At 39.9% G+C, this 66,407-nt stretch overlaps 4 protein-coding genes across 4 annotated transcripts in view; 3 read left to right on the top strand and 1 right to left on the bottom strand.

The window, feature by feature from the left end:
- Positions 1 to 9,082: 9,082 nt before the first annotated feature.
- Positions 9,083 to 27,476, bottom strand: hepacamb (hepatic and glial cell adhesion molecule b). The gene is made up of 7 exons (XM_071526351.1): positions 27,374 to 27,476; positions 24,305 to 24,646; positions 21,605 to 21,886; positions 12,881 to 12,974; positions 10,542 to 10,615; positions 10,207 to 10,277; positions 9,083 to 9,328 (listed from the first exon to the last, which is right to left on the bottom strand). The coding sequence occupies exons 1-7, from the start codon at positions 27,459 to 27,461 to the stop codon at positions 9,083 to 9,085; spliced, it is 1,197 nt and encodes a 398-aa protein (XP_071382452.1). The 5' UTR covers positions 27,462 to 27,476.
- Positions 27,477 to 30,522: 3,046 nt separating this feature from the next.
- psmg1 (proteasome (prosome, macropain) assembly chaperone 1) lies at positions 30,523 to 37,669 on the top strand. Its single transcript, XM_071526349.1, has 7 exons — positions 30,523 to 30,745; positions 31,778 to 31,884; positions 32,770 to 32,915; positions 33,262 to 33,324; positions 33,760 to 33,958; positions 35,750 to 35,880; positions 37,499 to 37,669. Exons 1-7 carry the CDS (start codon positions 30,627 to 30,629, stop codon positions 37,574 to 37,576), a joined length of 843 nt encoding a protein of 280 aa, XP_071382450.1. The 5' UTR covers positions 30,523 to 30,626; the 3' UTR covers positions 37,577 to 37,669.
- Positions 37,670 to 39,206: 1,537 nt separating this feature from the next.
- Positions 39,207 to 50,799, top strand: ccdc15 (coiled-coil domain containing 15). The gene is made up of 10 exons (XM_071526350.1): positions 39,207 to 39,551; positions 42,736 to 42,888; positions 43,351 to 43,530; positions 45,839 to 45,955; positions 46,062 to 46,217; positions 46,446 to 46,553; positions 46,650 to 46,753; positions 48,046 to 48,240; positions 50,113 to 50,261; positions 50,377 to 50,799. The coding sequence occupies exons 1-10, from the start codon at positions 39,384 to 39,386 to the stop codon at positions 50,424 to 50,426; spliced, it is 1,380 nt and encodes a 459-aa protein (XP_071382451.1). The 5' UTR covers positions 39,207 to 39,383; the 3' UTR covers positions 50,427 to 50,799.
- A 6,599-nt stretch (positions 50,800 to 57,398) lies between these two features.
- The window catches only part of slc37a2 (solute carrier family 37 member 2), a gene marked incomplete at its 3' end in the record, with an annotated part of 9,292 nt that continues 283 nt past the window's right edge, over positions 57,399 to 66,407 (top strand). Inside the window, exons 1-7 of the mRNA XM_071526348.1 lie at positions 57,399 to 58,021; positions 59,261 to 59,342; positions 60,444 to 60,534; positions 60,990 to 61,068; positions 61,173 to 61,308; positions 62,817 to 62,893; positions 63,848 to 64,014. Of these exons, the coding sequence (XP_071382449.1) occupies positions 57,963 to 58,021; positions 59,261 to 59,342; positions 60,444 to 60,534; positions 60,990 to 61,068; positions 61,173 to 61,308; positions 62,817 to 62,893; positions 63,848 to 64,014 (691 nt within the window). The remainder of the gene's footprint in view (positions 58,022 to 59,260; positions 59,343 to 60,443; positions 60,535 to 60,989; positions 61,069 to 61,172; positions 61,309 to 62,816; positions 62,894 to 63,847; positions 64,015 to 66,407) is intronic.

The raw sequence follows: 66,407 nt of genomic DNA, 5'->3' as shown, positions 1-66,407 counted from the left end.
GGTAAGTGTATAACTGTTTTTATTCATAGCTATATCAAGTAAGTATGGCAGGTAAGGACAAACCCATTTTGTTTCTACAGCTATATCAGGTAAATATGTCAGGTAAGTTTATACCCATTTTGTTTACACAGCTCTATCAGGTAAGTATGTCAGGTAAGTGTATTCCTGTTTTGTTTCAACAGGTATATCAGGTAAGTATGTCAGGTAAGGGTAAGTGTGTACCGTTTTTGCTTCCACTGCTATATCAGGTAAGTTTGGCAGGTAAGTGTAAGTGTATAAACGTTTTCTTTCACAAATATATCAGGTAAGTATGTCAGGTAAGTTTATGCCCGTCTTGTTTACACAGCTCTATCAGGTAAGTGTGGCAGGTAAGTGTATACCCGTTTTGTTTCTACAGGTATATCAGGTAGGTATGGCAGGTAAGGGCATACCCATTTTGTTTCTACAGCTATATCAGGTAAATATGTCAGGCAAGTGTATAACCGTTCTTTTTTTCACAGATATATCAGGTATGTCAGGTAAGTTTATACCCGTTTTGTTTACACAGCTCTATCAGGTAAGTATGGCAGGTAAGTGTATACCCGTTTTGTTTCTACAGCTTTATCAGGTCAGTATGTCAAGCAAGTGTAAGTGTGTACCTCTTTTTGTTTCCACTGCTATATCAGGTAAGTATGTCAGGTAAGTGTAAGTGTATAACTGTTTTTTACAGCTATATCAGGTAAGTATGTCAGGTGAGTTTATACCCGTTTTGTTTCTACAGCTATATCAGGTATGTCAGGTAAGTGTCTACCTGTTTTGTTTTCACAGCTATATCATGTACGTATGTCGGGTAAGTGTATAGACATTTTGTTTTCACAGCTATATCAGATAAGTATGTCAGGTAAATGTATAACTGTTCTTTTTTACACAGCTCTATCAGGTAGGTATGGCAGGTAAGTGTATACCTGTTTTGTTTCTACAGGTATATCAGGTAGGTATGGCAGGTAAGGGTAAGTGTGTACCTTTTTTGTTTCCACTGCTATATCAGGTAAGTATGTCAGGTAAGTGTAAGTGTATAACTGTTTTTTTTTCACAGCTATATCAGATAAGTATGTCAGGTAAGTGTAAGTGTGTACCTTTTTTTTCCACTGCTATATCAGGTAAGTATGTCAGGTAAGTGTAAGTGTATAACTGTTTTTTTTTTATAGCTATATCAGATAAGTATGTCAGGTAAGTGTAAGTGTGTTCCTTTTTTGTTTCCACTATTATATCAGGTAAGTATGTCAGGTGAGTTTATACCCGTTTCGTTTCTACATCTATATCAGGTATGTCAGGTAAGTGTATACCTGTTTTGTTTTCACAGCTATATCATGTATGTATGTCTGGTAAGTGTATAGACATTTTGTTCTCACAGCTATATCAGAGAAGTATGTCAGGTAAGTGTAAGTGTGTAGAGTTTTTGTTTCCACTGCTATATCAGGTAAGTATGTCAGGTAAGTGTATAACTGTTTTTATTCATAGCTATATCAAGTAAGTATGGCAGGTAAGGACAAACCCATTTTGTTTCTACAGCTATATCAGGTAAATATGTCAGGTAAGTTTATACCCATTTTGTTTACACAGCTCTATCAGGTAAGTATGTCAGGTAAGTGTATTCCCGTTTTGTTTCAACAGGTATATCAGGTAAGTATGTCAGGTAAGTGTAAGTGTGTACCGTTTTTGCTTCCACTGCTATATCAGGTAAGTTTGGCAGGTAAGTGTAAGTGTATAAACATTTTCTTTTACAAATATATCAGGTAAGTATGTCCGGTAAGTTTATGCCCGTCTTGTTTACACAGCTCTATCAGGTAAGTATGGCCGGTAAGTTTATACCCATTTTGTTTCTACATGTATATCAGGTAAGTATGGCAGGTAAAGGTATACCTGTTTTGTTTTCACAGCTATATCAGCTAAGTATGTAAGGTAAGTGTGTGTACTGTTTTTGTTTCCACAGCTACATCAGGTAAGTATGGCAGGTGAGTTTATACATGTTTTGTTTCTACAGCTATACCAGGTATGTCAGGTAAGTGTATACCTGTTTTGTTTTCACAGCTATATCACGTATGTCAAGTAAGTGTATAGACATTTTGTTTTCATAGCTATATCAGATAGGTATGTCAGGTAAGTGTAACTGTTTTTATTCATAGCTATATCAGGTATGTCAGGTAAGTTTATACCCGTTTTGTTTACACAGCTCTATCAGGTAAGTATGGCAGGTAAGTGTATACCCGTTTTGTTTCTACAGGTATATCAGGTAGGTATGGCAGGTAAGGGTAAGTGATACAGTTTTTGTTTGCACTGCTATATTCAGGTAGGTATGTCAGGTAAGTGTATAACCATTTTTTTTCACAGCTATATCAGGTAAGTATGTCAGGTAAGTTTATACCTGTTTATTTTCTAAAGCTATATCAGGTATGTCAGGTAAGTGTATACCTGTTTTGTTTTCACAGCTATGTCATGTAAGTATGTCAGGTAAGTGTATAGACATTTTGTTTTCACAGCTATATCAGATAAGTATGTCAGGTAAGTGTATGTGTGTACGGTTTTTGTTTCCACTTCTATATCAGGTATGTATGTCAGGTAACTGTAAGTGTATAACTGTTTTTATTCATAACTATATAAGGTAAGTATGGCAGGTAAGGGCATACCCATTTTGTTTCTACAGCTATATCAGGCAAATATGTCAGGTAAGTGTATAACCGTTCTTTTTTTCACAGATATATCAGGTATGTCAGGTAAGTTTATACCCGTTTTGTTTCCACTGCTATATCAGGTAAGTATGTCAGGTAAGTGTATAACCAGTTTTTTTTTCACAGCTATATCAGGTATGTATGTCAGGTAACTTTATACCCGTTTTTTTTCTAAAGCTATATCAGGTAAGTGTATACCTGTTTTGTTTTCACAGTTATGTCATGTAAGTATGTCAGGTAAGTGTATAGACATCTTGTTTTCACAGCTATATCAGGTAAGTATGTCAGGTAAGTGTAAGTGTATAACTGTTTTTGTTTCCAATGCTATATCAGGTAAGTATGTCAGGTAAGTGTAAGTGTATAACCCTTTTTGTTTCCACTGCTATATCAGGTAAATATGTCAGGTACATCTAAGTGTATAACTGTTTTGTTTACACAGCTCTATCAGGTAAGTATGGCAGGTAAGTCTTAGTGTGTACTGTTTTTGTTTCCACAGCTATATCAGGAAAGTATGTCAGGTAGGTTTATACCGTTTTGTTTCCACAGCTATATCAGGTAAGTATGGCAGGTAAGGGTATACCCGTTTTGTTTTCACAGCTATATCAGGTAAGTATGTCAGGGAAGTGTATACCCGTATCACGTAACAAAGTGCAAAGGAATCCTTCCAAAAAACGAAAGGAATTGAGTAATTAAAAAATAAAGGCCTGTGAAGCTGAGGCATCAAAATGTGCAGAAATTACTGACCTCTTCAGTAGTGCAAATACCAGCAGCATTTCCATTGCCGGTGATGAACGGCATCAAGAGGCTAGCATTACCTCAAGAGAGGTAGATGCAGAGACGCAGGGTGAAGACAGCTAAGCCTAGCTGTAGCCTGAGCTAGGTTTAGGAATAGGGAGGAACTTAAAGCTTGCCTCAAGTTGTCATTTTTTTCAGCGTCTACAATGCCATATAGATATAAATGGCAGTTAAGCTCTCTACATGCCCACCCCTTTAGTCCACCTTTCAATTGTTTATAGTTTATTGTTATTAGACAACGTTATAGTTTATTATAATATAATTTATTGTTACCTGGTGTTGGTTCATTTAAATATTTATTGTTGAAAGTTACCAAATTAAATAAAAATGGCAATGGCAATCCCTGACTGATTTCATCTGTATTAATATAGATTAGGCTATATCGCCTTTTCAAATGTATCTTTATCATGATGTGGGCCGGCCTGGGTCAAAAAGTCCAGGGCCATTTTCTCATCCCATTCCATCCCTGGGTTGGAATGCATCTTTTGAGCAGGCATTAGCGTACAACCTAGCCAGCACTTTCACGTTACACAAATCAATAGAGACAGTGCATAAAATAGGCAACGCCCATCGTAGGGGAAACTGCTGCACCGCTCTCCATTCACCTTGTGTGACTGAATGTACATCATTGTCATTATTCCCCAAATTAAACATGCCTAAAAGCTGTTGTGTGGTGGTCACAGCCAACAAACTTAAAAACCGTGAATTACAGTTTTTTGTGCTCCCGAGCAAAACAAGGAGCCATTAAGAAGAAAAATGTGTATCCAGGCCGTAAGGAAAGAGGCGCTGATAGTGGTACATGGTAGAAGAGGGGGGAAGATAGGCTGTAGGCTATGTTAAATGTGTTTAAAAGCTACCATGCTGTCCTAACACTAGGCTGCTACTAAGCTAACATTACTGAGCCAATTCCTCTCTATAAAATAGATGAGTTGTGTTCATGTGTGGGTCTCAGGATATTTTGCTCTGTATTGACTGCCATTCCAGGGTGCAAAACTAATGAGAAATTTCACAGACTAGTTAACTTAGCAACAATCAACTTTAATAACCAATGTCACGTCAGCGTCGCTCAAACTTATAGTCAGAAAAGCATAGCTGTATTTAAATTTTTTAAATATGAAGTGAAATTATTCAAGGTCAACATATTATCTTACCTGGTGATTAAATTAAGTAGTGGTAAATGTCAAAGTATTTCACTTCAGGCCACTGTGTGGGATCATTTATCCAGCTATATTGGAGTAATGAAAAAGGACATTGATGGAGGCCAATTAAGCTAATTTTTTTAATGTACATTTCCCTCTCTGTTGGAGGCAGTGTGCCGAATTAATTCTTTGATAGACTTGTCTACTCGAAAACAAGAAAAACCTTGTCAGGCTGTCCATATCTGAAACATTTGCTCTTGACCGTCTCTTTTGCCTGTTTGTTAGCGATATTGTTTTCCCCCACGGTGGGCGTGGCTTTCGAAGTATGACGTGCCATGCAGTGTGTCTATAACATAGCTAGAGTTAGCAAACAATTTCCCTACAATATCAAGTTGTCTATTAACAAAGTTGTACAGCCTGTGTTAGCCTAGTAGCTAATACACCTTTGTAATACTATAGCGATTCCACCACGACCAAAATCGCATTTACCAAATGTCTAAACACTGATAAAATGATTAAAAGTTACCAGAACAAATACTGTAACGTTACCTGTTAGCTGCTGGGAGCTGTTGGCAGCTGTCAGGATTCTGTTGGGAAGTGAACTGCTCCTCTTCTCTCCCATGGTGTCAGGTCCTTAGTGCTGATGATATATTATCAGAATATTTTGACTTTTTTCCCGAAATTACGACTTTATTCTCGTAATATTGTGACTTTTTTAAATGTCATTTGGCCCATGGGGCAAGACCACCCTCCGTGTCAGGAAAAATAATCGTTTGCGAAGGATTACCCAATCAGCAAATTCATTCACTTTGATTTACAGACGGCTGAGACATTATGAAAACTGTCATTATGAAATAAAAAGAGGAACAAGGAAAAAGGGAAGACAGAGGTGAACATAGGAAAATAAAAGAACCACACACAAAAATGTCATTCAGAATAATATCATCATGTAATTGAAAATAAAAGCCATTTGAAAAACAAAAAAAAAGTTTTTTGCAATAAAAATACAATTAAATATAATCATGTTGTTATGAAAACAATAAATATGAAATAATCTTGTTTAATCATTTTGAAATTAAAGAAAAAAATCAATCAATTATTCATTCATTTACTGATTATATTATATATTTCTGTATTTATTTATTTATGTAATCATTTATTTCACCGAGACATATTTATTTGTGAACAATTCACCCTCCAGTGGTTAAAATGAGCAGCCAGTGTTCAGTTGGAGATGCAGCCATGTTCAAGGACAATTGTCCTAAGATATGTCATTTGTTAAAAAAAAAAAAAAAAAAACTTCAACACATTAGCACATGCACATGTCCACAAGCACTCCACCCCATTTGTCTTCTCAACAAACCAACATATTTTTAAATCGTGCAGTATGAGGAGAGTTTTATTACTTTTGTTACTCTTGAACAATGAAATGGTCAGTGCTTTCTTTTCATGATTAAGTGATCGCCATCAAAACTCCACTGAAACTATTTTGTGACTACTGACATGCCTTCGGGATAACACATGATTGCGATGATGTAGACTTTAGTGGGTAGTTGCTATATGTAGGCCTTGTACAAGTAACAATGTCAAATGAATGCTGGAATACTCGCATGAGGTAAACTTTGTAGCTAAACTGTGAATTAACTCTAAACCACACCATTGCAAAATGAAACAAAAAATAGAAACAGAGGAAGCAGCTAAAACACTATTATATTGCAATATTGGATTTATTTGGATAATGAATAGCCACTGGTATTGTTTGGATAGCACACGCAGGCGATGTGTGATCCAATCTGAAAAGACCCTTCGCAAAACTGTCCTCTCAAGCGTGACTTTTTCGGCCCAAATAAGGTATCCTGAATCCTGCCCCCTTTCAGTCTAATGTGAAAATGAATAAAGATGTAAAATGATTGCCTTTAACTATGTCCAACGGTAATATTGACTATTTTTGCTTATGCATTACTTTACGTTACTGTGTTGAGGTGGATCGTCGCTAGCCATACTTACCTTAGCATTCCAGCATTTTGTTGCTTTATGAAGTGAAGATAATGCTATATCCACACCATGATTGTTAGCAAAATATACATTTTTCAAATTCAGTAACATTAAAATATGCAATAACTTCATCATACATCATTTCTACCTACATTATTTCACCCATTATAAGAACAGAACGATTGGCAAACAAGATCCGAAAATCCCAGTCATTTTTGCCATTGGTGGGAAACATTTTTTATCCAGACATAATCCGAAAGCCCAGAAATGATAACACTTGAGAGGACAATTACAGTTATCTTTGTCTTTGCAACTTGGAAATGTTGAGACACATCCATCACTCCAGGTAAACTGACAGTGTCCATCATGTAAAGAGAGCATATGGTGAGGAAAGATGGACAGTGAAGAAGAAAGCTGTGCCTTTGGTATGTATCTCAGTGTTTCCAGTGGACATTTGTGAGGTAATGTCAACCGGTTTTGTCGCAGACTACATTCCTCCACAATTCATGTAAAAAAGAGGAAAACTATATGACAGAGCAACGTCATGCGCAATGAGCTGATTTTTTTCAACATCTTATACAAAGAGAAATAGAAACAATAGTGTTTCAGCCTCTAACGACAACAGAAACAACAACAACAATAATAATAACAACAATAGCAATAACAATAATAATAATAATAATAATAATAATAATAATAATAATAATAAACCAAGAAAACCCAACAACTAATAATAAACCAAGAAGTGTGGTCTTCAATGATGTGGCCTTGAACCCTTATTTATAATGCAATAGTTTAACCAAATCTGGTGTTCTAGTAATAGACTTGTCTTCCTGTCCAACAGATATTCTGCACAATACAAATATAGACAGAGGCATAACATTAAGATTATTTAAATATGATACAACCATTAGTTTGTTAAAACCTCCCCACAGTTTCTATAAAAAAATATAAAGTCACATTACAAGTTTGTTTAATTCCCTCTATCCAGGCCAGAGAGGTAACTGAATTGTGAAAAAACACTAAAGCATGGATGACAGCGCACTTACAACACTGAAGATGGCAAATCAAGTGCTTTGTTGGGATTAGGGTTAGACCGATGGAATCGTTATTGGACTTTTAATAAATATTGGCCAGTCAGTGTCAACCACTGCTGATATGATGGAGGTTCCTCCCTGATCACAGCTAAATAAAAACAGCCTGTAAAACCTGCTATGATAGGTGATATGATATGATTTTTTTTTATTAATTTAATCGTTCAATTAATTCAATTCTGAATTTAAAGGTCAAATGTATCCCAGCATTACCCTACCACTGAATAGTGGTGTGAGTCATCCTGCCTTAAAGGAAAAATCCACCATAAAACACTTAAAAAAAACAAACAAAGAAAAAACAGCTATTGGCGATGTACTTCCATTCCTGGGACTTTTTTGTTGTTTGCTGTGTATTTTTCTTATTCCCACAGATAACTGGCGAAACTCAGACAATGTGACGTCAAGTCAAGATATTACCCAGCACAGCTACGATTGAGTTTAATAAGATATTTTTTTTCAGCTAAAACATCAACAGTCATCATTAGGTTTTGGTGTCAGGCCCTCAGAATCAAAGGGCTTCTTTCTAGACCCACCATTTTACACCAACATTCAACAATCATACCAATTCCTCCACCAACAGTAGCCTCAATAGTCCATAATGCCATGCAACCACAAGACGTGTTGCTTTTGCATAAGCTGTTGTTTTCTCGACTACCACTATTGCTATTGCTCTCTCCACCAATAAGTAAAAACTGGAGTAATTTTAGTTTCATATTTGATATTCATTTTTCAAATGAGTAAAACCACATTAATATATTTGTGATTAAATTGAAACACAATAGTGCTAAGCGGCAATCCTGTAATGCTGGCAAAGGCTGTAATTCAAACCTGTCAAATTTCGCTAGGGCTGAGCATGGTACTGGTGTTCACTTGTTTACTGTTTTGAGACTCAATCACGTGTAATGAGGGTACTCCTGGCTAAACCGAAATAAATCCTCCTGGAATGCAATGAACATCACAGACTGAAGATATATAAGTGTAAGAGTATCTGAGGTTGGAATTTTCCTTTAAGGAGCTGCTAACCCAAAAAAGAATTTCATTAGTATGAGTTTCATAGAGTTTTAATATCCCATGCTAAATGCTGTTTCAGAGGCTTTTCTATCCTCACAAGAATAAAATTCTGGTGGAAACACTAAATACTTTGGATTAGCAGCTTCAATACAAAATATCAGAATCAGTTTTGGACTTCAGAAATCCATTTCGGTCAAACCCTATTTGGGATCGTCTGATATTAACATTACTAAATTGTTTATCTTAAAACATATTAACATGCAAAACTGTCATTATTGTAAACGTCTAGAAATAGATATCCAGTTGTTTCCCTGTACTGGGCCTGATGTACAGGAAGTTGTCACCCTGGGTGATGGACGGTACATCCAGAGCCTGATGCGGAGGGGGGGGATCTGGCCTGCAGCTTGCTGCAATGTGGAGGGTTTGAGCTGTTGGGGGTTCGGGGATACCTGCGGGAGGAGTGGGCAGGTATGTCAATGGACTTGGTGGAACTGATGTACGTGGGTGAACTGGTGTAGCTGGGTGGGCTGTCAGGTTCAGAAGGAGAGCCCATGCTGTTGCTGGACGAGTCACCCATAGAGGAATCCTGCAAAATAGGATAAGCTCAGACAATATCCATTCTCTTCCCATAATTCATACAGTTCCACACATTCGTACTGGGAGCTACTGTGCAAGTCTAACCAGTTTCCTACTGTTGGCCACTGGGAGCTGTCCAGTCCAACCACAGTCTTCTACTGTTGGCCACTGAGAGCTACCCAGTCTAACAACAGTCTTCTACTGTTGGCTATGGGGGCTGCCTAGTACAACTCAGTCTTCTATTGGCCACTGAGCAGCTCCACTGGTTCAGTGCTTTGCTCAAGGGCACCTCGGCAGTTGTTGAAGGAGGGGGAGAGTGTTACGGCTCTGCTTCACTACAGCCATCAGGCATCAGGCATCGCCATCGGCCGTCAGCCATCGAAGGAATGATTCCTTTACCAGCGCTGAAAGATGCTCCACTGCTTGCGTTGCATCCGCGTTGCGTTCGATGGCTGCTTCCAAGTTTAAAAAATCACCGAGGTTCAATTCTCGATGGCTGACGCACGCGTTCTCCCTCATTGAAATAAAGTTGAATTGATTGTTTTCTGGTGTATCCGTTCAAAAGTCAACACGCTCTGTGGAGCAGGGAGAACGTCACATTGGTGCAACGCTGATGGCAACGCTGATGGCAAGGCGACGCAACGCTGGTAGTGAAGCTCTAACGTTACTCTCCCTTCCGTCCTACCAAGCCCTCTTAAAAGCACTGGGATTTTGCTCCTATGAAAACATCACAGTCATAAATACTTGAAAGCCAGTAGTAAACTATATATAATTTTCTAGTGCCTCAATGAGTCTCTCTGAAATTTGAATCCATTATACTGAGGCCTATTTTTTATCCTTATTTTGAATCACAGAGTGTAATAAAATCATAATGGTGATGAGAGGTACCTTCTCCTGTAGGATGTAAAGTGATACTGCATTCTTTCCTTCATGCTCTGTAATTTTTGGAAGCACAGCAACTGCAGCAAAGCACAAGGACATTAGAGTGTCATTCATTACGCATTCAGTACTCATTGCCCAATTTCCCCATGGGGATCATTAAAGTTTCATCTCATCTATGTCCTACATGTGTGTCCTATGTCCTATGTCTTGTCCTATATCTTGTCTCATCTCATCTTATCTTACATAAATTGAAGAATGTATCACATGTTGCAGACTTTTTTCATGTATATATACAACAGTTTGTCATTACAGTGGAGTAATGATTGAGTAACAATTCATACCTGCATGATTAATTGGTGAATGCTGAGATTGGTAGTAAAACCTGGAGAGAGGCTTTCTAGCAGGATGTCTTGGCCTAAAAATGACAAAATGACACCTTTGATTGATTCTATTGCTATATCAAATGTTAATCACATTTGGGTATGATATGGAAAATACGTATCATCTACTGTAAATAAATTGCTCTTGGAGTCATCAATAGAGATTGATGAACTCATACTTCTCTAACTCAAGAGTACATACCATAATATGTGCTTGCACATAATGGATTATATTGATGTGGCTAGGCAAAACATTTGGTCCAGTTTAGTCTGGATGGAGGAGAGGGTGGAGCATTGAGCCTCTATAGAGGTTACAAACTATTTTTGCGTTTGACATGTGCAAGTCTGATTGTACAACAATAGTTTCAAATACAAGTAATATTGTTTTTTTTCCCTTGTTGAATTTCATGCACACTGAACACATGTTTTAGGAAGACTAACCTTATCTGTTGACAGAATAAATGGTTCTTGACATGTTCTTGATATTTAGTGGCTGATACCGTGGTATTTAGAGGGTAACCGGCTGGGAAAGTTATACCATAACAGTTTGTTTTGTTTGTTTTTGTTTGTTTGTTACCACCAGTTACCATATAATTTGAAATAATGATAAATAATCATTGTTTCTTTGCTGTCCAGACCTGTCTTTCTACGATTTGTAACATCTGTAGAGGTTGATTTACAACACCAGTGAATTGGTAACATCCAATCACAAGTAGCTCTTTGGAGAGAAGTGGACCGGTCAGTGGGTTTGGGCCAATTATGAGTGGAATACCCTATCATTAACTGTATCATTAAATGATATACAAACAATTGTAGTGATCATAATAGTAATACGATCCATTATCAGTGTTTTGCACAAGCACACTGAGTAGCCAATCAAAGATAAAAAAGTAACCAGCTAGAGGGGTAAGGGGGTATGCTCCCCCAGGGTAAAATTTTGAGGAACAAGCGTTATTTTTCTGTGTCTATTCATGCACCTTGATTCCATTAAAATACACATCTTGACTAGTGAACATTTTACTGTGTTTACCTCAAAATATTTTTTAATTATAATTTAATTATGTCATGAGTTGTGGTGTTGAGTATTGAGTGACTTGGAGTTACAAATAATTTATCACTGAAGTGGAACACAGTCTGGAACACCTAAACAAAAAGCTGCAAACAACACATTAACTGTGCATTGATTTCAATATACCACTGTCAGGGGTTATTGATTACGTAATTGTCCTTGCTGACAAGTAGGAGCAACATCCACAGGTGGCATTGCACTCATGTTCACCTAATATCTGATTGCTGGGCAACTTAACATATGTCTGTAAACTGAAGAGTGTCAAATTACTGTTGAGCACGTGATTTCATGAACCTCATGAAATCACGTCTGGTATACAACTATATACCATGAGTATTTAGCTATGCAAACAGCAGTCACTGGAAAACACTGCATTATCTGCTGTTATTAATTGTCTGATTCCCATGTCTATGTCCCTTGCAGATTTTCAGTGTCTTAATCTTTGGCAGACTGTCCTAATACCAGTGACCTTCCATCATTCAGTATAAAATCCAAGCATTCAGCTCAGAGACGCAGGCAATGATAAAAGTTATTTTGCCAAACCCACAATTGATGTTGACTTTACCATGTAACTATCTGCATGCAGTACTTTTTCACTGGACGTCAGGCCAACATTACTTAGCCAGAAACACTGTGGCTCTTTGGCTTCGTCCATTGAAATTTAGCTCAAGTATCAAGCATCTCTACGCCCGAGAAATGTTCATAGAACTAAAACTACAATCTGCTCAGACTGCCTTCACAATTACTTCTGGATGAAGTTGGATTTAGAGCTAAACATATTTTACACATTAATGATTTAGCCAAAGAAAACACTTAGTGGCTTAGTAAATGAAATGTATCCTGAAGCAAGAATCACCCTCTGTACTTTGTCTCCGTATCTGGATGTTCCTATTAATACTTAACAACACTGATTCATGCAAAAGGTGTGCACTTATCCCCAGTGAGACTGTGAATATGAATATTCATATTCATCATATGGATGATGTGCTGTGAATCTACAATTCATATAATCTGTCGCGGTACTTAACTATAAGGAAGAGTGTCTTTTGGACCTTTGAGGCACCCCAAGATTCATTGACGCACCCCTGAAGAACTGCTAATCTTTACAGTTCTAAGCATATGTACTTTGGATGCTTTTCACACTGTTGTCCAAATAATAAATTATTGCCCAGCAAAATAAACTGTACTGTGCAGGTTACTAACACAAAAAGAGGCCAATGGCAGTTCTTACTTTTTGGAGGGCTTCCAGCAGGCACACACCGTTACCAAGGTGATAAGGAGGAAGATGCCTCCGGTGGAAAGGATGATATAGAGGGAACTCCTCCCTGGTAGGATCACGAGACATCACAGTCAATGAGTTCAGGTATAGCTTTGAACATAATACAGAAGAGAAAAACAAGGGAACATACAAGGTAGAGTTTTTACAGCATGTAACCTCCCATAACTTCATATGGACATCATGACTGAATTTTGAGAATTTATATTATCTAGATGGGCTATAGCATGCAAAGCCAGGTTTTTGAGCTTTCAATGGGCTCCACTCATTTTGGTTCGGTGTAAATTAAATCTGTACTACCACATATTCCACATATTCAGGTCAGGATCACGGTTGCAACAGGGCAGGCAGAGCAACCCAGACGTCCTTTTCCCCAGCAACTTCCTCCAATTAGGGCTGTTCAACTATTTTTATTTGTATCTGTATGGTCAACAACCTAATTGGTATTCGGATTTGTTTTCAGATAAATCCGGAAGTGGGCATGACTTAAACCATAAGTGGATGTGGTTTGGACTGATATGTTAAAAATACCCCAAATTCTTACTTTTGTAACCCTTGTAATAATTGCTATATTTAAAGCATTAAACTCATGGTTTTACAATGACATCAATAATAATGAAGTACAAAAACGGCAATCTAGATTTTATCTGACCAACAGATGCTTTTTTATGCACAGCCAACAATAAATAGTCATAAACAGTTATAAACAGGACAAAAATCTCACTCTTCATTATGAACTACCTTATGCGATGAACTGAACAGTCAATTATAAACTTCTTCATTATCAACTACCTCATGCGATGAACTGAACACCCGGTACTGTTCTGTGACCAGAATTGAATCTGCCCTGTTCCTCCTGAATCTGAGCTTCAACAATTGGTGGGAGTCTCCTTTCCAGCGGCTTGGCATAGGCTTTCCCTGAGGGGAAAGCCTATGCCCCTCATTTCCTTGTAATCCTCAAGGAAATAGTGTCAGAGTCACAGCGGATTGTGAATTTTGTGGAGCTCACAGTGCCATGCAGTAGATGAAGCTTATGAGAGGAAAATGCTCAAGTTCTGATTTAGCAGCCGAAGAAGCGAGGCTGGAAGGCGAGATTGTGCCCTTTAGAAGTCGGCTGCAGAGGAGGGGAAAGCCTGTGCCCCTCATTTCCTTGTAATCCTCAAGGAAATAGTGTCAGAGTCAAAGCGGATTGTGAATTTTGTGGAGCTCACAGTGCCATGCAGTAGATGAAGCTTATGAGAGGAAAATGCTCAAGTTCTGATTTAGCAACCGAAGAAGAAAGGCTGGAAGGTGAGATTGTGCCCTTTAGAAGTCGGCTGCAGGGGATTTGTAGGCAGATCAACGATAGCACTCCTTGGTGAATTAGGCATCCGAGTTTAAAGCAGGTAGTGAAGACTGTCAGAAGCAGCCATGAGAGCTAGTGAGTGGTTGTGAAACATGCTAACTGGGGCACAAGTAGCTTGGTAGATAGCCTAGCTAGGTCAGCCTTGTGTTAGCATTAGCTTGGTAGCATGCTTGAACATTAGTGAGTTAGTCTAACTGGTAGGCAGATAGCCTAACTGTGTTAGCCTTGTGTTAGCATAGCTTGGTAGCATGCTTGAACATTAGTGAGTTAGAATTTGTTTGCACACTTGTGTGGTAGTATGATTTTTAGCCCACATAAACAAGGCCTGTAAGAAATAATGAGGTAGCCTTGTGCTAGAATTAGCCTTGTAGCATTCTTGTACATTAGCATAAGCATTAGAATTTGTTTGCACATTAGTTTGGTAGTAGCCATACTCAAAGCACGCACATATGGGGCCTCTGTGTAATAGTGTGACTTAGATAAACAATGAGGGTGCCTGGACAGCGGAGTGGGTCATGGCATTCAGATGAAGCTGTCAGTTAAGCCAGCAGGGCCAGCCAGACTTAGTTTTGCCCAAGCAGATACAATGTGGCTATGCACTGCTGACTTACCTGGGTATCTTTTGTAGTGTGGAAAGGGTGAAGGGTGCAAATGTATTGTGTAACTTAATGTTCTGAATAGAAAGCAATATTGATGGCAGTATGTATTGTAAACTAGTGTTGTTGCTAACAAAGGTAGAAATAGCTCGCTCAACTCCAAACTCTTCTTGTTGTCTTAATTTAAAAATGAATTACAAAAGTTTATTATACGCACAGAAGCAAGCTGAGAAACATACGCGTTTCAGCGCTAAGCCTTCATCAGTGTTTGCCAGTGGCGGCTGGCCCATTGGAGCGCAGTGGGTGGCACCCCGGTTGATTCACAGGCAAAAAATATATATATTTCTTTTTAAGATTTGGGGATTTTGGTTAAATTATGTTTAAAATGTCAATAAAATGTCCTGCTTTTCTAAATAAAATATTATGTTCTGAATATCATGTTCTGGCAGAGTCAGTGGGGAGTAGGGAGAGTGTTTGTGAGTCCCACTGCCATGGAGAAGAAACTGTTCTTATGGCATGAGGTTTTGGTCTTGATAGACCTCAACCTCTTACCAGAGGGAAGGGGTTCAAACAGATGCTGTCCAGGGTGGGAGGGGTCTGCCATAATCTTTCCTGCATGCCTCCTGGTCCTCAAGGCGTCCAGGTCCTGAAGAGATGGCAGACTGCAGCCGATGGTCTTCTCTGCAGACCGGATGATCCCTGCCCTTGTCCTTGGCGGTGGCACCAGCAAACCAGACGGTGATGGATGCGGTAAGGATGGATTCCATGATGGTTGTGTAGAACTGCACCATCATAGTCTGTGGCAGGTTGAATTTCTTCAACTGCCACAGGAAGAACATCCTCTGCTTGGCTTTCTTGTTGATCTCACAGATGTTGGGCTCCAACCTGAGGTTATGATCAATGGTGGTGCCAAGGAATCTGAATGCCTCCACTGTTTATTGCTGAGTCAGACAGGGTGAGAGTGGTGGTTGGGGATGGGCTCCTCCTGAAGTCCACCACGATCTCAACAGTCTTAAATGTTTGTTGAGCTCTAGGTGGTTGGGTTGCACCAGGAGGCCAGGCGGTCAACCTCCCATCGGTAAACTGACTGGTCCTCATCAGAGATTAGTCCAATGAGAGTTGTGTCATCAGCAAACTTCAGGAGCTTGACCGATTGATGACTGGAGGTGCAGGTGTTGGTGTATAGGGAGAAGAGTAGGGGGAGAATGCGGAACTGAAGTCCACAATCCTGGCGTAGGTACCAGGGGAGTCCAGGTGCCAGAGGATGAAGTGCAGGGCCAGGATTGGCTGCGTCGTCTAGAGACCTGTTGGCTCTATAGGCGAACTGCGAACTGTCCAGGAGGGGGTCCGTGATTCCACATGTTTTTCCACAGTATGACTTCATGAGTGCAGGGTTTAAAATCTGGTGAATTTGTCCAAGAAAATGTCCAAGAAAATCCATTATTGAAGCTTACCTAGCCTCCAGTGAATGCCACTGGCACCGGGTTGCCAGTTGCTCTCCCTGTTCTCCCCCCATCTCAGCAGCTTCCTCCCTCAACGAACGGCACTGGGTTGCCAGTTGCTCACCCTCTTTTCCCCCCAGCAGCTTCCTCCCTCAATGAACGCCTCCGGCACCGGGATGCCAGGTCCTCACTCAACCCTTCCTCTCTCCTCTCAACAGCTTCCCCCCTCAGCGAACGCCACTGGCACCAGGATGCCAGCTCCACACTTTACCTTTCCTCTAACCTGCTCCATCACAGCGCTCTTCCAGGTGACGTCATCACGCGCACCCCAACGACACGTCGCGACATCAGCCTTCCAGCTCAAAGGCAGCAAAAAGTGTGGCAACAAAAGCAACAAATTGGATCATCAGCCAGACCACATAACACCAGGGTTTCAGCAACCACCTCCCGTCAATACCTTGCACAATCAGCCACGTCAATTGGAGCGCCTGACACCGGAGTTCCAGGACCCTCCACCTCCCATTTAGGTTCTCATCACCAGCACCAGCAGCCTACACCATCCAGGGCAAATGACACAGCGCCCCCCGCCATCCAGTTCCAGCATTTGCAACAGCTCGCGCTAGCTGGGGATGCCGGCGCCCCTTCTGCCTACTTCCAGCTACCGCAGCAGCTCGCTCTAGCTGGGACTTCCGGCACTGGGATGCCGGCGCACCCCGCTGCCTGCTTCCAGCAACCGCAGCAGCTCGCTCTAGCCAGGGCTTCCGGCACCGGGATGCCGGCGCCCCCCGCTGCCTGCTTCCAGCAACCGCAGCAGCTCGCTCTAGCCGGGGCTTCCGGAACCGGCATGCCGGCGCCCCCCACTGCCTGCTTCCAGCAACCGCAGCAGCTCGTAAGGCCATCCTTATTTACTCAGACAACCTCGTAGTCGTTGACATAATCAACAAAGGACGCTCCCACTCTCCATCCATCATGCCGTTCATGCGCCGCCTCGTCTGGCACTCCGTTACACACCAATATATTCTCCGCGCAGCCCATGCTCCCGGTCAATCCAACGCCATTGCTGACTCTCTTTCTCGTTTCTCGTTTCAGAAGTTAAGAAGCTTGGCACCTCATGCAGATCCGGTTCCTCCATATTCGGCACTGACTCTCAACTCCTGCCCTAATGACCCTGATCGTCGAATTCCAGAACTCCATCATCAGCAGCCTATCACCCACAACCCTATCATCCTACTGGACAGCTTAGAAAAGTCACTTTCACGTCCAGCATAACATAACCTTCCCGTCGTTCGATCTCGTCACCCTGACTAGTTTCATTACCTACGCCCATTCCATGATGGCCATCAAAACACACACCATCAAAGTTTATCTTAGCGGCATCAGCTTCTAACCGGCAGTCCGAACCTAGCCTCCAGCCATCCTCTGATAACTTCACTCCTCAAAGGACTCCTACGTCAAGAGCCAGCTAAAAATCCTTGCCGCCTTCCTCTTACTGCTGACTTGCTGTCAGCCTGCATCCACACCATCCGCTCCGGATACGGCACTCCCCATGTAGCTCGAACCCTAGAAGTCAGATTACTACTCGCTTTCTTCGGTTTCTTCAGATGCTCTGAATTCACCGCCTCAACCGTCCACTTCGACCCACGCCGCCACGCTTGCATTTCAGACTTGTCTTATTTCTCAGAAGACACCATGGTATTCCATCTAAAGCGAACCAAAACCAATCAATCCGGTCAGCCTACACCCGTCTTCTACTTCAAAGTCCAATCGACACTGAATCCCTTCCAGACCCTCGTAGACTACTCGGCGTTCCGGAAATCTCAGAGCATAACATCTTCAGATCCTCTCTTCGTCTCTGAATCCGGACAAGTGGCTACTCGAATTTGGTTCCACCATCACCTCCGCCACGTACTCTCCTTGTCCGCCATTTCTCCCGTTCACTACTCCGGACACTCCTTCAGGATCGGAGCCGCCACTTCAGCCTCCCGCAATGGCATCCCAGAACACTTCATTCAACTCATGGGCCGTTGGTCCTCCCAAACATATCACCGCTACATCCGCTCAGATCTCAAAGATCTCAGATCCGCCCAATCTTATCTCCTTACGTAACTGGAGGTTTTTGGGGGTCCATCGTGGCCCAGGCGCTGCGGCGGATTCCCTACGAAGCCTCCCCACAACGCATTCAGCTACCAGAAACCACGCTCATCAATCTTCCTTCAATAAATCATTTAAATGCATCTTGTTGATGGTGTGGTCCTTGCTAGTGAATTGAAGCTTACCTAGCGAGTTTCAGGAGCAGGACCACACCTCAACCGCGCCTCTTCCGGCATCCCTTAAATACCATCCTAACCCTCTCTTCCCCTTTCGCTCTCATATTCTGCGCCCCTCCCCCCCGCCCTATTCTTTCTTCCTGTTCTCCCTCTCCTTCCTCCCCCTTGTAGGGTCCTGAGGGGGTCCATCGTGGCCCGGGCGCTGCGGCGGATTCCCTACAAAGCCTCCCCACAACGCATTCAGCTACCAGAAACTACGCTCATCAATCTTCCTTCAATAAATCATTTAAATGCATCTTGTTGATGGTGTGGTCCTTGCTAGTGAACCACCGTTACTGTGGAATCTGCTTGAACCATCATTATTTTTATTTTTTCCTGTATTTTGCCCAATGACATGTATGAGCCTTACATTGGTTTACTATTTGTATTTACACATGCTAGAACACACGCTACTTAGTGACAAACAACAACCAATAGGACCCATTACCTCTGCCACCACACAAGACCCCCCAGAAGAAGACGACAGCCTCACAGTCATCCTGGTAGCCTACAAATGGAGCAGGGAAGGCAGTCCAAGGGTCATGGCTAGAAGGGTCATGGCTAGAAGGGCCATGGCTAGAAGGCTAGAAGGGTCATGGCTAGAGGGTATCCACATTTTGTTGAGGAGCCATGTCTCTTGCGAGAATTGATCTGTGTCGCTCTCTCTAGTGGATTAGGGTAGGTGTCTGACATTGATGTTGCTGTAGGCGATTGCACAGAATATCAGAATAAAAATCATAGAGGCGCTCTGATTAGGTGAAAAAATGAAAATGCCTTTATTGACTACATGGCTGAACAAAGATTAAAAATTAAAAAGGTAAAGTAAGCCTCTACCTTTGGATCTTGGATCTTCAGTGGATATTATTTTTGTTTATTGCCCATTCCGAAGAGCACCTGTCATACATATTTGTCCATTGGAAACACAGAAGAACCCGCACAATGCTCTTTCTCTTTTGTTGTGTTAATAATAAGAATCACTAGTACTAGCAAGGGTGGACATAACTAATTACATTTACTCCTGTTACTGTAATTGAGTAGCTTTTTTATGTACTTGTACTTTTAGAGTAGCCTATTTTTTAAAGTCAGTAATTTTACTTTTACATAAGTTTTTGCTGAAGTATTGTACTTATTAAATATACATTTTAAAGCACGTCCATACGGAGTATACATTTGTGGCTCTCCATAAGCATCAGAAACTGGACAATCTGCCAAATTGTGGAGGCATTCACAGTGATTGATCAGTCAGCAAAGAGAAGAGTAATCTGACTTTACTTTGTTTATGAAACAAGCACAGATCTTGTACAGACCCATGGCGTGTGTACTTAAATACCACAAGATGTCACCTATACCGTAAGTTTGTAGGGCAGCGAAGACGAGTTACTGTCTACAAATCCCCGTTGCTAACTGTGGAATGTTAAGTTTCACTTTTGTTTTCACACCGGGAGACTCTGGATTGAGTTCAATGCTGCTGGTCTGCTGTCTGTACATCTCTAAATTACAGACATGACGTGATGCGCACATCAGGTGCATTAGAGATCGATTTAGATCAATTTCTACACCGTGACCAACTTTTTGATTTTGTGCCTCTGTCTGGGAAACAATGCATCTCACAGTCAAAAATGCCCTGTAGAGGCCATCTGACGAAGTGCATCGTCTAAGCGTTACCTGACTGACTGACTGACTGCCTGTCTGACCTGAATTTGGCTCGTGATGCTCTTGGCTGCGCCGTGGGAAAATATGTTAAATTCCAATAAACTGTGCCATCTTTGTGGTTAGCGCACCAGTACCTAGCAGCAGTCACCTCCTTGCAGTCAACAGAGTGCCAGCACCAACGAGAGTTCGACGTCACGTCAACAAAATGCGGATACCCTCTAGCCATGACTCAGTCCAAGGTCAGCTATTCCATAACCAGCACTGCTCCATCTCTCAGACTTGTTCTGTCTTCCCACAAACTTAAACTGACAACGCTTAAGGCCACCAGGATGACTGCGCCACCTGCCTGTCACTTTCCAAGCATCCTAATCACGCTTGGCCCCCTTACCTGTCTCTATGCACTGAACCCCTCTGGCTCCCTACTCAGTCATCCGCGCTCCACGAGCCTGGTTAAATTGTTTTGTTTTCCTTATTCACCAATAAAGCACCCCAGGAAGGGTTTTTGTGTTAATCACACCTGAGGTCTTGTGGTAGTGATGGTTAGCTGACCAGATACTATGGTTAGCTAGCTAACAAGCTTACATTATCTCAACACAAAATCAATCAGATACATCAGTGGTGAAATGATGAGTCACCAGTCAAAACAGCACAATAATTAAACACTCAATCAGCTGTTCACAGTCACTGTTGCCCAAGAGCTGAGGACCTATAACAGGGCTGCCAGAGTGTGTTACATCACCTTCCCCCTATTCTGTGCACCATTGCTACTTGGACACCTCCCTAGATCAAGCCAAGGATCACTCATATCCAAAATCCTAGGACAGTTATATCTCATAATAAATAATAGCAGTATACTAATTTGCTCTGAGTAGACCCATCCACACATAGCTTGCAGTGAAAGGCTTTAGGATTAGCTTGAGGATTCATTTACATGTATTATCATAAGATCAAAACCACCTGCCTTATGGGAGCTACTGCAAATGCTTGCACAAGGAACTGTGCTTTTAGTAATCATAGTTAATGACCATTTTGTCTTTCAAATCTCATTGGATTGATGATAAAATGTATCAAACTGGAATGTAATATGCAAATACATTTCACATTGAACTATGCCTCAAAATGTTTCAAACTGCTTGCTTGATGTGTTTCTAGGTTCTTCTACTGGGATAAATAATCTAGTACATTCTCTCAATATACAGTATGGGTAACAGATCCACTGCTTATCTTGCTGCCCACCTCATATTTCTAGCACAGTATGTATTTCCTTGAGGAGGCTTCATTCCCCTATTCTTGGCATTGCAACCACTGACACATGTAGTCAAGGCAATATCACCTACTGTAGACAGTCAGTTTGATTGGCAGGCTCTTCATGCTGCCTATAGGATTCTCCACTGTGCAGCTGTAGATGTCATCATCTGCCATCAACACTCGTGTGATGGTCAAGAACTTCTGGTCAGGTGACAACAGGAACCGCGTCTCATTGGTCAGTGGTTTCCCACCTTTTGACCACCCGTATGTAGTCCTGGTTCCATTGTCATGGGAGCAGTTGAGGATGAAATTCTCGCTGAGCTCTAGTACTGATGAAGACTCCATGTGGATATAGGGCCTGGATATGGGCTCTGTGGGAGATTCAGTGAGCTATGACAATCTACAGATATATCACACAAACACAGTAGATGTCAATGTATCATAAAATAACATCACAAAAATGAACAAGGCAACATAAACATGCCATCCCCCACACATAATGCAGTCATTGTTTAGGCTAATCATTTAAAATTCTATGCATCTTGCCCCCATTAGGCCTATCAGTATAATTTGTAAGGACACCTGGATTTCTGTAGCATGTTTCGTGTCATTTGGACTTATGGTGTAAGAATTATGCCACCTTCCATTCAAAGTCAGAACTGGGAAGTTCTGACTTCAACTAATATAACATTTCATCAACTGGGAATTCCAAGTCAGGAACTGGGGCAAGATTTCTGAACCCCAATTTTATCAAGACAGAGCTGCCTCACAGCAACATGGCGGCATTCACCGTTAATGGGAAACAACATTGCTTTTAACATCAATTTAAACTAATATTACAACTTAGATTTTAAGTTAAATTTCCAGCATTATGTGGACTTGAATTACATGTATGGCAATTGTTTATAAATTGTACATTTTTAAAGTGAGTTATTCGATCTATATGCTTGCTGGCTAGCTAACTTGACTGAAACAGCTAACGCTAGTTATTTAGCATTAGTACATCATGATCTGTCTTCACATAACGTGTTGCACTGCAAATAGTAGTAATAGTAACAATGTTACAATTGTTACTTAACTTTGGAGGAAATGTAATATTCGGACAGACAAATGTTTCCAATTACCGATACTTTGTTAACTGATATTCTCTGAACTATAGGCGGACACTGACATGAATCTGCTCATGGATGGGGGGAGAACCCAACCCCACACTGTTCCCCTCTGCGAGGCAGCATTGGAACCAGGAGTGTATTTCCTTCACCAGGCGCTGACGGGCAAGCTTCAAGTTTCAATAGAGTATCGATGCTGTGGTCAGCTATTTTGGGGGTTTTTCACTGCACTGTCATTCTGTTGTCACACAGCACAGTAGAGCAGAAGCAGTTGAGAAATAATGTTAAACAACAATAACAAAGGGGAAAGCTTGACAGATGTAAGCAGTAAGTCTCTCAGCAGCTTGCCAATATTCTGGCATCATTAAATTTGGTCTGACAAAATGTCCATAAATCTTCATCTCTCATCAACAATCCCCTGTAGGAGGACAGAATAGAAATTATTCCTATTTAAGTAGTCTAAAGATGCAAGGAAGCACGCACATCCAAACTAAACCTAGGTGCTGGACAGAAGGACAGTCAATTATTACAAGATAGATTCGAGCGTAAGGTCTTCTTCAGACATGATCTCTGAAGAAGAGCTTACGCTCAAAATGTTACATGTGGTGGTAATTAAACACCTTTGGAGCAATCTCTAGTGTGCGGACTCTATCTTGTAATATTTTAGTAGTCTACCTTGGTCTTTGGATCAAAATGTGGCATCCATCAATTACACCAATTTATGCCACACATTGCTGAAATGTGTAAAGACTGCTCTCTTTTTGCAGCAACTAGGCCAGGAGATGAAGGCGTAAAGACGTAATGCTGCAGAGGACTTCTAGCCAAGCACTTCTATGACGGATCTGTGAGCTGTTGACTGAGGTACATCAAGCTTATCAGTGATTTCCTGAAAGGAGAGGCCATCTTCCAACAGGGAACTTCCGACTTCTGACTTTGAATGGAATGCAGCAATAGTTTTAAATTTTGAACTTTAATAATAGCGACTCCATCAGGCCAATCAGTGTAATCTTTTCAAACGACGGAACACAAAAAGTAGTTTCTGAGATAACACCCTCATTATGCCAATCATTGTAATATTTTAAACACTGTAGCACAGTGACAAGATCAACATCATACATCCAAGTTTTGTCACAATCAGACCAGTGAGCTGTACAAGTTCAATATTAAAGAGTTGGTGCATGCATCAAACTGAACGGAATGAGCTGGGTTAAACAAAATAATTAAAATGGGTTCAAAGTCATATGTGAGGGTGAGTGTTTCATAGGTGCAGGAACCTGCAGACTGGCCACTCAAGGATGTTTGTTCTTGTCTGAAGTTTCACACTTGTCATCAACCCTCTGTAGTCTGATTAGTCTCTATGACACAAGCCATAACCCAGGAACCTTGGGGTGCGTTTGTGTCTGCCACCAACACAAAAAGCTTGGAAAGATAGGCTTTCCAAGTTAGGAGGTCAGAGCAGCCTCACCATATGTCTTTGTCCTTGTTTTGGGGATAACTAATCTGTGGATCTGAGGGCTCTACCAGGAACATATTTTGGTAGCATGTTATTAATATACTCAGGAGCAAGTCCATGGACCACCTGTCTTTTCCACTATGGTTCAGACTAAAGGAAATGAACTGTAGCACTGATCGCACTGTTACATTCATTTTATAATATTACAGTAGAACATGTCCTCTTACCATCCACAGTGAGTGTGATGCTGCCCTCCCCTGCAAAGGTATCATCTGTGATGGAGATCTCTACGTCATATGTTCCCTCATCAGAGAGTCTGAGGTTGTGGAGTAGCAGAGTTCCATTCTCAAACACCAGGATGCGGTCGCGATACTCGGGCCTCAGGTTCCCAATGATGTCAGTACCAATGGACTGGACCACAGTGACAGGCTTTTCCCTCTTGAGCTGCCACTTGATGACTGGTGGATCGGGGCTGAAACTGATGTAGCGGACAGACAGAAGGGCCTCCCCTCCTAATGTCCCTCTAATAAGAGTGCTGGGGCTCGTGATATTCACTGCCAGCACCCCACCTGCATAGAAATGTAGATATTCCTGCATTAGATTTGTTTTTCCATGTTCAAATGATTCCAACATAGCACTCCCACAGGTTAAAGTAAGCACCACTATAAGTCAGAGTAAGTATATGCGTAAGAACAAAGCCAAGTGGCACAGTTGCATATATTAAAGCTGCAGTATGCAACTTTTTTGACATTAAAATTACAATAAATTAATAGAATATATTATACATGATCAGTCTGTGTTTGTCTGTGACAATGTGTTTGGTTTTAAACTAATAATCTGTGACATTTTCATATAAATAATTGTCTGCTTTGCTACTCTCTATCACCAATTGATATAACACAATAGTGATTCAACCCCTCTATACCCAATTCATGAAAGGTTTTACATTTTCTGCTCTAAACACCCAGAGTCCTGCAGGGCTTTCCCAGATAAAATCCTCTCTCGAACAGGAAGTGATGCATTTTACATTTCTGGTTTGTTTGGAATAAACAGAAGAAGAACTGGGTTGTTAGAAGCGATAGCCACCATGGCTGGACAGACAGACAAAGACAAGAGCGCCACCTACAGAAATTCAAACTCATCAACAGAAAATCCAAGGATGAAAACATCACAGTACTGGACACACTGTTTGACTGACAGATGATCTCTGGGAAGTGCAGTGCAAAAATTGTTTATTTATTATTTATAAAATTATTATTATTATTATAGTATTAATTTATTGATTGATTTTTTGATTGATCAATCTGATTATGCCTATATAATATGTAATTCCTAAAACAGTGTTATCATTTATCTTCAGTAATAATCAGCAAAACATTTTTTGCTATAGCAAAAAAATAATTACTAAAAATTACTAATTAGAGATAGATTTACAGAAATAATGTGAACAGACAAACTATTCAAAGAACGTGTGTTTTGTTACAAAGTTGTTACTCCATTGAAAAAAATATTGAATGTTGGTTGATGACAAAAATATGGTCCAGACAACAGGGAGAAACAACGATTTTGTTTTTGAAATAGAGAAATTATGTTCACAATTGGAATACCAGCATGGCATCCTCCAGCAGATCCTGTGGGCCCTACTAAATTAAATTCCACTGTCTGCTGTCTAGGACTTTAAGAGGAGGATCAGCCACTAACCTTCCGGTGGCTGTGCCTGCAATGCAGCCTGAGCTTCTTCACATTAAGAACAATCTAAAGCACCTCATTAGTAGATTGAAAAAGGTGTTCATAGTCACTCATGAAAGTGCTTCAGTTCAGGGCATCCAATGATACCCAAGTATGGCATGCATGCTTGCATAGTTGCAAGTATTTGAAGGAAGTGGAAAACAATCACCTGGACATAGATGTCTGAAGTTGAAAGACCACTTTGAGGGCAACTTGACTTTCTTGTCTCACTTAAGACCTATAGTACTGTTTTTTTCCCCTTTAAATCATATTTATTCTAAAATAAGCAGTTCATGTAAATTTAGCACTGATTAGTCTGTAGTCTAGTTAGTCAATAAATGAACAATACAAAACTGCAGAAAGTATACACAAATTTGTTTGCGGCAACATGTTCCACTGTGTTTCTATTTTGGGCAAGTTCGACTTCATTATAATTATACCAACATAACTTAAACTTTAATGCATTCTTCTGTTTCACCAGATCTTCAAACAGCGTCACAGAGATCATTGACGAGGACTTCATGCATGCGGGCAAGTCGTGAATAGTCTTCACTGTTGTGCATGTCAATGTTATTGTTCTGTCAACTACAGTGGTGAGTGCTTGCTAGCTGAAGGCTGGCGTGGGCATCTCCCACCTCCACTGGAGTGTACTGGAGCAAGTTTGCATGGCAGATTCACATTGCTATGGTAACAGCTGTCAGTCTCTAGGGAGGGCCATGATGATCCAACAAAAGTGGGGATTGTTTGCTCTGATTTCCTTCTTGGCAGTTCATGAAAAGAGCACTGAGAGCAGCACAGGCGCCATGCTAGCTTGGCAGAAACAGAGCAGTCCAATGATTCTGCTGGTAGCGACAACAATGGCAGGACAAACCACAGCTCCAAATAACCATGCTGCAAAACATCTGAAAATATTGGTTTTGCAATAGCCTTGAGGCACAATTATGCTGTATTACCTATGTTACTTGTTGAATTTGCTTGTATGTAGTAAAAGTATGTAATTTTAAAGTTGCCATTCAGTTCGCTGAAGGTAAAAAGACTGTTTTTTACCTCGTCTATGATCAATAGACTCAGATGAAGTGGACTGATAACCCAGAACAGCCCTGACACTGCACAGCACTTCCACTTCCAGTGTTCATTTTGTTCATATTCTCTAGTGTCACTGAGTGACCATCCACCCATGTTGAAAATCACTTCACATTCCAGTGCACACACAAATATGTTTAAAAACTTTCTCTGCAACTTGTAATTTTTGATTCCCTCATATTAACTGCAATCAAAAATCTAATTTGTTACTGTAATAAGACTTCATTTATTTATTACATGTATTACTTTTTTGCTGTAATGTCAGATCATGTGTAAAGTTAATTTTCACAAAATGTTTCAAAGGCAAACCATGAAACCAAAACATGAAACTAAATTCCAAACCATTATGTCTAAATCTAAGTCAAGCAAATGTGGCAAAAGGTAGACACTCAACCACTTGTTCACTTCAGTTTCGTCTCACCTCATGTCTATCCCTTTACATCAGCAAATTTGAATGGCTCGAAAAATTAGAAAATGTAACATACCTGGGTGGAGTAAAACAAGGAGACACACAAGCGGTAAAATTTGGGGAATGCCTTTGGCTTTTGAAGGAGCCTCCTTCTCTGCCTTCATCTTGGGTCTTAGGCTTCGCTTCCTTCCCAGACAATCAGCATGATTTGTGATTCCGGGCAGGACAGAGCACACAGCCATTCATTCAGCTGGACTCAGCTGGGACTGGGTACATAGTGTTCTCAAAGGCCAAGCTGTATAAGCAGGACAGAAGCGTGTGTGTGTATATGGAACTCTGTGTTGTTCCTTTAATTTGCTTTATCTTTAAATTACAACTCATCGTCAAAGTATCTGTGACATGCTCATATAAATAAATGCCTATTTTGCTGCTCTCTGTGGCTGACTGAAAGAACACAATAGTTATCCAACCTATAGCCAGTTCATGAAAGCTTTTACATTTGCTGTTCTAAACACCCGGTGTCTGGTAGGTCTTTTATAATACTTTTAAAATACTCTGTCGCACATGAAGTGATGCATTTTACGTTTCCGATTTGTTTAGAATTAATAGAAGAACTGGGTAGTTAGCATGAGCACATGAGCAGCCACCATGTCTGAACAGACAAAGAAAAGAGCGCCACCTACAGAAATTCAAACTTCATCAACAGAAAATCCAAGGAAAAAGACGTCACAGTACTGGCCACACTGTTTGATTGACAGATGATCTCTGGGAAGTGCAGTGCAAAAACACCAGATCAACAACTGCTTAGCACTAAGATGGAGACAAAAAAAAAAAAAGAATGAGGATCTTGCAGATTAAAGTATTTCTTTCCAAAATGTAAAGTAGCCTATTTCATGGGGGATGGTGATGTGATGAAGAGTGAGAGATATCACACATCTCCTGGCGACAAAAAATAGAGAATGAGTTCAACTCATATGGGGTTTAGTTGTCATCATTTAGTCTGTATCTGTATTCCGATATGCTAATGTTTTTGTCTTTGCTAGAATCTTTGAAAGAAATGTTGCCAGTGATGTTGGAAAAAGTACAACATTGGAGTGAAAAGGTCTACACTGGTATAGTTTTAGTTTTAGTTTAGTTTTTTTTTTATTTCTGTGTCATGCCAAACATCTGGCCCATCCCACATGGGATTACAGGACACCACCATTTTACAAAACATACATCTTCCGGTGATACATATAAGAGCAAAAAAATAAAAATAAATAAATTACCACATTATAAAGTACTATTATATTCTTTCAAATAACATATTTGAAATTACAGGTTTCAAATGAACAATACACTGAAAAGAACTGCTACAAACTTACAGTTTATGTTGATAAAGAGCTTTTTTTCTCATCTCCCAGATGACTAGCTAATCTAAATGTTTCATAAGCGAACAGCCAACTCAATCTTTGTGCATCATCCATATTTACAAAATCAATATCTGTTTTTATCTTACTAAACAAAGTATTGCGCAGTTCCCAGTAAAAAGGGCAATAGAAATCAAAGTGAAACTCATTTTCTACATCAGTCAAACAGCACATTGAACAAATCTGCTTTTCTTCTTCCAGACTGACATACCGCCCAGTTTCAACCGTAAGTGGCTTTGCTTTTTAGATAAATTATATACAACATAATTCTCAGTACCATATTCATATTTTATCATCCTAAATATACGCAATTTTGGTTTAGTCCATATATCATCAGCCCATATCATCATATATATATATCATCAGGTGTAACTACTTGAAGGAGCTCACCGTTTGCAGACACAATTTTTTCATCCAAACAAGAGAATGATCATTTCTTATAACATATACATTAGTACTTTTAATAGGATGTTTGTAAATGTCTTGTACTTGTGTTTAAGAGATTGTGTATTGAAGGTCAGTGTGACTGCAATCTTGTGATATGTAGTTCCATCACTCAGAGTGAAAAGTGAAAGTGTATAATGTATGAGTTAATTCTGTAATTACATTGTGGGCGTATGTAGCCTAATTTGCAGGGGCGGACTTACCATTAGGCAAAGGTAGGCGACTGCCTTGGGCCCCAGCAGCAGAAGGCCCCACAAAAGACAAGAATACAACTATTTTTAATCAATTTAAAGAAATATACTTTTGAAAAACACCCCTCTTTTTGTTACAATAAATGACTTCAATCAGGAGTCATGGTCACCCACCTACTCAGTCAAGCTATAGTGGGCTATTCCACTTCTAGTGAGATTTTGCCAGTTGACTTTAAGATCATTTTCCTTGTCACTGCATCAGTAGCTGAGAGAGAAGTTGAAAAATTAAAATAAGCAAAGCTAACCAAGTTTACATATAGAAAGGATGGATTAATAAGCGAGAGAGTTGTAATTCAGGGGGGCCGCATGCTTGCCTTTGCCTAGGGCCCCCAAATCATTAAGTCCGCCCCTGCTAATTTGTCTTGGGCAAACTACCCAACAGACTCAGCAAGCAAGGATGCAGAGGGACCGCAGCTGATGAGTTCAACCATGACCAAGAAAGATCTGCAGTTGTTTTACATCTTCTGTCTTGCACCTTTGACACTTTATCCTTATTTATATATTTTGTAGCTAATTTGTCACACCCACAACTTTTTTTTTTTTCAGTCACACTTTCTATTGGAACAGTGACAATAAACATCTCTCTGTGAAAAAGCCTTGACCTGAGATTATTGTGTATGTGTGGTGTCTTATGTGCAGTGTCTAATTTAATCAAAAAATGTCACAGTTTTGCAGTATGGCCAAATTTGAGGGCCTGCCATGATTTTTCTAAAACTGCTTGGGCCTAAATGTTAGTGTTGTTAAAGTACAGGTCTTTTATGTGACATAAATCTTGACATATTAGACATATATCTTGTGCAGCAGCAATGAAAGGTGACCTGTGTATGTTTAGTCTGTGTAGCCTATCTAGACCAAAAATTATAAATCTCTATTTAAAAGTAGGAGGGAACTTTAAGCAAAATTATCAGAACAATTATTACTTATAGAAGAACTTTCCACATATTTACTACTATTCTAATAGAATTAGAAATTCCGCTTTTATTCTGAAAAATCAGACCGGAAGTATCCTTGTTGTCGTTCTGGCTTGCGGAAGCCTCGATACTCATATAAATAATCTATTTTTGACCAGTGGGTGGCAGTAATACACATGGAAGTGTGCAAGCTGCTGAAAATATGAAACAAGAAGAAAGAAGAAGAAGATAGCTTTGACACAGTGTGGCTCCGTAGCTGCGAACTTAAAACAGTGAATAACTTTAAATAAACCGGCTCTAGAACAGCAGTGAATATGGCTACGTTTTTCGGAGAGGTTGTGTCAGTTTATTCCCGAGCTGTGGAGGAAGACGAGGAGGACTTTGATGAAAACGAGGAAGATGAACAAATCCGCAGAGAGCTGGAAGAGAAGAGGTAACGTTAGCCAGCTAGCTAATGAGACAGGAGGGGATTGAATTTGAAGTAGAAAGTTAATTCCTGAACAAATATAAATGGACATACAACACAAATGTCAAACCATAGTTTGTAACCATTATGGCTCTGTAGTTAAAATGTAAATAAACAATTTAATGTAGGCTGACATCTGTGTTGGTTAGTAGTTTCACTAGCCTACACATAATTGAACCAGTAATTTAACTACATTTAGCAGCAGCTTTGTGGCAGGTCAACCAAATTCAAATTTGGATAGAGCTTTTAGTGGTTTATTACTTTTTGCCATTTTGAGGTTGGGGGGGCAGTGTGCAGTGTGTCCAGTGGAATTCAACATGGGCAATATGTAGGTTTCATGTTAACTTTCTATCTCAGTGCGGGGCAGTTTTACACATGTTCATACCAATGGTCCATACATTACGAACACATGAAGTTTGGAGCAAATTGTAGAATTTTAAGTTTCACTTTCGTTTTCACAACGGGAGGAGCGCGTGCGCTTGTGTAGCCTACATCCCCTTCTTGCAGGTGCGTGGCATGATACAGCAGGAGGGGAGGGGCAGAGTCATGTCCTCTAGTTCAGTGGTGTCCCCAGCAAATCGATGAATTGTTAAACTTCACCATTATTTGATTCACAAAAAGTTAACACAATCAGAGAATGCAGAAAAATGACTGTTTCAATCATAGTTTCACTGTCATCTCTCTACCTACAATAAAGATAGACTTGTAATTGACAAAATCTCATCAAATGGGGGTCAGTGGCCCTAATGTGTACTAAATTAGGGGTCCTTTATTTGAAAAAGGTTGAGAATCACTGCCCTAGTTAGTCAATAGCGGATGGCTTCTTTGTCCTGGACGGATTCAAAAAATGTTAAAATGGGCCTCCAAACCTAGCTATGTAAAGCCTAAGTGTGGGAAACACTGCGGACAGTAAACATCTTTCTTATTGCACCTTTTAAAATGACTTTTCTTCTCAGGAGAAACATAATGTTCCATAACCCACATCACTGTTTTCATCAGGGAGGTTCATCTGCAGTGGAGCCCTGAAGTCGAGGAGTTGCTGAGGTCTGGAAGCAAACGGCTTCAGTGTTCAGACTTCATCCTCGCTGTGGGCCATAACGCTGCCAGTAAGTGGCTCTCAGCTGCTGGGAGAGTGGGAAGTCAGCAGAATATGTCAACCCTTTTGGCTTTCCTATGCAAATGTATCTGTGATGAACCCTTTTGAGCATAAGATGAGTTAAGATAAATTGAAACTTTAATGATTCCTGTGGGAAAGTTGGGCTGTTGCAAAAGCAAAAGAGTAACATGATAAAGCAAGGAAGAATAGGATATAAACATAAAATTAGATTATAAACAAGAATATAGCAAATTGGGGGTTTTAAACTTATGCAACTGTTGATTTCTACATGTTGAGTAGAACAGTGGTTCTCAACGTGGGGTCCGGGGACCACCAGGGGTCCTTGAGGGCATTCCAGGGGGTCTCCAGCAAATTGATGAATTGTTAAACTTCATTATTTTGTCATTTTAGAATGACTATTTTGATTGTAGTTTCACTGGTATCTCTCTACCTACAGTACAGATAGTCATGGAATTCTGGACAAAATCATATCTGACAATAAAAATATTCTCAGATTTGGGTCTGAGAGACAAAATCTCTCATCAAATGGGGGTCCATGGCCCTAATGTGGACTAAATTAGGGTCCTTGATATGAAAAAGGTTGAGAACTACTGGAGTAGAATGTATGAATGGCAAGCATTGGAAAAAGTATGGATTACAGCATTGTTAGGGTATGTAAAATAAACAGCCATAGGACTTATTGAGGCAAAGAAGAAATGAGTAGTTAAGAAGAGAAGTTATAACTTTAGTAGTTAGTTGTTTAGTAGGTAAGTAGTTACCTCACATGCCCAGACTTCTCTCCACAGTTTTGGTGCTCCCCATCATACTTTTGTACAAATATGTTTATATTGCTCAACTGTGTGCAGATTAAGTCTGACAGGATCTTTCTTACCAGGGTTTTTGTCAGTATATGTTCTCAACTCTGCAAACTGGGACGCAGTAGGACATGCATCACTTTGGAACGAGAGGACTCAGGCTGTCGGTGGGCAAACTAGCGAGGAGTCAGCATGTGTGTTCTACAGAAACAAGGACAACACTTCAGTGAGTGACTCACTAAAAAAATCACTTCAACATGTGTGTCTGGTTTAGAAATGACATTAAAGCTGCACTAGGCTAGATTTTTATGTAAAAATATGTCTATCAGCCTAAATCATGAGGTGGTGCTGCAACAGTTAAATTGTGACGACGTATATCACATTGTAATGTTCAAATATCAGGGGATGTCAAATTCACTGGCAGGACATGTTAGTTATGGTAATTGTTATCATCTCTGTGTTACAGTCCTATGTATGTATGTTTGTCTGAAACACAAATGTCTTTCATGAGTAAACAGCAAACTTCATTCAAACAGAAGTTGCATAAACTTTCTCTTACATTCCTTTTGAAGGTCTTGATATGCCAAGTGACTTGCTACATTGCAGAAGACCAGCTTTTTCAGTGGACTGAAAAGGTACATTTATGTAACTCATTCATTGCCACAGACATAATAGCTACTTGACATAAAGGTTCATGTGGAAGTACAGTTTGACCGATATTTGATTTTGAAGGCCGATGCCAATACCAGTATTTTTGTAATCTAACTGAATAAATAATAACTTCCATAGAAAATGTGTGGGTTTTATAGACTGTTTATATGTTTTTGGAGGGGGACAACATTGACTGGCTGATATCTAATATCCAATATTTGCCCGCTACATTGGCAAACTAATATATCAGGCTCCTACTTGGAATTCAGATTTGGAATGGTTGTTCCATTGTATTTTTCCTAGTAGGAGGTCAGAAATTCCAACTTTCCGACATCTCTGGAACGCAGCGTAACATCCAAGGTATTGTTGAATAGAATACAGTAGACTTGGTGTCTTGAGGTTTTTTCTGTCTTTTGTAGGTATTTGGCTGTCTTCAGCAGAGAGGGCTGAATGTGATGGTGCTGTCAGATAGCCCTGTGGCTGAGTACAAGACACCAGACTATATCTCCAGTAGTTCCGTCCCCTTCCTTCGCTCTCTTCAGACCAGTGCGTCCAGTAGCCAGGCCCTCTGCCCGTCACTGGAGCAGCCCAACATGGTCACTGGACTTCCAGCTGCAGGTACAGCACCGTTTTTCTACTGACTGTGACTTAAAGAGATGGCTGCGATTTTGGGAGTGTTCCCTGATCTGATTTGAGATTCTAGGATGGAAAACCCTCTTCCCATGCTTGCTTGACTTGCTCTCGACAATACTTGCGTCTGCAGCAATGATAGCAGCCATTCTGACTCTTTGTGCAACGTCTTTATGCCACCTTTTATATTGTGATCCAATTATTTGGGGGAGTTGGTGTTGTTTTGTAAATAGCATGGCATTCTGATTTGGTTATTTTAGTGTTATAGCATGCTCTTCCGTGCACAAACCTTCAGTGAATCTGGGTCTTAAAGGATACGGCGGGTGTTTTTAAATACATTTCTTATCGTCAACAATGAAATGAAAATATGAAAATAACAAAATCGACAATGCGTTTGCTGTACTCCCATTACTTTCCGACTTCCCATGTACACTTTTTAGCTTTCAAACCAGAGGTCATTGGCTCCCATTGTAAGCTACAAACCTTTAAATACAGCTCACAAAGACATGGCTACGTACACACTGCCAGAATTCGGTAGTGACAACTGAATTCATGAATAAGAGCGAATTCACATATGTTTGGTTCACACTGGAGCAGAGTGGCGTAAAATTACCAGACTGTGTATGTATGGGTAACAGGAGTCACTCCACTCGTCCGATCTCGCGATGGTTGTAAGTAATGTCTGTAACCATAGTAATGTTTACTTCAGACCAATATGGCGGCTACCATTGCCTGTATTTTCAGTTTACTTGACACCAGTAACACCAGTAACCAGAGGCGTCAATTTGTCCATAACAACGGCCACTGACAGTATAGCGTCATATTCTCTTTTCCACCGCATGAACTTGACACTTTAAACCACAACATTTGGGCGCAAGACTGCAGAACTGTAGGAACAACTGCAATGTTGAGGAAACAGACTGGATAGAAAATTTGAGAATCGTCTTTCAAATTAATGGTCATAATGTTACGTAACGTTTTGCACCTTACGTCACGTAATAACCAGTTGTCCAGTCCGGTTCTGGTACACACTACTCGGACTAACCGAATCTGCTCTCAGATTCGGTTGTCAATACCTGAATTTTCAGGGAGTGAGTTCGGTTGTAGAATGCAGTTGTCACTCTCCTTAATAACCGAACTGTGTTTGAAATGTAACAGGATTAAGCACTCCAATGAGGAGTGACAACCGTATTTAGTTGCAGTGTGTACGTAGCCTAGTTTCAATTTTAAAAATCGCTAACTGTTACCATGAAAAGTCAGGCTATTGTAGTTATTACCAAATCAAATTCAAATTGGAACAAATTCTTCATTACGACGGGGACTATTTTAGGTGCTACGGAACTACTTTCCTGAGATCGCAAATGTGTTTACAGCCGGCTTATTAAGTTGTTTGAAGAAAAAGTCAGCTGGCCCGGTGCATCGCAATGACGAAATATGCTGCCATGGCTCTTTGACGTGTTTTTAATAGTTTTTTTAATACAATGGAGTTCTATGGCTGCTGGGACATGGCTTTACTGGGCATTGGGCTACATGGACGAGACTTGTTTGCAAAACAAATTCATTGCTGATTTTGTTATTTTCATAGGTTTGGTTGACGGTAAGAAATGCATTAAAAAACACCAGCTTTATCCTTTAATGTTTTCCAAGTAATCATTGAGAAAGAAATAAGAGTAGACATACCTCATGTCTATCCTCATTGACAGATTTTCATTCATTTTGACCATTCCATGGTTGTTTGAAAGTAATGTTGCATGATTTTTTCTTGTGCTGTTTTGTCAGTGCTCAGCCACTGCCAGGTCCACCACATCCCCACCATCGCCTACCAGTGTTACAGTGATGTCATCACCCCTGACTCCATCACCATGGAGACCTACAAGCCTGCGCTGACCAGGCTTGGCAAGTCCATACAGGTGAGCTGCATTTTAAAAGTCTGAGGGTAAACTGGTCACAGTTTATCACAGATTACGCGCTTGTTTTGATAATTATACTCATGTTTGTAACATTCCTGTCTTAGTTACTTGTATGTGTTGTGTATACCATGGACATGTAATGGACATGAATGTTGGTAATTTGTTTCCATGTTCTTTTCATACAACACCACCCTGCCGTTTATTCTATGTCACATGACCCTGCTATTAATTCTGTGTGCCCACCTACCGTCAATACAGCCTCGTCCTCGATCCTTGTAATGGTAAACAATAGGCCCGTGGAACGCTATTATTATCGCCCTACCGCCATCAGTTCTAATAACTTGATCCATATTTCCTGCAATCATATACTGTCAACACTTCAGTTAATATAGTGTTGTTTAATGCTATATTTCTGTCAAATAACACTTTTGTTCTTATCTAATTACATTCCAAAATCTGGACTTTCTATTTTTAAGCCTATGGAGCCTTTGCTGCTGCTGCCCTCTTGCGGAGCTTTGTCCACCTAATTAGAGTTTTCTGAAATCCCTAGTTCACTAGACCTGGCAAGGGCCTTGCTGTAGTTTCAATAAACACTATTTGTAATCCCATCTCTGCTGATGACTTCCATAGTTTTTAACTGCCTACCGTATTTCCTCTAATAGTGGCCGGTAGTCAATTAAAAGCCGGGTCTCCGATAATGGCCGGGGCCGTGGTCGACATGAACAAATAAAGGCCGGCCCCAAATACAGGCTGGGGAAAAAAACAAAGGAAAAAACAACGGTGGTGCCTGTTATATAAAGTAACTGTAGTTTGTAGTAACGTACAAGTGCCACACGATGGCAGTATGCCACAAGACGGCTCGGCCGGTGGAAGTCTCTGGAGCGTGCCGTCGTCTATTACCATAATTATCGGTAATGCGTTGCAGTAACAAAAAAACGGCTACCTAACGAACCCCAACAGAAGCAGATCAGAAAACAAGGAGGCTTCGTACTAAAATATGAGCAAATATACTTATCAAACAGAGGGAATTAGAAATAAAGGCCCGTCTCTAATATAAGCCTGCTTCCAATAAAGGCCTGGTACCCTCTGCAGTTGAGGTAAATAAAGGCCCGGGCCAATATTAGAGGAAATACGGTATTTCTAAAGTCGACTGTGATAACCCAGTATGTCGCATGGGTTATTTATCATGCCCCTAAACCAAATATTAGCTTTCTTACTGAATTTTCTGTTGTATCATCTTCCGTTGTTCTCAAGCATGATAGAGGTTCTTGTTTTGGTCCTGATCACATTGCTAGTGAGATTCATCATTGTATTGGTCTGCTGGCCCCAAAAATCAAGTCCTCCTCTGGGAATATTTGTGTTGTTTTTGACCAACACGTGTAGTTTGAGCAACATGTAAATAAGCTGGTTCAGTCTGGTTTCCTCCATTGACATTTTGCTGTGCTGGACAAGTTGACTTCAAGTTTCTGAAAGTTGGAAGGCCTGTGATATTGTCGTGTTCAAAGATGGGAATCTGTCACATTTGGATTAAAAAAACAAAAACAAACTGTTTCATTGAATTCATTTGTTACAATATTTTACAGTATTTTAATCTCATGCTTTGCTCTTCTTTCCCCAGTTGGAGCCATTTCCAAGTGCAGATGTCCTTCGCAAGTTTGTGAAAGCCAGTGACATTCAGAGTAATCTTTATATCTGAAAGTGGTCATGACTTGAGCTATGCTGTGTAGTTTTGTTTCTTTTCCTGTGGTAAGATAATGTCAATTTTTAATGAATAAAATTAAAGAAAACATGTGTTGTCAGTAGTTGAGCTTTTTTGATCGGTTTGTCAGAGAAATAAAGCATTGTCACAAAGTGCACACATAAAACAGCTATAATTTTACACTAATGAATAGACTATGCTCATATCAGTTCCACCTGAAATTGTTTGTGCCATAGTTTTGTTAGAGCGGGTTCTCTTACAAAAGGTCTTTATTATCAATTCCAGTAACCATAGATAACCAAAGATAACCAAAAATAACCATAGCAGCATGTCAGAGAGAGAAAAATAAGTGACTTTTTCATCCTGTAAAGATACGTTTATGTTCATGAAGGTCTTTGTTTAATGAGTTCGAAGTGATATTCAAATAAATAATTTTCAACATAAGATACTTAATCTATAAATAGGGTTGACAGGATTTTTTTTTTTTTTAAGTTGATAACTGATGAAACATGGAGGATGTTACAGTTTCCATTGCTCTGGAAAGATATAAAGCTAACTAATTAATTTACATGATAATGTTTTGACAACAAAATACAATTTTATATCATATTACAAGAGATTCATATGTAATTAGGCTAATGTTACAGTTTAGCAGTGGTGGAAAGTAACTAAGTACATTTACTCAAGTACTGTACTTCAGTACAATTTTGAGGTACTTGTACTTTACTTGAGTATTTCCATTTTATGCTACTTTGTACTTATACTCCACTACATTTCAGAGGGAAATATTGTACTTTTTACTCCATTACATTTATTTCACAGCTATAGTTACTAGTTACTTTTCAGATTAATATTTTATATTTAAAACATTTGATCATCTTTATAAAATAACTAAAATAGCATTGTTATAGATTAGACTACCCAAAAGTATAGCTAAATTGTTAAGATTAGCTTCACGTTGACAACTTTAAAATGCTGCTTACATGTAGCCTACATGTATGTCAATAAATCAGTATTAATATTCCAATAATTTATGAAAAATATAACTCTCTAAATGGGGACAGTTAATGAGTACGTTTACTTTGATACTCTAAGTACATTTTGCTGCCAATACTTATGTACTTTTACTTAAGTAAGATTTTGAATGCAGGACTTTTACTTGTAATGGAGTATCTTTACATTGTTGTATTGCTACTTTTTTTTTTACTTTTACTAGATGTTCTCAAACTTCTGGTAGATGGAAACCTGTCAGAAGAATTTTTGGATTGTGAAGATGAGCTTAAAGATGCAGTCAGAACAGAAATGCTAGTTGGTAAGTTTAGAAATGTTTAGGGAAAATGTTAATGAGAAGAACCAAATATTATATATTAGCAGTCATTGACAGGGTTTAATACATTGTGAATAGAAACAAACTATATATGGAATTGGCATCCGAGACAATATTCATGCACTGATGTCAGGGGAGATTGAGGTAGCTGAGGCCGATAGTTTTGGTTAGATAGATTTATAGCACATTACCGATTCATACTCCTGGCCATAGGTGGCAGTAATGCGCCAATAAGTTGTTTGCCAACCGCCATAAAATTTAAAAGAAGGACAACGCCAAAACACAAGCGGCAGACCATCCAAGTTCTGTTAACGTACAAAAGGAAATACGGACTGTCTTTTGTTTTCCCATTTTATCTCGTTCATTCGCCAACTACGCTCATACAGTCACCTTACTCGCTGTAGTGCATCACGAAGACATCTTTTAGTAGTAGCAGTAGCGTTAGCTGGCGGTTAACAGAGGGACGGTAGGCTACCAATGAATCCTGGACAGGTTGTATCTAGGAGAGCCAAAGCTTCCGTCAACCACACAAATCCGACCTACCGACCCAGCAATGGAAACAAGGTCCTGGCCGAGCGAAACCAGGCGGTGGTACCGGTGGGCGCCTGGGTGGAGGGCGGTCAAGACTTCCTGGAGCATCCATCTGTGAGTGTTTACACTTGGACACTAGCCAATAAGCTAGTGGTGGAAAGTAACTAAGTACATTTACTCAAGTACTGTACTTAAGTACAATTTTGAGATACTTGTACTTTACTTGAGTATTTCCATTTGATGCTACTTTATACTTCCACTCCACTACATTTCAGAGGGAAATATTGTACTTTCTACTCCACTACATTTATTTGACAGCTTTAGTTACTTTTCAGATGGAGATTTGAAACAATGGATAATATAACAAGCTTTTAAAATACAACACATTGTTGAAGATGAAACCAGTGGTTTCCAACCTTTTTGGCTTTTGACGTCTTACAAAAAGCAGTGTGTAGTCGGGGTCACATTTCAGATGTCTATGATAGTGATTTTTCCCTCTAAACCTCACATGGTTTCATTTCAATAAATGTTCAAATGATCCAATATTTCAGCAAAAATCAAAGATTAGAGAAAAAGTCCAAAAACTGAAAACAGATTTGTGTATCAGAACTTTGTTTTTTCTTCTTTCCTCTCCCATTAATCATCTGACCCCTCAGATTTATCTGGTGACCCTTTGGAGGGGCCCGACCCCTAGGTTGGGAACCACTGGACTAAACTAGCTAACTGTATATAAAGTAGTTCAAACTAGCTCCACCTCCAGCAGCTACAACAGTAACATGCTGCTTACACACTGATGCTTCAGTATTAATAATCTAATGATGTCATATATAATAAAATATCAGTCAGAGGGACCAAACCACTACTTTTACTTTAATACTTTAACTGCATTTTGCTGCTAATACTTATGTACTTTTACTTAAGTAGGATTTTTCATGCAGGACTTTTACTTGTAATGGAGTATTTTTACATTGCTGTATTGGTACTTTTACTTAAGTAAAGGATCAGAGTACTTCTTCCACCACTGATGAGAAGTCAGTTAACAATATACTGATTAATGTAAATCATTATTAACATCTTTCTGCGAAGTGTCCATTCATTTCTATGCATTGGTGGTTCAGTGGTAGAATTCTCGCCTGCCATGCGGGGGCGGGAGGCCCGGGTTCAATTCCCGGCCAATGCACTTTTACCTGGTATCAATAAAGTGCTATCTTATCTTATTTTAGTTTAGGTTATCTTAGCTCATCTCATCTCATCCTATCTTACCCCTCTTTGACTCCTCAGGCATTCCTGGCCATTCCTTTGCCATTTGGCCTGGTGGCTTTGTCTTTCTTGAATATTCTTTATCTTATTGCCTTTCATTGTTTTATTGTCTGTAAAGGAACTCAAAAAGTAAAAAGCAATTCCACAAAATAAAAAATGGAGTAGTTAACACACAGGTTTTTGTTTTGTCGAATACCTGTAATTATAGAATGCTTAAATTATTTTACTTGTAAAAGTTTCTTAATGTTGTTCAGGCTGAATTTACTTCTTACAGTCCTTGAAAAAACATTCAAATATTTCTGACCAGTAAGTATTCAACACAGGGCAGAGCCAGAAAAGTTGAGTGACCTGATGGGTTTAATCTGTTTAGTTATTTTTTCTTTGTGTAGTGAAGTCTGTGTAATACTTAATAATATATGTTGAATCAGCTTGGTATTTACATTATGGCTCTCCCACCCTCAGATGGTCATTGGTCACACAAGTAGAATAGGCAGTGACAAACTGGGAGACGAGGTGTTTGGGATCAGGTGGAGTCTTTGGAATGAGTGACACTTAATAATCTTAATAATGACTAGATGCAAACTGCTTGCTTATGTAAAGACCCCCAATAGAAGCCAGTCCCTTTCCCCTCCACACAGGAATACCCCTTCATACCCCTTCATACCTTCAAAACGGTATGAGTGGTTCTGACTTATTGCGGTGTGAATCGATTTGTGCTTTTGAGAGTGTCTGAAGAATAAAACTTTCACCAATCAGCTTATTTGAGGATTCACATTTAGAAAAAAAGGCATAGCTGGTAAGAAAGACTCCTTTACTGACATGACTTCTGACTTTAGCCACAAGAGGGCAGTTTTGGGCAATATTTCACCTGGAACCTCCCACTGCCAGTAAAGAAGAGCACTTGAATTTGCTGCTCGATAATGATGTCTGTGCACAGGGACGCCAAGGCTCCTCATGTCTGTGGGTTTATGCCATTGAGATTTTGATATTCAATGGGTCTAGTATCCCCACACAAAAGGCAAGATAACGGAATCCAACTTGTTAGAGAAAGCAGCTGTTTGATAAATTGGCAGATTTTGAAAGAGGTTAAAGGAATAGTTCACCCAAAAATGAAAACTCTGTCATCATCTACTCACCCTCATGCCAAATGAAACACAGGTGAAATTTGTTAGTCCATATAACACACAGGGAGGTTGCCAGCACAACTTGGTAGCAGCCAAACTGAAGTCAATGGGGACCTGTTCTTTAGAGTTCCAAAACAAAAACAGCCAAACAATCACACTGTGAATAGAAAGACCTATACACCATTATTTGTTGTAAATCAATCAGCTGTAGTTAAGATTTGCACTAAATGATGGTATAAATATACTGTAGGTCTTTTTGGAACTCTGAAGAACTGGTCCCCACTGACTTCAGTTGTTTTGGAGAAGGCTGCTATGGAGTTGTGCTGGCAACCTCCCTGTGTGTTATATGGACAAACTTCACCTGTGTTTCAACTGGCATGAGGGGGAGGAGATGATGAACAATTTTCATTTTTGGGTGAACTATTCCTTTAAAGGATAGGTTCTGCGATTTTGGGCCTATAATTTGTCTCTTACATCCCTGTGGTATTGGACCTGCAGAGAATATCGGCTCCAGAGTCAGCTGTCTGTTGAAATGGCGAGCTCATGTTGCTAGGCCTCTTGCTGCTAACAATGAGTCCAAACAGGGTTTGTCAAAATATCTCCAAATCTACATATCTGCAGATGTAACCCTGCTTACCCTTACCAGAAAATCAAAAACACACAGCAGTGTTATTGGCAATTCAACTCAACTGTCAGTGAAATTGCAGTGGAAGTGGAAAATTTTGAATGATTTTATTTTATTTTGCCTATTTTTGAATAAAAAAATTTATCCTTAAATGTTTTGGGGTGTGCCTAAATTTTTGCTCAATTTAAATTCCATGGTTTTGGAGGTTGGGAGTGCCTATGCCACAGAGTAAATTTAGCCGTGAAAGCCATGAAAAGATTCTAAACTGTATTTCCATGTCTTTACCCAGGCTCTAGCGTCGCTAACTGAGGAGCTACAGGCAGAAAAGAGAAGGGAGAACGAAGAGAGTCTTCGACGGTTTCAAGATGAAGTGCGCCACCGTGTGGCACACCAGGCTCAAGTTGGCAAGAAGAGACAACAGCTTCAAAAACCATACAAAATGGTAAAAATACAACAATGTAGTACTCATAAGATAACAACAAAAAAGCTGCTCAGTCAAGATACACAGACAGAGAGATTGGACACTACCAAGTTGTGCTGGCAACCTCCCTGTGTGTTATATGGACTAACAAATTTCACCTGTGTTTCATTTGGCATGAGGGTGAGTAGATGATGACAGAATTTTCATTTTTGGGTGGACTATTCCTTTAAGATATGACAAATTGGGGATACAATTTGAATGGGAGTGTGCAGAATGAATGAACATGAAATAGACTTATTCCATGCTTCCATAATTCTGGTTGTGAATATTAGCTCAGCTTCAGCATCAAGGAGAAAGTCCACATGCCCAAACAGGTTTCTAACCCCTGATATAGGGTTTAAATCTGACAGTTACACAACCGCTGCTGTCCCTCCTGAACTGACATCCATAATGTAATGCTGTGTTCTCTATCTGTGTGCTCAGGTGGAGTTTGAAAAGAGAATTCTGCAACAGTTTAGGGACACGACCCAGCGTTTGCCTGCTGATGAGGAGCCGATCCCTTCCTCTCGTCCGAGGGAGTCGGACATTTCCAGATTGCATGTTCACGTCCGAGGCTTGGAGGGAGGTGGAGGACACGGGACGATGGAGCAGACGTCTCAGCGGGTGAGAGGACCGACCTGTAGCCAAACTCTTTGCCACTAAAGGCCAGAGTGGACTGCAATTTCAGAATGCGTTTGAGTGAAAACACAAAACACTGCACTGACTTTGGATTTAGCAGTGTGAACAGGCTTGCTGGTGGAACTAGTTGAATTAGGGCTGGGTGGCATGCTGATCTTTAGGGTTTAGTAACTCTTTAAAGGTACCATATTGTGGAAAACGGGATTTCCTTTCCTTTAGAGTTGGAAGTGCTATGTAAACATCGTGAAAATATCAAAACAAACGGTCGCCAACTAAATCCACACAATCCATATTCATAGGCGGATTATGAGACAAAGGGCCCATGGGCACAGATAGCTACTAAGGCCTGTGAAAGACGGCATGTGAACCGGCTCCTTATGGGAGAGAAACTAAATTCTAACAATTACAAAGGAATTACAAGGTGCAAACACATATTATTCTAGGCCTAAAAAACATATTTTAAAGTGCAACATGCCTCTGATTGCCTGTAATGCCCCAAAATCTACTGTATGGCCACACAGCAACTGCATGGTGTGAGTCAGTGGGCCCTACTGACAGATCAGGAGTGGAAAACAACATTTTGGGGTCTTCGTAAACCATGACTTTACATTGAGGCCTTTGGACAATAATGCAGAGCTTTACTGCTAAAGCGCTATAGATAAACTGAGGGGAACGCTCACTGTGACAGAGCCATGTTGACACCTTCAAAACTAATGTTTAGGTTATTATGGGGGAATTTTGGGGCTTTGGTAAATAAATAAATGACAAAGCCCTTCGACTGCAGGGCAGTAAATGTAAAGTTAGTGACAGCATCATCATGTATCAGGCTCTGGCTCAGAGGCCCCCTGAGCTCTTGGGCCCCTGGGCCTGTGCCCGGTTGGCCCATTCAGTAATCCATCCATGTCCATATTAGAAAAGCGAGCCTCCAAACGAGCCGCTTGGACTTCGGTGACTTTGTGGCGTCACAACGGTACGCTCATTATCATTTGTCCACCTACAGCACCATGGCTTTTGTAAGAAATAATAGGCTAACAAAGCATAAAAAAGATAAAAGGTAAGGATTTACCGTTCTGAAACGTGTTGTAGTCTTGGTTGTGGCAGTGGTTTGTTGTCGTCTGTTCTTTCAGATTCAGGATCTGACTCCGACTCAAACATTTATGATTGGATCAAATTACGTTGAGATGTTGTCATGGTTTATTTACCGGAGAGTTTTCCCTGCAGTTAAACCAGAGTTAAACACCTGTGGCTGGCGGAGCTTGTGTCTCACGTTTCACTCTTGAAACGGTTAGCCAACAGAGCAACAGAGGGGTCGTTAATATTAATGAACCTTAAAGACACAGCAACAGAAACAGCCTGTTCTTGGTAAGGCTCAGAGAGATGCTGGAAAATGAACGTGTAAAAATGGATTGAGAGTGTTTTTGGTTCATGACACCACACACACAGCTTAAGACATAAAATAAAACACTGGAAAGTGTAAAATATGGAACCTATAAGCTGTTATGTACCACCTCGAACACCCTAACTTTTAGAGAATCTGGGGTATATCTGGGGTATATTATGCATGGCCATTGGATACTTTTCATTGGCGGTTCTAATGGCATGTTAATCCTCACCCAACTATCTTTGGTCTCCTTTTTGTTCGGCCAAAATAAAAGTGCCCACATGGACATTGTTTTCTCATGTGGATCAACAATTGTGTTGCGTTTCAGTTAGAAATGAACAATTAATCGCAATTTTATCGAAATCGCAATATGGCCTACTGCAATTTTCAAATCGCAGGAGGCGCAATATTTGTTAAAGGTGAAATGTGTCAAAATAGCATTTTAAATGAAATATTGTGGTGCTGCAGAGATGTCCTGGCCTACACATCATATTCTACAGACTTAAGAAAACATCTTTGTTCGGTACAGATCCCCGCAAAAATCACACCATAATCATTTTAATACGTTTTTCAATGAAAATGAGAATAATCATGTAAAAATGATCATTCCCTCTAATATCGCAAATCATATCGCAATTGCAATATCAGTCAAAATAATCGCAATTAGATATTTTTTCAAAATCGTTCAGCCCTAATTTCCGTAGAGTGAATAATGTCCTAAACACTGTAATTCTTTTCAGTTAAGTTTCATTTTGATGCAGTTATACAACTATTTAGTGGTACTGACATTGTTTACATTCTTTGTTCTTGTCGGTCAAAATGACTGTTATTGTGATGCACTGTTTCCATGTATGAGTGATAGAGTGATGTGACAGTGATTAATTGAGATGTCTGTCTCTTGTTATTTTCCAGCCCAGTAAAGGCATGAGACAGGTCAGACACAGACTGGCTGCTTGTCGGATGATCCCAGATGGGGAAATGATATCAGATCTTCCCGGAGGCCAGTGGAACATCTCTCCAACCAGAGAGGTGAGTGTGTCTCATTCTTGTTCCCTATTCAACACATGGTTTCTATAATTGGAGTTTCTTGCTAAGTCAGGGTTGAATAAAAAAATATTTTCCTCTACCCCAAAAGAAATCGCAGGAAGTAGAAGAGGAAGCGGTCCTGGAAAATGAAGAGGAGGAAGAGGGAGATGATTTCCCCTTGACCAGTCAACATGAATGCCCCCTTGTTCAGCACAACACTAAAGAATACCCAGGACACAAAAGTGTCACTTTTCATCACGGTTTGGTCCGTGCACCATGTTGTTTGTAGTGGTCTACTTCTATCTATAAATCTATAATCATTAGCGATGTCAAGCACAACAGTTGTTTGTATTTCACAATTCCAAACCTAGGAAGTTTTATTGTCGGCCTATAAATTCCCTACATTGTAACATTCATTTAAGTTAAGCGTCACCTTTTTTGTCCGATGAATTTTGTCTTGTAACTTCTGACTGTGTGTGTGTCTGTGTTTCAGGTGAGTGGGCAGGCGCTTGACCAATCAGACCCTGATCCTGGCTTCAGGTCAGACTCCAGAGTCCCACGGGTGCTCTGGCCTCTGGGTGACCAAGAGGAAACGAGACAGGTAGACATCAAACCTTTGATATTTTTTTATTTGAATTGAATCACTGACAACCCCCGTAAACACCAAATGTTCTAAGTAGCATTTATCTCTATGCAGCGTCAGTTTCAGTTCCTAATGCATCGCCGTCTGTTCATGGACATTGAGAGAGAGCAAGTGAAGGAGAACAGACGACACGGGAAACACCTGAAGAGGATTGCAAGGTGACATGACCGCGATCATTTGTCATAGGTCTTTCACTTCCTCTTATCAGTATGTCTGTATTTCTAATGAAGGCGTATTATATGTCATTTTAAGAATGCTTTTTCATTGCTGTCGTTACTTGCATGTCTGCAAACACAACTCGCAACTCTGGGTCAATTTAGGTGTTAAAGGGTCTATGTGTAATTTCTCGTCCAATGCTGGCCTCTGTTTTGTGTGTGAAGTAACTTCCCCCGGCGTAAAAATGGGCCGGTCCATTACAATTTGAGCTGTTTGTAAGATTATATACATGCCGAATTTACCAGAACACCCTACAGATTAGTATTAAAGTCTCAAATCATATTTTCCGATGTGTGGTTTTTGCCAACAACCGAGGCAAAAACAATTTGCCAGATTTTGAAAGGACCTTGGCGTGGTAGGAGGGCCTCAAACAACAGCAAAAACATTAGCCTCAGCCCGCTCCTGTGTTTTTGAATGCAGAATTCTCCGCAGTGCGTGGGCCGTGGCTGTTACTTACTACCATTCAGGAACCTCTGCTGATATTTACTAGTCATATTATGCTTCAGTAAAGCAGAAGTATTACACATTTAACCTTTGAATGAGAACATAGACACCAAAATCCATGTTCCATGTTATGCGCCTTAGCCAACTGAGCCACCAGGACACCCCACCTCATAAACACATTAGCATACACTCTGTTGACTGATAGCAGACTGATAGCAGGCCACTAGCATTATCAAAACTGAAAAAAAAATAGCACTTAGTAGTAGAGTAATTTTACATGATATGTGGCCAAGTTTGGCAGTTTTGTGTACATTTATAAAATTAACACGAAATATGAAATAAAAAAATAACATAATGTCTTGAACTAGCAGGTGAAGGTGAAGGTGGTGGGCGATGGGAGAAAGAGTACCATTTTTGCCCTATTCCATTTTTACATCATACAGTCTAACCTGGGAGTGGGTCAAGTTCAATCTCAGGATCTGCATTATAGAAACATAATAAACACTTATCCCATCTGAATGTGCCTCAAGAAAACATAGCAGTTTGGGGATAGTTACAAACTCCATGAGGTCCCCATGTAATGCAAGTCCCATGTGAACTTCGACTTTTGATTAGCAAAGATGTGTTGGTACTGTGAAGTGGGAATTAAAAAAAATGGCCACATCCACTCTTTTCCTGTTGATACATTATCTTCAGAAAACTATTGCAGTATGTCTGCAAATTGCGTGTTTTTATAAAAAGATGGTCTAACTGAAATACTCACTTCAAAATGTCCTTATCTTCACTTAAGGATCAAAACAGAAAAAGAACAGATCCGACTGGAGGAGGAAAGAAAGATGGAGAGCCTGCGGCAGCTCAAAGAGAGCCGACTTAAAATGGAGGAAAGAGAGCTTCTGATTTTGGAGCGACTAAGACTCGAGGAAGAGGAGAGGGTCTTGGAATTGGAGAAGAGAAAACTAAAAAAGAAAGAGAAAGAAGCTACAAGGTAATTTATAGAGATCAATTTGCAAAAGCTAAACTGTCTGTTACCATGTACATCCACAAGAGAATCAGACCGGAATCAGAATGGAACAGAGGTTGTTAAGAAGACAGACATATTATGGAATTTTAAATTACTGAGCCATATCTTATTCACAATCAATCAATCAATAAAGCAGCCTGTAAGGTCAGTTAAATGCTTTTCATTGTTGTATCTACAAGAAAATTCCCCAAATTATAATTAACAGAATAGCCTATAATTGTACATCACAACATATTTTGTTTAATGTGCTGCAAGCTTGTGTAGAAATAAGTAATACATAAAAATCATATTGAAAGGATAGACTGTAAGATGCATCTCTATGTTGTTGCATTAGTCTGTATTATAATTAGTGTGATGTACATCAGAGGAGTATTCCCGAATTACACAGCCAGCTAGGTTATTACAAGTGAAAACTGGCTTGGCGTTACTTCCATGCTTGCCAGCTGTGAACATATTGGCAAATAATATAATACAATCAAATCTTCAATAACAGCTCAGTACTACAACTTAACTAGCCATAACATACACTTAGCCAGGCCAACTAGGGCTGAACAATTAATCGAAATTTTATCGAAATGGCAATATGGCCTACTGCAATTTTCAAATCGCAGGAGGCACAATATTTGTTAAAGGGGAAATGTGTCAAAATACCATTTTAAATGAAATATTGTGGTGCTGCAGAGATGTCCTGGCCTACACATCATATTCTACAGACTTAAGAAAACATCTTTGTTTGGTACAGATCCCCGCAAAAATCACTCCATAATCATTTTAATACGTTTTTCAATGAAAATGAGAATAATGATGTAAAAATGATCATTCCCTCTAATATCGCAAATCATATCGCAATTGCAATATCAGTCAAAATAATCGCAATTAGATATTTTTTCAAAATCGTTCAGCCCTAACGCCAACTAACCGTTACATCCTCAACAAAGGATTAAGCATGCAAAACCTAAATCAAACAGTCTAATGTTATCAGGAAACCAGGGAACTTGAAATGAATCTTTTATTAACTAGCCAAATGCTTCCACAAGCAGTGTGAATTCTAGAGAAATGTGAAATGGAAAAAATAAATCTTCTATTGCAACTGCAGTGAAAACTAGCAGCAGCAGGAGCATCATCTGGCCTATAAATGTTACTACCACAGGCATTTCAGACATGGCAGTTCAGCAAGGACCTAATGAAAAACCTACAGTCTCTTAGACACATCAGCACATGGAAATAATGGCCTTTCTGGTAAACATAAAACATGTCAATAAACCAGGGTATCTGCAGGTCCTTAAAAAGTCTGAATAAGCCTTAAATTATGTAAATGTAAGACCTTAAAAACGACTAAAATGCCTTACAGTAATTATAGATTTTTTTCACCAAGTCATGCAGGTTTATTTTCAATTGTAAGTTTCATGTTGATGCATCTGTAAAATTAGACAGTAGTATTAACAGATTCTTTACATTTTGTGATATTTAGAGAGTTGGAAAAGTAAGACTAACGAATAAAGATAAACACAAATGAATTGTGTAGTTTCGCCAAAAAATGAGCCAGCAGTAGTTTTACAGTTAGTATTACACTACTTTAATACAGGACAGGGTTAGTACATCGTAACAAACATGTTGGACTTCATGTCCCTAAACATTTAATTTCCTTGAATTTCATTAGCTGTGTTCACTCAGAAATAGGCTGGTTATATAACAGATTTAGTTGTCTTTATTTTGGATGTTAAATTGATCTTAAATACAATTTCAGGTAGCATTGAAAAGGTCTTCAAAAAAATCTTAAATATGGCTTTGTGAAACCTGAAGATACCCTGATAAACTGGCTAACTGTAATCCCAGGTTCATTGAGGCTCTGAGAGCTCAGATGAAGGAGCGACTATCTCAGGAGAAGTTGGACCTCCCTCCTCTCTGCTGCTGTGGATCCTCTTTCTGGGACTCCCATCCCGACACTTGTGCTAATAACTGTGTCTTCCACAACAATCCCAAAGGTACACTATATCCTGCTTCCCTCTATACAGAAGATTGAGATGGAGCTTTATTGGAACTGTAGTTGAGACCAATGTTAAAAGGCTATGTTAACGGTAACATTTGTCTTTCCCACAGCGTATACTCAGGCTTTGCATTCAGCATTGTTGAGCTTGGACTTGCAGTAAAGGAGATCGGTGAACTGCGTTGGAAGATAGCCTCGTCTTGCAAGATGGCCACCTTGTTCACAGAATGAATCCCTGAAACCTCTTCACATGAATTCCACCTAAAGCAGGACCTGTTAAAGCAGATGATAGATCCTTAAAACTTCTTGCCATCTGTTTACAGTATCAGATATCACCAATTTGAGCATTATGTTTAAATTTTGCCTGTCCTAATTAAAGAAAAAATCCACTCTAAAAGAACAAAAATGGCTATGATGTATCTTGCATTTCTGGACCAACGTCAGGTTTTGGTGTCAGTCCCTCAGCCCTGATGTTTCACTAAATATTTGGCTAGCTAGCTGTATTTATATTTATATGCTCATACTCCAGCCCTTGATTGAAACAAGTTCACACACAAGTAGAATTGGATGAGGTAGGCTGAGGGAAAGAAATCCTTTGAATACTTGAATACTTCATCCCAATATAACTCCTAGAATACATTGAACATCACAGATTAATGTCGGAGTTGAGTATCAGAGGAGGGATTTTTTCTTTAAGGCTGGTTGGTAAGAATTCATCAGAGGGGCAGTTGATCAGTGGCCCTCTTTTTGTTTTTAAAATCAATGAGCATTTAACTGTAGTCTTATATTATGATTTGATGTTCTGAAGACAGGCCTGAAATTCAAAATCCTGGCATCATTTTTAACTAGTTGAAGTTTTTTGAAGAATTTTTGACTTTTTACCAGAAGGGTTGAGATGTTTCCAACTTTGCAATATTTTTGAATATTTAAATTCCTCAAGTTAGACTTGGTATAAAATGTTCATTCTTAATTACAGCAACAGATTAATTAATGGTAATTCATTGTATTTTTTTTGTAACATATAATATGTAATTTAATCTTTATTGAATTTTATAGAAACGTTTTATTTTTACACAATTAAAATGATTAATGAACTTCAGAATGTCATTGTAAACCAGGGCTTTTGTGAGCTGCTGTTGGACCTGTGTTTCATAAGGGATCTGCTATGACAAGTCATATGAAAGTTCCTCAAAGCTGTGTTTAAAAAACTAAAATTTGTCATTGTAAAATGTAGAGGCTACTTGATTTGTGATAGTTGTTTTCCTGTCAGTAACACAGAACACAGTTACTTCACTGTTTAACCTGAAGCACTGGTAGAGTTCATTTTGGTATTTATCCTTTAACACCATTATTTTCAATGAATTGTTATCTATTGGGTGTTTATTACTGTTTAATTGGTGGGCTGTGATGCAGTTCTGTTAAGACATTTTAATTTGTTTTCCAAACAGCGATGGTCTTTTACTACTGTATTGTTCAAATGCAATCCGCAATTTGTAATCACTGTTTGGGAATTTTGGATTCGGTTCATAAAGCACAGACACGCAGGATGCAAAACACTTGCCTTTTCTCAACTGAACCAAAGAGAGTACAGTAGGATAACTGTACATCTCCAATTTACACATTTGAACAGTTTATTGAAATGTGCAGACCTTAAAGGATAAGGCTGGTGTTTTTTGATGCATTTTATACCGTCAACAAATCCTATGAAAATAACAAAATAGCCATAGAACTCCTGCTTCACATCTATGACACTGTGTCCTTGTATAGGCCTACATAGTGATTTAATGAAGTGACAATCTTTTTACTTTAATGCATTTTGAGGCTGTAATTGTAATTAAATGTAATAAAATATTTGTTCTCCTTTTAGATCTTTGTAAAGATAAAGCAGACCTGCATTTCAAGTTGATGGGCTAAGAGTTCTTAAAATAAAATTTTCATCTACATATCAAAATCTTCTAGAATCTGTGAGTAAGCTATGCCCACAATTTTGATGATTGCATATTTTTATTGTTTATTTGTGCAATTTGGGAAAGACAAAATATGAGCAAATATATACAACGGTACGTGGTATATAAAAAAAACTCTTAGGGCTTGTAGTAAAAACCACCCTATACATTATATAAATTCACATATATATATATACTCTGTCATACAAACACATCCACATATACACTTGCACACACATGAACCAACACACACACAGACACACACCTGCACAGATACAATATGTAACACAAACAAAACAGTAGGAAATTAATCAATAATACATGAACTGACATTACATACAATAATGCCAAAAGAATATATATATACCTAATATAAATAGACAATATATAGGAAGTACATTAAGGTTAAGGTTAACATTAAGGTTGTTCCATTGAAAATTTAGCAAAACTGGTTCTAAAAAAATTGACTAAGTAGATCAGTAGATCGAGTACCATAATAATCAATGTCAGAGTTAATATAGAAGAAGTTATTAAAAGAAATTCTGAGTCAGTTATTGTAAAATTTGAAAACAAATGTACATAGCTGGAAATCATTCATGTGGAATATGATGAGAATCTCCAAGGTATGGAAAAGCAGAGCAATGTGGGAGTTCCAGCTAGAATGAGTAAGCATTCTGACACGTTTCTTAAATAGATTAAAGGATAGACCATAGAATAAGTAATACAAATCCTCCAAAATTTTCTTTGTCGAAACGTCTTTTTATTATACCAGGATTCTTAGCAAATTCTTAGTTATGTGTCTTTATCCAGCTGATCATTAATGATTATACCTACTAACTTAACATAAGAAACATATTCAAGGACATCATTAGCTAAAAATCATTTAGGCACTTTATTTTTTACATTTACATACATTGAGGGATAACTACTTTAACCTACTAATAATAACTGATAATTCAGCAACTATTACAAAAATGGGAATGTGTGTAGCCCAGCCAGACACCATGACGAATGATGAGGTATTGTTGATTATTTATGAATATGTTTCTTCATTAAACTAAATTAGCAGTTAGGTTATTTTAGGGCAGAGGACAATTTGAATAAATAACATGCATTCAAAATTGTTTTGGCGTTGCAGAAATCTGATGTTGTTGAATTATAGTGTATGTGTGTGTGTATGTGAGGAGGTCAAAGAGGTGGGGCAGTGAAGCAGTGGAGGACCTGCGTGGCCATCTGGACTGTACGGACTGGGTTGTTTTTACACTGCTGCCTATAGTCTGGATGAGTACACAGATGCTGTGACTTAATATATCAGGTTCTGTGAGGACTGCTGCATACCAACACGCACCAGGATGAGTTATAACAATAATAAGCCCTGGGCCAGTTGCATAAAGCGTATAGTTTAAGACTAGTCTAAGCCTTAGACTGGTCTTAGATTCTCAGGTTGGAATAGTCTAATTAAGGCTGTCTGTTACTTACAACTGACTTATTGTGAGGTAGGAATGTTAGCCACCTTCCCCCCGGCTAATCTTGAGTTAAGAACTTTGTTGTTATGGCAAGGAGTCTGCCTAACTGTCAGAGTGGGACGTTTAAATACTGAAGCTGTTTCAAACAAGATGCCAAATCTTTGGTTTTTGGGAAGAGTGAAGAAGAGAGCGAGTCTTTGGAGACAGAAACAACACATTAGAGATCTACAACAACCAAGAAGTAGTAGGAACAGGCAAATATACATTTTGATAGCAAGTTTGATTTAAAGTCACATTTAAGTCTAAAACCAGGTCTATCTTTATGCAGCTGGCCCCAGGTTCACAGCAAAACTCAGACGGCTCCATTTAGACAAGGAAGAGGCTTTCAGGAGTGGAGACAAAGACAGGTTTAGATCGGCCAAGTACTCGTTTGGCAAGGCAGTGAAAGAGGCCAAACGACAGTACTCAGAGAGGCTTCAACAACACCTCTCTGCCAACGACCCGTCTTCTGTCTGGAAGGGGCTGAAGGCCATCAACAACTACAAGCCCAAGCCCCCCCACTTCTTGAACAACCCCCACCTGGCCAACAAACTAAACAAGTTTTACTGTCGATTTGACAGTCCTCTCACTATCCCTCAACCCCCCATTTACATTACATTACGTCATTTAGCAGACGCTTTTGACCAAAGCGACTTACAATAGCACATTTTGTCAACAGTAGTGAAACAAACTGTGCATCACAGTCTTCATCAGCTAAGACTTTTAATAAGAATAAGTAGCATTCGTTGAATTTTTTAATTTTTTAATTTTTAATTTTTTTTTTAAGTTTAAGAAGGGTAAGAAGACAGATTAGTTCAAGAAGGGTCCAGGTGTAACCTGAAGAGATGTGTCTTTAGTCTCCGCCGAAAGAAAGATGGGCAGTGATTCAGCCATTCTTACAGAAGGGGGTGGTGTTCCACCATTTTGGCGCCAGGGATGAGAAGAGTCGCGACTGGCATGAGTGACTTCTGAGCCCACATAGTGATGGAGGGGCGAGGCGACCTGCGAGGGTGTAGGAGCGGAGGGAGCGAGGCGAGGTTCAGAACATGACCAGAGATTGCAGATAGGGTGGGGCAGTCTGATGTACTGCCCTGTAGGCGAGTACCAGTGTCTTGAATGTCATGCGTTCAGAGATGGGAAGCCAATGAAGTGACCGGAAGAGGGGAGTGACATGAGAGAATTTCGGTTGGTTGAACACCAGATGGGCTGCAGCGTTCTGAATGCGCTGTAAATGTCTGATGGCAGAGGCAGGTAGCCCGGCCAAAAGAACGCTGCAGTAGTCCAGGCAGGAGATGACAAGTGCCTGGACCATCACACAGTCCCAGTCCCCCACTTACTCTCATTGCACATCGGACCCAGTCACTCCCCCCTCCCTGCCACTCAGTCTCTCTCCATCCAAGGGAGGGAAGTTAAGAAACTATTCAAAAGACAGAATCCTTGCAAGGCACCTGGCTCTGTCTCTCCCTCCACACTAAAACACTGTGCAGACCAGCTGTCTCCAGTGTTCACTGGCATTTTCAACCTGTCACTGGAATCATGAGAGTGGCGAGTGACAACACGTGACATGAAAAAGATTGATGCCTTCCACAATGGATGCCTCGGGAAAATCTGGCGCGTCTTCTGGCCTGAGAAGATCTCAAATGAACAGCTATACAAGATGACTAAGTGCAACAGTGTGGTGCTGGAGATCAAACACCGCCAAATTCGATGGCTAGGGCATGTCTTCAGAATGGACCAAAAGATCCTAAGGTTGCACTAAGATGGACTTCACCAGGGAAAAGGAAGCAGGGCCGGCCTAAAACAACCTGGCGGCAAACAGTGACAGCTGAGTTAAAGGAGATGGACCTAAAATGGGGTGAGGCACAGCATGATGCAGCACAAGACAGGTCTAGATGGAGGCAGATCGTCGAAGCCTTATGTCCCACCAGGGACGAAGAGGATTAAGCTAACTGGAATCATGCAGTGTCCCCACCTGCTTTAAATCTTCCACCATCATTCCCGTTCTCAAAAAGCAGAGAATCACAGGACTCAATGACCAGTTGCCTTGACCTCCGTGGTCATGAAGACCTTCGAGCAACTCATGCTCTCCTACCTCAAGGTCATCACAGACCCCCTCCTGGACCCACTGCAGTTCGCCTATAGAGCCAACAGGTCTCTAGACGCTGCAGCCAATCTGGCCCTGCACTTCATCCTCCGGCACCTGGACTCCCCTGGTACCTACGCCAGGCTCCTGTTTGTGGACTTCCGTTCCGCATTCTCCCCCCTTCTCTTCTCCCTATACACCAACACCTGCACCTCCAGTCATCAATCAGTCAAGCTCCTGAAGTTTGCTGACGACACAACTCTCATTGGACTAATCTCTGATGAGGATGAGTCAGCTTACCGATGGGAGGTTGACCGCCTGGCCTTCTGGTGCAGCTCAACCACCTAGAGCTCAACACACTGAAGATTGTTGAGATCGTGGTGGACTTCAGGAGGAGCCCATCCCCAACCACCCCTCTCATCCTGTCTGACTCAGCAATAAACAGAGTGGAGGCATTCAGATTCCTTGGCACCACCATTGATCATCACCTCAGGTGGGAGCCCAACATCTGTGAGATCAACAAGAAAGCCAAGTAGAGGATGTTCTTCCTGTGGCAGCTGAAGAAATTCAACCTGCCACAGACTATGATGGTGCAATTCTACACAACCATCATGGAGTCCATCCTCACCACATCCATCACCGTCTGGTTTGCTGGGGCCACCGCCAAGGACAAGGGCAGGTATCATCCGGTCTGCAGAGAAGACCATCGGCTGCAGTCTGCCAACTCTTCAGGACCTGTACACCTCGAGGACCAGAAGGCATGCAGGAAAGATTATGGCAGACCCCTCCCACCCTGGACAGCATCTGTTTGAACCCCTTCCCTCTGGTAAGAGGTTGAGGTCTATCAAGACCAAAACCTCACACCATAAGAACAGTTTCTTCTTCTCCATGGCAGTGGGACTCACAAACACTCGCCCTGCCTCCCACTGACTCTGCCATCCCCCATGGACTCATAGTAAGCACCCCCCTACCCCCTCCCTCTCTCCCTCACACATACACACACACGCACACTCACTCTCTGGACTGTGCGGACTCTGTGCAGTACTATGCGATATTTTCACAAACTGCTGAACTGAACTGTCTTAATTATTGATACTATTTTTTATAACATATCTTATAATATACTTAATATTTTGACTTATATATATTTCATACTTAATACTATATACAGTAACACTTTACAATAAGGGTCACTAAGTTAAGGGTTAGATAATGCTTAATAAGCATTAACTAACCCTTAATTAACTAATGTCTCTGGTAATCATTGTGTCTGGTGTTCATGTTAACTAAGGTAGTAATTTAGACATTATTTAATAGTCATCTTTATAAACTATTAAATCATGTATTTTAATACTGTCTTTTTAAAACGATTTCAATGCACTTTCACTTTTTATATCTTTTATTACTTATGTCTTTATTTTTCTTTTATTTATGTAAAGTACTTTTATTTATGTAAAGTACTTTTATTTATGTAAAGTACTATAATTGCCGATGTGTATGAAATGCGCTGTATAAATAAACTTGCCTTGCCTTGTAGTCAAGGAAACCGATACAGAAGTATGCCGTTTCCTGTCCCCCCGTGACGTCAGAGAGGAGGATCACATGTCCACCGGGAGGCTCTGTCTGGAAAACCCACTGGAATAATCATCATAATAATAACAATAATACTCGTCTATTCAGAATGGATACTAATTTATATGTAATCGGTACCGGTCATGAGTGTATAGAGGGGCAGGCTGGCTCTCCAGCCCGGTGTATTTAAACGCAGCCAGTCAGTATGGAGATCTGCTGGATGTTTACGGACTTTCTCCCTCACCAGGAAGCTGTAGGACCGCTGCTTCCATTACTATAGCCTTCATTCTTCTATCAGACACAGAGATACATTTTGCACAAAAACAAAACAAGCAACTGTGTCTTATTGCCGCAGGCTAACCAGCGCTGTGTGACCGTAATCAGCAGGCTACAACCCGTTTCTATGCAGCTGTTTTTCCCGGCTGCCGTCTGGTTTTAGGGCTGTTTCTCCTCGTACTGTTTTATAACTGTATTATAACTCAGATGCTTTACCGGCTTTACCTTAACTAGGTTACTAGCCTACTTCGTGGACATGTCTCAAGTCAGACTCTAAGTGTTTTTTAATCCAGTTTTATCAAGTTTTTTTACCAAAGATGAGGTCGTCTCTGGCTCCCGGCATACAACTTATCACGTCTTTTTCTCGAGATAGTTGGTAAGTTTCCATTATCGTTGATTCCTATTGTTCGTCATGCTTTCATATAGAGAGCTTATAGAGGCTGGCGGTAGGGTTAAGGGAACAGCTCTGGTCAATTTGTCTCTTATCTCTCCAGTGTAAATGATTGGCTTTGCCACATCGATAAACGCACATTCTGTGAACTTAGATTGGGGTCAATAAGCCCAGCAGCGAGTTCACTCACTTTGCGGAATTTTAGTATCACTCCAAACAAATTACTGCTTGTTCTCATTGAGGCTTTCTGCCAAAGAAGACCCGTGGTTCTGTTGTACGATAGCTTCACGCCTTAAAAATCGGGCATTTCCATGTTTGCTTGCTTGCTTGGTGGGCAGAAGGACGTAGTAGAACCTGAATTAAAACATTCGGCATAGAGACGATTCGCCAAGCAGCACTATTTCAATAAAATATCAACTCTTCGAACTTCTTCACTGCTCTCTGCCCCCATCCACGGTGTATTGTGGTGGACGAAGACTGTGGGAATAACAGGCAGTTCTACAGACAGGTTACAGGACTCTTAAAAGGTCTAAAGCTTTGTGATAAGCAAGGCAAGTCAAAGTTTGGCTTGAACTTCTCCCTATATCGTGGAACCAGACGAACCAGTAGAACCACAGTTTGCATTGACAGAAATTACTTCCAAACGTATGTGCAGAACTTTGAACCCACAGAAAGTAATATTCATAAATGTGAAAGTTGCATGTAAGGAGGACAAAGCTGTCCACATGCGATTTTGCTGTTGAATACTTTTTTATACAATCGTTGCATATTCAATATTTTCATTCAGCCTGTTGCCTGTTCCTTTCTGAAACTTCAGAGGGATGAAGCATGACAGTTAATTGAAATGCTTGCTCAAATGAACACATTGTCACTGCTATGTGACAAATGACATACTGGACAGCTAATGAAGGCTGACATAATGGAGTCAGTGTTGTTGAATGTGCCATATAGCTGCTATGAAATTCTTCTTAAGCTCTTCTTATAAAGCAAAGCTATTCCCTCCTAGATTGTGACGTGAACTCGTAAAGGTTCAACATGTTTATTAAGCTCAATTTAAATGAAGCATAGCATGAATAAGCCATATTTTTGAATCAACCAGATTCTAACACACTACTGAACAGTTTATATAAAGTTAACTAATGGCCAAGAAATGTGCTGTAACTGGATACGTTGTTAAAATTTGCTAAAAGTTGCTAAAACCTTTGTGTAATTTCTCCTCTTCAGGTATCGAAGCTTCACCCTCTTCCTCACCTTCCTCTTCTACACTGCCTACCATCTTTCACGGAAACCCATCAGCATTGTTAAGGTGACTGTTAAAAAAAAGACTGAAAATGTATATATCCCCATTATTCAATAATGTTACTAACTTACCTTGATGTTTCTTTTGCTACTAGCCTCCAACAAGCTAGCAAGGCTAGCAAACTAGCCCAAGAACCAGGCAAACACAAACCATTAATATTGTAGCTATCCTACTATTATGGATATCGTAGGTTAAAAACTGAGCTAAATATTTATATTGTATTTTTCTTTGCCTTTCATGGTGTTACAGCCATGCCCACTTTGACCTATTTGGCTGTCAACAAACAGTAGTCGTAATAAATTCATAGCTTTGAAATGCTACCAGGCATAAAAACACACATTTCTAGTGAGGTGGCTGCACCCACAAGTTTCTCGATAGCCCCTGTTTATATATATATACATATATATATATATATAAGTATCACAATATCAATGTTAAAACATCAGCCAATGACTTAATACCATAGCAGTTCAATTTTGTTTGGTACTTTCTGAATATTAACAGCTTTGTAGTCATTCCACGACACCGGTACGATTTGGACTTTGACGTTTTTAGATTTTTTTACCAAAATGTATTACTTTTCTGCACACCCCATAACATTAAGGACATATTTAACTTCCAGAAACACACATTTTCCCACCTCAGGCATCAAATCCCTATTATTGTTGGTCATTATTTTATGATATGGGCACTATTAGTCTTCAACCCCGCTATGGACATTGTGGAAGCTGTCTGAATATGATTATAAAATGTATTTGTAATGAAATCAACATTTTCCTATTAATCACATGTCCCTCACACTAATTCAATAAATATATAAATTACATAAAATCTCACACTTTTGCTATACTAAAGCCTGAAATGGGTACTTTTTGTGACAGCGACGCAAAGATGTGGTTTAACTTCAGAATTTGAACTAAAATCAATATTCTTATGATTGCTCTAAACATTTCAGACAGAGTTAAATCTTAAAGCTAAATAAATAAAGCTATTAATAAAGCTAAATCTTTGTGATTCTACTATGTCTATGAGATATTTGGTTGGGTTGTTGGACTCGTAGGCCAACTGACCTGCATCCTTATATGTTATTTTTTCTTTGATATTCAGAGTGAGCTACACAGAAACTGTTCCACAGTCATCCGGCCAATAGACCTTAACGTAACCGACAATGCTACTTGGTGTGACTGGCAACCCTTCGGTGAGTCCTTTACTTCTGTGATTCTCAACCTTTTTCACATCAAGGACCCCAAATTTAGTACACATTAGGGCCATGGACCCCCATTTGATGAGATTTTGTATTTATTTTGTATATTTTTATTGTTAGATATAATTTTGTCCAGAATTCCATGACTGTCTGTATTGTAGGCAGAGAGATAACAGTGAAATTATGATAAAAAATAGTCTTTCTTCTACATTCTCTAATCATGTTAACTTCTTGTAAATTAAATAACGGTGAAGTTTAACACTTTATCAATTTGCTGGGGACCCCCTGGAACCCCCTGACGGACCCCTGGTGGTCCCTGGACCCCCCGTTGAGAACCACTGCCTTACTTGATATGATCTCTAGCCAACTTGCTTGCCTCATCGATGAGAAAATAATGCAGACATGTATTTAACATTCCTGAATTGAAAAATGCTGTTTTCTCTCTGTAGACCAGGACAACTACAAGACACTGTTTGGGGTCTTGGATAACTCCTTCCTGGTTGCTTATGCCATCGGCATGTTTTTCAGGTCTGTATGCATTGCTGTTGGCTGAGCAAACCGTGTGTACTTGTCTGAATGTTTGTTATGCTGAATCATCATCATTTACATCATGATTTTTGTGTTTTTTCCAGTGGGATATTTGGAGAGCGCCTGCCGTTGCGTTACTACCTGAGCGTCGGGATGCTGCTGAGTGGTTTCTTCACGTGTCTGTTTGGTCTCGGCTTCTACTGGAACATCCACTCCATATGGTACTACGCCTTTGTCCAGGTACAGACCTTACAGGCTACAGTTGACCCCAATGATAGATGCAGCTGTTCTCCGAGCATCGTTTTTCGAGGCGTCTTTGAAATAAAAGTTGGAGAGAACTGGGAAGCTTGGAATGGCTGTAATCCACTTCTTGTCAATGTTGCGCTTATTCAGATGGAACTATTGTAAAATCACATTCGTAGGGAAACAAGGAACTCTGATTGGCTGTTGACGGGCCAGAAATCTCAGCAGCTGGCCATGTAATCATTGAATCATTGGTATTGATCAACAAGCCTGTCAACTCTCTATAAATACACTGCCTGTCAAAAGTTTGGGGACACCACATTTTTCCTTAATTTTACTGTTTTACACATTTTAGAATAATAGTAAAGACATCAAAACTATGAAATAACACAAATGGAATTATGCAGTGACCAAAAAAGTGTTGAACACATCAAAACTATCTTATATTTTAGATTCTTTAAAGTAGCCGCCCTTTGCCTTGATGGAAAGGCAAAGGCTTTGGAAAGAAATTTCAGTTTAACTTTATTTCAGACACATAGGTCCATATCAGCAAAGAAATAGAAATATAAAAAAGTACCATACGAGGACAAAACAGCACAGAAATATGTACAAGATCATGGCAATTCACAAGTCCACAAGTGATTAAAACACATACAGACATTTGTTCCAATGTTTCCAAAAACAAGAGGAATACCTTGTGTCACTTTGTGTAGGCTCAGTTAAAGCCATTATGATTACATTTTTCGAATCAATTAGCCGACACATAAATTTATGCATGAAATTCCTCAGCACAGAATGAAAGGTGGGAACATTGCTAGTCACAAACATTATGACTTGCACTTGTCCATCTTGGGAGCTTAAGCAAGATTCTGAATGCATCATTAAATGCCACCTGAAGCGTTATCATTTTTGCTTTACTATAACTGCACCACAGGTGGGCTGTATAGAGTGGAGTACAGTAGGCTTTAAAAAGACATTGGGTAAATTGTAATTGTAAATTGTAATACATAGGCATCACTATTTATATTTGTCTAAGAAACTAATTTCAAGCATTTAAGCATAAGCCTTTAAATCAAAATGGCTTTAAGATGATGAAAAACATAAAAAAAAAAAAAAGTGCATTCCATCAGGTGGGTCCAACCTTTTGATGGGCAGTGTATATTGTGGTCATTTTGGTCACTTCTTGTTCCTTTAAAGATATAATAGATAGATGAGAAACAAGTTGTAAAAATCAAATGAGACGTTCTCATGGAGGCTTAGTCAGGCACCACTCACACATCACATGACTCACATCAGCATCATATGACTGTCTCAAGGGCTTATTTAAGCTTGGGCGTGGGAATGTGACAAAGCACCGCCTAGTGACCTCCTTAACTCTCTCACTCTCTGTAGGATGTGTGCTCATGTATATTATATTTATTGTTTGTAGTATTGCCTCATAGCGATGAAAAAGAGGCTTTAATACACTAAATTCACATTCTCTCTTCTTTCCCTCCATTCCCCAGGCCATGAACGGACTGATGCAGACGACCGGCTGGCCGGCAGTAGTGGCCTGTGTGGGCAACTGGTTTGGAAAGGGGAAGTGAGTACTGCACTGGGACTCAGTATTGCTGATTATGCAGTATCAGTTACTTCTTTTTGTAGTCGGCCGACACACACACACACACACACACACACACACACACAAACGCATGCAGACGCACGATCCGGGATTACCCAATGATGCAAAAGTGAAATTAGATACAAGTAGAAAACATGTTTGATCAGGTTTGTGTGTTGTCATGTTATTCAAGGTCAAAATGAGAACACATTAGAGCAGTGATTCTCACCTTTTTTCATATCAAGGACCCCTAATTTAGTCCACATTTGGGCCACAGACCCCCATTTGTTGAGATTTTGTCTCTCGGACCCAAATCTGTATATATTTCCATTGTTAGATATGATTTTGTCCAGAATTCCATGACTATCTGTATTGTAGGTAGAGAGATAACAGTGAAAGCATGATCGAAACAGGCATTCTTCCACATTCTCTAATTGTGTTCACTTCTTGTAAATGAAATAATGGTGAAATTTAACAATTCATCAATTTGCTGGGGACCCCCTGGAACCCCCCTCAAGGACCCCTGGTGGTCCCCGGACCCCACCTTGAGAACCGCTGCTTTAGAGATCTTGTTTATGAAGGTAAATCTGCGGCAAAAAATCAGACTGGATGTGGATCTCAGATACTGGATCAGTGCATCCCTAATGCACTGACCCCCCCCCACCACTAGCTTGATGTATGGAGTTCAAGGATCTTTGTCTGGCAGTGGTGTGGAGTGGGCCAATAGCAAGGATTTTAGTTTTGTCTTGGACAGACAGACATTACAATCCTTCCTCCAGCTTGGATCTCTTGCTATCGTCTGGCTGTGGGTTACTTACAAAAAGTCGATGAAAATCTAAGACTGCAGATTTGATACTTTCGATGGCAGCTGTCATGCCATCATGCAAAAGAAAAGAAATCTGCTCATCCCTTGTGTTCTTGTGCTTCGGTCATCAGGCGAGGGTTCATCATGGGCGTCTGGAATTCCCACACCTCGGTGGGAAACATCCTGGGTTCCCTCATAGCGGGGGTCTTCGTCTCCTCGGCCTGGGGAATGTCCTTCATCGTCCCCGGCCTCATCATCGCCTCCACTGGGGTCCTTTGTTTCTTCTTCCTGGTTGAGAGTCAGTATCATTTCACCTGCTTCATAACGCGCGCACATACACACCACCACACTCCAGTTACGAGAGGCAATTCAATAGTGCCTTAATGTTGACAGTAAAAGAATCAAGTTCAAGTTTATTTACCTAGCGCTTTAAAAAACAAAACACGTTTGTACCAAAGTACAGAAATTGGTAATAAAAGACAAGCATAAAAATGCAAGAAGAATAAAAACACATAAGAGCAGAAAAATAAAATAAGTAGACATACACACGGACACACCCACTCTCTCTTTAATTTCAATGGCTGTACTGTTACCGTAAAGAATTCTGTCAAAAATCCTTTACTTAAGTAAAAGTATCAATACAGCAATGTAAAAATACTCCATTACAAGTAAAAGTCCTGCATGGAAAATCCTACTTAAGTAAAAGTACATAAGTATTAGCAGCAAAATGTAGTTAAAGTATTAAAGTAAAAGTAGTGGTTTGGTCCCTCTGACTGATATTTTATTATATATGACATCATTAGATTATTAATACTGAAGCATCAGTGTGTAAGCAGCATGTTACTGTTGTAGCTGCTGGAGGTGGAGCTAGTTTGAACTACTTTATATACAGTTAGCTAGTTTAGTCCAGTGGTTCCCAGCCTAGGGGTCGGGCCCCTCCAAAGGGTCACCAGATAAATCGGAGGGGTCGTGAGATGATTAACGGGAGAGGAAAGAATAAAAAACAAAGTTCTGATACACAAATCTGTTTTCAGTTTTTGGACTTTTTCTCTAATCTTTGATTTTTGCTGAAATATTGGATCATTTGAACATTTATTGAAATGAAACCATGTGAGGTTTAGAGGGAAAAATCACTATTTGGTGGAGCTGTTAACAACTCATAGACATCTGAAATGTGACCCCGACTACACACTGCTTTTTGTAAGACGTCAAAAGCCAAAAAGGTTGGAAACCACTGGTTTCATCTTTAACAATGTGTTGTATTTTAAAAGCTTGTTATATTATCCATTGTGTCAAATCTCCATCTGAAAAGTAACTAAAGCTGTCAAATAAATGTAGTGGAGTAGAAAGTACAATATTTCCCTCTGAAATGTAGTGGAATGGAAGTATAAAGTAGCATCAAATGGTAATACTCAAGTAAAGTACAAGTATCTCAAAATTGGACTTAAGTACAGTACTTGAGTAAGTGTACTTAGTCACTTTCCACCACTGAATCTTGGTATCATCTTTGATTCAGATTCTCCTTTGACAACCACATCAAAGCAATATCACACTCATGTCACACTCAGCAGCTTGAGTACTTCTCCGAACCAGAAAACACAAATATATTACTCTGGTCTTGGTCTCTTTCACTGGCACCCTGTAGGCTAATTGCATAAACTGATTACAGAATCCCACCGGGTGCAGAGCCTTCTCCTATAGCTTCTACCTCTGTAATGAGCTTCATGCCTTTATCAGGGAATCAGACACTGTCTCAATAGTTAAATACAGACTTAAGACTCATTTACTCAGCACAGTCTACAACACTCACCTGCAGTCTGCCATTCACTTACTTCTCCTGCAGGCTGTCCTGATATTGCCTGTCACACACACACACACACACACACACACACACACACACACACACACAAGCTCTGTCCTGTTGCTTTGAGTTTTTTGTTATACTCCTTTGATCTCTTTTGCGTCCCTTGTTTTTCGGGAAACACTTAATGGCAAACCCATCTACAGGGTTCCTACGCAGGTCTGGAAAGTCTGGAAAAGTATTAAAAATGAATTTTATCATTTCCAGGTCTTGAATAGTTTGGGAATTTGAAAAAAATGTCTGGAAAAAGTATGGAAAATGTTGCGGTTCAGGTCCGATACACACATAATTCTAGCTTTTATGTTGTTGTAGAGCCACTTTGAGTCCACAGTTTTTGTTGATGTGAAGAATAATGTTCAGATAGAGGGACGCTCTTATTACCCAGCCGCTGTCAGCATGCATTATATCAAATACCCACCAAAATCAAATCCGGTCAAGAACATAGGGTCTGGGAAAAATATGGAATTTTAAAAAGGAAACCGTGTAGGAACCCTGCCAATCATCTCACATATTCTGATATTTGTCACTGTGAAGAACAATCTTCATCTATACAGTGATATGACCTAGTTAGCAGGGGCAAGATGTCTATCTGCGTAAATCATATTGAACACCAGACAAAATCTTGAAAACAAATCAAGGTCTGGAAAAAGTATGGAATTTTTTAATTGAAAATGTGTAGGAACCCTGCATCTATTTCTATCTAAGTGCTCTAAATAAACTTGACAAAAAAAGTTCTCTTCCAGATCGCACATCTTAGTTGTTGATTGTCCGAGTTTGTCTTAAATTTCTAAATTGTTCTAAAGAAAGTCCCGTTGTTTTCCTCCTTCCCA

This window comes from Centroberyx affinis, unplaced genomic scaffold, assembly GCF_046629955.1.
Source record: "Centroberyx affinis isolate AG114_WGS23_722 - 3 ecotype Tasmania unplaced genomic scaffold, CSIRO-AGI_Caff_v1 ptg001406l_1, whole genome shotgun sequence".
NCBI classification, from domain to species: domain Eukaryota; kingdom Metazoa; phylum Chordata; class Actinopteri; order Beryciformes; family Berycidae; genus Centroberyx; species Centroberyx affinis.
The sequence above is the reverse complement of the archived record's forward strand: the minus strand, read 5'-3'. Positions and strand labels throughout refer to the sequence as shown.

Bases quoted from the DNA above. Each gene is read 5' to 3' on its own strand.
- hepacamb (XM_071526351.1), bottom strand. From the start codon at position 27,461: ATGAAGGCAGAGAAGGAGGCTCCTTCAAAAGCCAAAGGCATTCCCCAA. The intron at 24,647-27,373 runs GTATGTTACATT...ATTTCTATGCAG, and splicing joins CCTTGTTTTACTCCACCCAG to GTGGGGTGCTGGCAGTGAAT. The intron at 12,975-21,604 runs GTAGGTGATATT...TGATCCTACCAG, and splicing joins AATCAAACTGACTGTCTACA to GGAGGAGTTCCCTCTATATC.
- psmg1 (XM_071526349.1), top strand. From the start codon at position 30,627: ATGGCTACGTTTTTCGGAGAGGTTGTGTCAGTTTATTCCCGAGCTGTG. The intron at 30,746-31,777 runs GTAACGTTAGCC...TGTTTTCATCAG, and splicing joins AGAGAGCTGGAAGAGAAGAG to GGAGGTTCATCTGCAGTGGA. The intron at 31,885-32,769 runs GTAAGTGGCTCT...CTTTCTTACCAG, and splicing joins TGTGGGCCATAACGCTGCCA to GGTTTTTGTCAGTATATGTT.
- ccdc15 (XM_071526350.1), top strand. From the start codon at position 39,384: ATGAATCCTGGACAGGTTGTATCTAGGAGAGCCAAAGCTTCCGTCAAC. The intron at 39,552-42,735 runs GTGAGTGTTTAC...GTCTTTACCCAG, and splicing joins ACTTCCTGGAGCATCCATCT to GCTCTAGCGTCGCTAACTGA. The intron at 48,241-50,112 runs GTAATTTATAGA...CTGTAATCCCAG, and splicing joins AAAGAGAAAGAAGCTACAAG to GTTCATTGAGGCTCTGAGAG.